This window comes from Ostrea edulis, chromosome 6 (genome assembly GCF_947568905.1).
Source record: "Ostrea edulis chromosome 6, xbOstEdul1.1, whole genome shotgun sequence".
NCBI classification, from domain to species: Eukaryota; Metazoa; Mollusca; class Bivalvia; order Ostreida; family Ostreidae; genus Ostrea; species Ostrea edulis.
Window position 1 is genome coordinate 57,973,272 of NC_079169.1, and position 72,089 is coordinate 58,045,360.

General features: G+C 35.0%; 5 protein-coding genes across 7 annotated transcripts in view; 2 read left to right on the forward strand and 3 right to left on the reverse strand.

The window, feature by feature from the left end:
* The first annotated feature begins 6,229 nt into the window (after window positions 1-6,229).
* Window positions 6,230-26,157, forward strand: LOC125646279 (centriolar satellite-associated tubulin polyglutamylase complex regulator 1-like). Of its 2 annotated transcripts, XM_048872502.2 has the most exons (10): window positions 6,230-6,617; window positions 8,596-8,698; window positions 9,297-9,427; window positions 11,394-11,478; window positions 11,638-11,723; window positions 14,169-14,361; window positions 15,287-15,396; window positions 18,109-18,163; window positions 18,781-18,810; window positions 25,064-26,157. In XM_048872502.2, exons 1-10 carry the CDS (start codon window positions 6,572-6,574, stop codon window positions 25,323-25,325), a joined length of 1,101 nt encoding a protein of 366 aa, XP_048728459.1. In that variant the 5' UTR covers window positions 6,230-6,571; the 3' UTR covers window positions 25,326-26,157. The 2 variants fall into 2 exon arrangements, with proteins under 2 accessions (XP_048728459.1, XP_048728460.1); XM_048872503.2 differs by lacking the exon at window positions 18,781-18,810 and having other exon boundaries at window positions 6,246-6,617.
* A 2,196-nt stretch (window positions 26,158-28,353) lies between these two features.
* Window positions 28,354-42,707, reverse strand: LOC125646977 (apoptosis inhibitor 5-like). Its single transcript, XM_048873661.2, has 13 exons — window positions 42,505-42,707; window positions 38,919-39,080; window positions 37,154-37,319; window positions 35,347-35,498; window positions 34,743-34,883; window positions 34,275-34,340; window positions 33,956-34,150; window positions 33,293-33,471; window positions 33,090-33,183; window positions 32,789-32,908; window positions 32,579-32,622; window positions 30,197-30,324; window positions 28,354-29,355 (listed from the first exon to the last, which is right to left on the reverse strand). The coding sequence occupies exons 1-13, from the start codon at window positions 42,571-42,573 to the stop codon at window positions 29,285-29,287; spliced, it is 1,587 nt and encodes a 528-aa protein (XP_048729618.1). The 5' UTR covers window positions 42,574-42,707; the 3' UTR covers window positions 28,354-29,284.
* Window positions 42,708-42,920: 213 nt separating this feature from the next.
* On the forward strand, window positions 42,921-60,433 carry LOC125648144 (cryptochrome-1-like). The gene is made up of 10 exons (XM_048875069.2): window positions 42,921-43,227; window positions 47,758-47,952; window positions 49,751-49,854; window positions 51,856-52,010; window positions 52,360-52,506; window positions 52,597-52,761; window positions 52,943-53,083; window positions 54,867-55,018; window positions 59,597-59,796; window positions 60,230-60,433. Exons 1-10 carry the CDS (start codon window positions 43,013-43,015, stop codon window positions 60,286-60,288), a joined length of 1,533 nt encoding a protein of 510 aa, XP_048731026.2. The 5' UTR covers window positions 42,921-43,012; the 3' UTR covers window positions 60,289-60,433.
* A 2,211-nt stretch (window positions 60,434-62,644) lies between these two features.
* Window positions 62,645-66,143, reverse strand: LOC125647785 (uncharacterized). Its single transcript, XM_048874598.2, has 4 exons — window positions 66,097-66,143; window positions 65,795-66,007; window positions 64,251-64,642; window positions 62,645-63,062 (listed from the first exon to the last, which is right to left on the reverse strand). Exons 1-4 carry the CDS (start codon window positions 66,116-66,118, stop codon window positions 62,664-62,666), a joined length of 1,026 nt encoding a protein of 341 aa, XP_048730555.2. The 5' UTR covers window positions 66,119-66,143; the 3' UTR covers window positions 62,645-62,663.
* Window positions 66,144-70,886: 4,743 nt separating this feature from the next.
* Window positions 70,887-72,089, reverse strand: part of LOC125683595 (rho guanine nucleotide exchange factor 39-like) — a 44,494-nt gene continuing 43,291 nt past the window's right edge. For both annotated transcript variants that reach the window (XM_048924910.2, XM_048924911.2), the window contains one exon: window positions 70,887-72,089. This exon is cut by the window's right edge and continues 1,565 nt beyond it. The gene's annotated coding sequence lies outside the window, so the exon portion shown is untranslated.

Genomic DNA, 72,089 nt, shown 5'->3' on the forward strand with positions numbered 1-72,089 from the left:
AGGGCAGAGCATGCTGATGCAAAGCGTTACATTTCATACTGATATGCATTTGAAAATGAAAGGGGTATAGCGCTTTTGCTGACGAAACGGTCAACTCGGAAATCTGAAAAATTTCTAATAATAGATCGGCGTGTTATTTTTAAATGTAAGACCAACGTTTTTAATGTTTTGTTAACCAAGATAAATAACTGCCGCAGTTTCGTATTATTGACATTTATATAAGTCGTTCTTTAATCAGTAAACCCTGTTCGTATGTGGAATGACGAACATTTCCATAGGTGCATCCATATCACACAACCCTTTTACATATGCATTACTTCACCTTTATAATAGATTTCATCAGTTTAGATAAATGAAAGGTGAAGTTAACAAACCGTAGTCTTATAGGCAATACAAAATAGAGAGTTGGGCAAATTTAACACGGACCCCTGGACACACCAGAGGTGGGATTAGTTGCCTATGTAATATCGGCTGAGACTGATTCGGTTTGGCTGGATATTTGGAACGACGCCTTCAGTCCAGCCGAGATTAGTACCTAGGAGGAGTAAGCATCCCCTGCCGACCGGTCACACCCGCCGTGAGCCCTATATCTTGATCAGGTAATGAGTTACCCGTTGTCAAAATCAGTGTGCCAAAAACGGTCTAACAATCGGTATGAAACACGTCAGACAGAGTTGACCCTTTTAGATCTGATTGATGGTCCTTTATTTTGTCATATCAATGGCTCCCCATTGTCAGCATATTAGTTCTCGGGGTGTATTGCACAAATCATTAAGATTTTTATGGCATTGAAACAAAACACTCGTTTAGAATAGGGACTGCTACTCGCATGTATTTGTCAGGCATACCTCAACAAGAAATTCAGAGAAGGGGTAGATGGCTCTCCAATGCATATAAATTTACCTCGGACCTAAGCTGGCTACATTCTAGATGCAAATAATGATACCGCGATAGTGAGATTTGACGCACGGGCACTGGAAGTTAATGTAAATATATAGTATGTGCATGTATAAAAAAGGAAGGGTAGGACACTCTTTTTGAGGCAAATTCGGGTTTGGGTTATTGTGGGCGTTTTTCAAACGGCCTGACGCGATGAATCGTTCACATACACCTTACTTTCAATATATATACGGTTTCTTTCCGTTCCAATGCCGTTCATTCGAAGAAAAAGATGTTTTTACACCTCCAAGTGCCTAAGAAGTTCGCTAGACTGTCTTACTTCCGGTTTAATCGCACTGAATCGAAAGGTAAGTTCTGATAGGTCAATAATAAATTTGAAGTCTGAATTGACACACGTTATCTAATCCATAAATACATATGTAGAGAAAATAATTCTCAGGATTATTACTTCATGATGGTGTTAGAGACTAGTGGTTAAGTACATGAGCCATGTTTGTTTTTATAGTTCAAATATTCTTATTATTTCACAACCAATAAGAATATGACATAAACTTATAAATGTTTATCACATTGACCAATCAGAACTTACCTTTCGATTCAGTGCGATTAAACCGGAAGTAAGACAGTCCAGCGAAATTCTTAGGCACTTGGAGGTGTAAAAACATCTTTTTCTTCGAATGAACGGCATTGGAACGGACAGAAACCGTACATATATTGAACGTAAGGTATATGTGAACGATTCATCGCGTCAGGCCGTTTGAAAAAAGCCCACAATAACCCAAACCCGAATTTGCCTCAAAAAGAGTGTCCTACCCTTCCTTTTTTATACATGCACATACTATATATTTACATTAAAGCTGACATGAATTAATAAATATAGTATAATTCTATATGTCCGCCATATTTCTCTGCTAATCCGCCATATTAGTTGGAATTTCTATTGTTATATATATCAGGGTTCGCATGGTATATAAGGGGACGAGCTTTGCTACGCCTCACTTTACATCAGTGTCTTCGATTTACCTGTGCGGGTAGTTTCGACAGGTAACACGTACATCTCCGATACTAATTTATAGGACATCAAGAAGAAATGAAATCACGTTTTGAAACACCATGCAGTGCTCAAAATTATAATAAACATATTGTACAGTAGTAAATCATTCTAAATATATATATTTGGATAAATATATATAGAATGCCTTTTCTTTACGTGAACGTGCGTACATTTGCAGTAAATATGTCAAAACTATACAAATATGCGGTCAAATATTTCATCTTTTATCTATTGATAAAATGGAATAAGCAAAGATTATACGATCTATACCAATTACAATTACTTCAAGTAAAACGCAAAGACATAAATACCACTATACTTATGAAAATGGCATGTATGCTCGCTATGAAAATGCATCGAATGCGGACGACTATTTACCTGGGCCTACTCGTAATATCTGTAAAGGACCGCAGATGTACGTGTACACTTGTCGAAAATACTCTAAGTAGTAGTAAAACTCCATTTATTTGCATAATCCATGAAACAAAACGATAAACTCCATTTGCATTCCAACAGTAAACAACATTGTCCATTGTACAGACTGCGACACACTTAGCCCGTGCCGATCAGCTATCTTCAATCAGGGGAAGTATCAGAGTATAATATTTACCCTGTATTGTGCATGAATCCTTATACCATATGATTTACTGGTCAGAGTATTGCCGATTTATAAATCAGGAAATCATTTAGGAACATAAATTTACATATACAACACTGTACGAGTGTATGGGATGAGAGAGAGAGAGAACAACGAGAGAGAGAGAGAGAACAACGAGAGAGAGAGAGAGAACCGATGATCTTGTAACAATCGTGCTCTTATTAAGACAAATGATATTGCTAATTCAATAAAAAGAGAACAGTACTATAGCTAGTAACTCAATATTGCTCTCATTAATTGATAATACAGATTTATTTGATTCATTTAAAGCACGCAATAATTAAAAATTAAACATTTTTAAATAATGTTATTTTCAATTACTTCATTTTATGCTAATTTGGCGCTCAATAGATCTTATATATCTACGCCATTTTGCGTTATTACATTCTGCGTCGAACTCGACGCAAATTGTACTAACGCAAAATGTAATAATCGAGTTTATCATATTATGCGTCGTTATCAAACATCAAGGGGAGAGTACAAGAGTGTCTGTCACCCACCTTTAATAACAATATCCATTTTTTGTTAGTTTGTAATGCAAATAAAAGATACATTGAGTGACAACCCCTCCCCCACTTACCCCAGCTTGAAAGTTCTGATATAATAGTAAAAGACACACACCACCACCAATTAAGAAAATGAAGATATGAGGCACTCTTAGTAGAGGACTAACCACCCATCCGACCCCCAACGATTGAAGAAAATGAAGTGTAGGGGGAAATTATTGAGGTAGCCAAAGTAAAAGACTCTTTAACCCTTCACCCCCACATTAGGACTTTGAACATCGGACAAAACATCTTGGTTTGTTTGGGTGTTTTGTTTTATTTTATTGCTGTTTTCGTTCATCTTTTTTAATAATTATTTTGAATGGCAAGAGATTTTGAAGAATCCAATTTTCCATTTTTTCCCCTGTTCTACCCCCCCCCCCCCCCCCCCCCCATGAAAAATGACGATACATGTCTGGTTATTACATGAACATTTTGCTTTGAAACACATGCATGTATACTAATTGTATGGTGCATGTAGAATTGCACCCTTTACCAAGTTTTCCTTCATTTACACAGTGTAAGGAATGGTAAACCAAAATCACAAAACAAAATGCAATAAAGACCAAGATATTTTCAAGCGTAGGAACTTCATTCATGAATACATGTATTCAGAAAAATCGCATGCATGCATTGCAGGACTATAGCATTTGTGTGTTTTAACGTTTCTGTAACATGCCATAATGATTACTTTGAGGCTTGAGTGTAATTTATTCATAAATATTTTCATTTCGTAGATCTGGCGCAATGGCCATACCGCTGTACGTAGAAATTTCAAATTCAAATGTATTCGATAAGATGTTAGTATGCATAAATCAGTAAAATTCGTGTTGAGGTTTTATTTGATATGATACAATGTCAATATACTGTAATGCATTAGTAGGATATGCAAAAGGCAAGAGTATAAACATTTTCTTTTTTCATTATCAGTATCAATATCTATATGATCACGAAAAAAAAAAAAACCATTATGATAATTTATATCCGGATTTATTTATACCGATTTAGATATCAATAAAAACAAAGCTGCATAGTTTGGGAGAGGGATTTCTAATGAGTCTGATGAAATTAAAAGAAGGAATCCAACATTTGCATTCAAACTAGATGTACTTCAAAATGAATTCATTTCTGCTCTGACTGAAAGCATGATTCTAAATTCGGGAACGAATCTTGCATACAAAATAATTAACAGGGGAACACATAAATTCGAGCTCCTTTGGAATTTAATGAAATGTAGATATGCACCTTTCTTTCAACACGAATTGATATGTTGTTCCAGGTACGAAAACAAGGGGTTGGGGTGGGCAGGAAGGCTGGTCTGCTTTTCCCACTTTTTTTGACAATTTACTTTTTTCCCATTATTCTAACATACAAAGTCCGTATTTTCTACACGCACAGTTCAAACTAATATTCTTTTTTTAAAATTTGTAATGAATTCAATTATAAGCATCAACTCCTGTAAGTTTCCAATATATTGTCAATCACAAATTTTTAGATAGCTGGAAATTTTTAATGCTTGTAAGCTTACATTTATATAAGTGATCAATTTTCTTTCCTTCTGTGAAATGATATATTATAAATCGAAGTAGTACGGTCTCTCTCTCTCTCTCTCTCTCTCTCTCTCTCTCTCTCTCTCTCTGAATATGGACATACAGAGACCGTAAATAATTATGTGGTTCCAAAAGAGACAACAAAACAATATTTTCGTTTATAAATTTCCTTTCATATGTGTCTTTGTGTAATGAACTGTTTATTATGGATTGCAAATGTAATACACGCATTTGCACACATATGTATATTTTCGATCATTATTCCCTTATTTGTATATCCAAGTTTGTATATGATCATCGAGAAATTTTGAATTGTGCACGCAATATATCCAACCAAATATTAGATTCCCCATTTCTATAAACTGCAAAACCTCGACCAGACAAGCATTCAATGCAGGAAAAATTTTCGACTCTGACATCTCCCCTGATTGAAGACACCCTGTTTGGCACGGGTGAAGTGTGTCGCAGTCTGTATAATGGAATGACAACGTGTTGTAAAGTTCTAACGAGATACAAATGGAGTTTATCATTTTGTTTCGTGGATTTATCAGAATAAAGAGAATCTAATATTTTCGGTAAGTGCACATCTCCGATACCTGTTGAATAGACGCCCGTATTTGATACTTTTTTTGGCGATTATACCTTGTGCATTGCATATTATGCATATAACATGCACCTTTATTTTGCAAGAAGTGATATAAATAATTTATTTTATGCTCTTTGCCTATTCCATTCTATCAGTATGTAATTGGCAAATGATTTACCCGCATTTATTTTATTAGAAAATGCAAATACTTGCATGCATTTGCAAGTATGCAAGAAAAGTTTTTTGTTTTTTTGTATTTTTGTCTAACTTATCTAAACTTCCAGAATGTTGCATTAGTATACAATCAATATTTTGTAAATTTGAGCAAAGCATAATGTTTTAATCTGTTATTTTATTTGTTTCTCATTCCCTATATATTACTATCGGAGATGTGCACTGGTCGAGTCCACCTACAAAAATCACTCAGGTGTGACAATCACATTTGGGGTATATACGGGTAGAGTAAATTAGGCTACCTGAGAGAAATATGGCGGATAAGATGAGAAAGGTGTACGTATTTATTAATTCATGTCAGCTTTAACTTCCAGTGCCCGTGATTTGACGCATAAGTTGCCAACCAAATAAATAAGACTGAAATATAATACTAAACGTTTTTCAAATGGCATGTTGTGTATTGTTCATAAATCTTGCAGATTCAATGTGGATTGTGAGATCATCACTTATTAAAAGAACAGAACAATGAAAGGTTGTATTGGCAAACTAGATCGTTATAACGACCATAGAATTTACGAAATATTCTTCGAACGGTCTAACTTTTATAATATTTGAACCCGATGCAATTTTTAAAATTATCATTAGAATATTGTTGTCTTTAAAGGTATCATTTTTAAAATTGATATTTTCTCTTATCTGAAAAGTATGAATCAGTCATTGTGTTTTTTCTTATTAGTTTACCAATCAATGTAATTAAAATATTTTCCCTTGGCTATATGTCAGATTGTCAATTTTCTCGTAAATTAGGCACCGCAGAAACCAAGGGCGCTTTTGCATGTCCAAGTTGTGACAGGGCAATAATTACAATAATGCATTAAAAGCAGAGATTTGGATGCCAGCTAATTTATTCCTGTGAAAAATATGTAACAATTTCAATAGAATGTTATTGTGGACGACACTTTAATTGATTTGAAATGTGGTAAAACTCGAGATATCATGAAGGAGGCCTGTACTTCGCAATATCTCTCAGAGTTTCGTGTTCGATAATTTGATTTTTGCGATGTGTTGATATGACTTTAAGAAATTGATTCAAGAAATTTCAAAATGGCATTAGACGATCGTTTTTCGATGACAACTGAAAGGTATTTAGGTGAGTGAACTTCCATTTGGAATATTATGTATACCATATTACAGTATTGTATGATTATACTGTACCATAAATAAATTAGATTGGGTCTAGAACAATAATGACTTACAGTATATAACCAAATCTTATCCAGAAAAGATTTTGGCGCTAGATTGATGGTGTTGATACAAGTTTTGTGTTTCTGTGTACTCGCTAAATTCAGGGGAAACACCTTTACATAGTCAGACAGGAATAAATTGACACAATATTCAAGTCAACTATATTTTCCATAGCAAAGTTTTTAAGAATACATGTGCATTTGATTGGTGATATGTACAGCAAATCAAACTGTTTAGGATATATTGAATGCTGATTCAAAAATTGTAAACATGGTTTTAGTGATGCTTTTTTCCGTCAACACAATCTAGCTGCAAATCTGTAGATCTCTGTGAAAATATAATTTTCTAGAGAGCTACAGATCTGCAGCTAACACGATCAAGATGGTAGTTTGGATTTTTTTTATCGCAGAAACTTTACTCACAGCTCCTTTCTAATTCCCAATGTACATCAGCTAAATATCCTTTGGAGTCAGAATCCAATTTGTAATTTCATTTTTTTTTAAAATAATTTCAAAATTTGGTTATAATGACCAGACAAACACACTAAATACCACATCTAGACAACATATAACACATTCTCAATACCAAGTATGTGGTATTTAGAACATTGATATAGACTCTAAACTACATCTACTTCATTTTATGTTCAATACTTGTGTGTGGTATATCTGTGAATATATATCGTTTAGATTTTTTAAGCAATAAACTCATTGTAAAATATTACTAAAGAAAAATTCATACTACTCTTACACTTATCATGCTTATTTCATGCATACACTCCTCTACATATCTATATAACTGTTCAGATTAGTCAATATGTGTATATAGTCTAAATTTAGCTGATGTGACAAACAACCCTGTTTGTGTCATTTTGATAATATAAAGTATACTAAATTTTATGAATCGTTAGATGAAAAACACACTAATAGAAATTAGGTATTTTATTATTCCTAGCTGGTAAGGATGCTCAACCACATTTACATTTCTTAATTTTGCTCTTGCTAGACATTTTTGTTTCTAAGGTTGCATATATCGGTTTTAAGAACTAATTACTTTCCAACATTATACCAAGTTCACAGTCTACTGAACATGTTTCCTCTTGCGATGCTATTTTATTATGTTACTGACAGTAATAATCATATTCTGGTAAAAAAGTCATGAAGAGGTTCAGAAATCAGGAACACTCGCACATATTTATTTTTGTAAAAAAAAATTTAATATGGAAAAATACATGTTTATAAAATAGAAAGAAAATTAAGAAAAACTCTTATGTAGATTCTCAATAAGTGATAATGACCTAAGAATTGAAAGAGAAAGATATGACTTGGTAAAAGACAATACTGGTCAGAAAATTTCTCTAGTATAAAGAAACAAAAGAACTTGTAAATTATGTAACTTTAGATATTGTAGAAAAGAAGAAATACATTTCCTTACTGATTGCCCAATCTATATTGAAGAGAGAAATATGTTTTTTCATTATATATATATCCAAGTTCAACAAGAACTTTATCTTTTTAACAAATACAGAGAAATATATTTGGTCGATGATAAATGAAGACATACCATTAATTATGAAAGTGAGTGAATATATTGTTAAAACTTTAAGAAAAAGAGGTGATGTCATAAAACTGCAAAAATGCATCTAGTTTATTATTCATATTTTGGTATAACACTGATATTGTCCATATACTTTGGTTTACATCATATTTGTAAATCATGTGTACTGGGTACTTGTTTCCCCATATGCTACATCTACATGTAATGTGTAGTGAATGTTGTAATTCTTTTCTGAATTTTCTTTATACACTGTCTTTGCTGTAATGCCTTCTGGGCCCAACATTGGAATAAATTTATGTAATTTGAGAGTGTAATTCTTTTTGTAGGGAAGCATCATGTCTTGGTGTATATGGAGGACGCTGTTGCTCAGTTGTTAGAACACAGAGAGGAGAACTCCAAAATTAACCCCATCAAGTTTCTCTGTGAATAGTACGTATTTCATTCCCTTAACAGTGAGGCAGCGACTCATAAACCATGGATCCATTTCTGTTTTAATTCAGAAGTTTTCCGTAATGCTGTTCATAATGTACTAAGGCCTCTTTTTTTGTGGTACAAACAAGAATTTATTTCATTCTGTGCAGATGTGTATACATCTTCCCAAGTCGAGGGTTTCTGATCCGCTCTGAGCGGAGCGGATCAGAAACCCTTGACTTGGGAAGATGATGTGTATACTGATTTATGAAAGATTCATTACTGTACATATTACTGTATTTAGATCCTATGATTTGGAAGGAAAGTTAATTTTCATGAGAATACCACGTTCCATTTATTTATGAATTTTTATTTATGTGAACTTTAGCATGTTTAGTCTTAGTACAGAAAGCTCAATTTCTTATTTTGTTGACATTTTTGTATTAATTTTTATTTGTTTTTGGTCACAGTTTCACCTGCAAAATGAATTGAATTTACAAACATGCAAAATAAAGTCACTGTTACAAAATAAAGTCACTGCTACATATTTTGATATTTTGGTTCTTGATCAGTATGCTTATGTTTAATATTTTAAAAATTGAACATGATTTTATAGTTTCAATAGTGTGAGAGATGGGAACCACACAATGTTCCGAGAATTTAGCTACATCCATGCTACACCACACAATAGAGCTTCATTTGTACGACTCTTCTGGAAGTGTTACAGACAAATTGGAAAGAAGGGAGGTAATATCATTTAATCTGATTAAAGTCAGTTTTCGATCTGATATTTGTATTTTTGTCGCACCCCCCCCCCCCAAAAACAAAAAACAAAAGTAAGGTGTGGATTGAGGAACTGATTCTAATCAGATTGTATCATCATTATATAAAATATCTTATTAATTAAAAAAAAATCCTAGTCTGGAAAATGGCTGATATGTGTACATATATTAGATTGATTTTTAGGTCACTTGAGTAAACTCAGGTGACCTATTGCAATTGGTTGTCGTCTGTCATGCGTTAACAATCGAACATTTTTAACTTCTTTTTGATAACTAACGGTCCAATTCTTTTAAAATTTGGTATTAAGCATTTTTGGGACAAGGGGGACATAAATTGTAAATTTCAGGTCTCCAGCACCCCTGGGGCTTAGGGGCAGGGCATTTTTAGGGCAAAAATTGCCCAATTTTCAAAAATCATCTTCTCAAGAACTGCACATGTGTAAAAAAAAAAACAAAAAAAACTAAATGCATGGTGATGGAGAGCAGGAAGGCCTCTACCAAAATTGTAAATTTCATGATCCCCGGGGTAGGGGTTCTGACCCCAGGGTGGGGCCAAACTTGTTATATAGTATTTATGTGTAAAGCACTTAAATAACATCTTCTTTAGTGCTATTGATACTAAATTGAAACTAAATGGATAGAGCAGGTAGTCTTACCAAAATTGTAAATTTGATGATCCCCAGAGTAAGGGTTCTGACCCCAGGGTGGGGCCAAACTTAGTATATATTATTTATGTGTAAGTTTGCTGATACTGTATAAAATCTAAATGCATACTTAGGAATAGCAGAAAAGGATGTACAAAAAATGGTGAATTTCAATCAAATCCCAGGGTTATGACTTTAGGATGAGTCCAAATTAGTCATATATTTTGATGTTTTAATGTTAATACACCTATTATTTAAAGCCTTTCATCAGTGTATGCACTTTTGAAGGCAGTGAAGTTTTAAGAACACATCTTGTTTTATACTGTTGCTGAACATTAGAATTTAGCTTAAATATTCAGAACTGGAAATGTTTTCTAGATTTCTTAGCCCATGGAAGTAGTGATACTTTTTACTACTACTCAGGTGACCGAGAAGGCCTGTGGGCCTCTTGTTAAGTCTCCCAAAGAGAGGTGGAGAAACTTGATATGGGGGTAGCTGCATGGGCATCAACCATTGGTTTCCACTTGATAAACTTGAGCAATCTTATCTAAATCATTTGAAATTTGGAAATGTTGTTGATAGGGACCACTTTACACAGACCATGTTCAAAATTGCCAGCTTTCATTCATGTTGTTCCCAGTTAATGTCCCATGACAACGTGGAAAATAAATTGCCAGCTTAATTTATTTCATTCATGTTCTCAGTTAATGTCCAGTGACAATGTGGAAAATGAATTGCCAAATTTTATACAGTGTTTGGATGATAACTCGAGTAACTTGGTAAATGTTGTGTTGGAATCCTTTGAAAGTTGGAAAGGTTGTTAGGAACCAACATATCTTGAATTTGTGCACTTTGATAATACAACAAATGGCCTAACATAAGGTTTCAATCTTATAACGGAACAAGACTTAGTCTAATCATGAAAATTTTTAGATTGAGTTCTGACTAAATCCACTGTTACGTCTCTTGATAATTGAATGCAGAAATTCTGGATAATAACTTGAGTTTAACCGTGACCACTAAACAAAAGTCCATGTTGAATTTTACCATTTTCACCATGGAAGGTGGAGCGCCTTGATAATGGGGAGTCATTTAGGAGAATTTCACCTTTGATGCTCCCAGGATTTTTTTATCCCCTTGCGCAATGAGTTGTGAAGGGGATATAGTATCGTTAATGTGCAAGTGTGCGTTTGTGTGTGTGTGCCTTTGAGTTTAAGCTTGTGGGGAAGATTCAAGCTCTGCTTAGCGGTGCTCTTGTATAACATGTATCTGTTCACACTGTTACAGATTTACTGAGTATTCAGGAGTATCACTCTTTGCTGTCTCTCCTGTGTTCAGACTTCCCATTTGAACCGGTCCAGAAAACTGCAAAGTAGGTTGAACAATAATCTTCCTGTAATTTCTTTAAAGAAAAGATTTTGTTTTATGATTTTTGGACAGTGTTCATTTTTCTGCAAATTCATTATATTTGATTCGTATTGATTTCTGCAATAATTATATCCACTCTTTCCATCTTTTTATAATATTTCAGGATAATTCTTCTAGATGATGCCCTAGATTGCTTGATATCTTTTTCTGACTTCATTTATGCATTCCAAGTGCAGTTTTATTTTGAAGGTAAGAAGCATGCAGTCACTCGTAATTCAGCGATAACACAATTTTTATACTTCTGTCATAGACAGGTTATATTATGGTATGGTGCACTTTGTGGGTCAGATAAAAATAAAACTTACAAGGCTAGGATCATCAAATTTGGTACGCATGTTACCAGTGATGAGAGGAAGATGCCTGGTCAAAGGTTTAAGAGTCAAACTTGATAGGTAATTTAATTACAAAACAAGATCAAAACAGTCCTAACAAACGCGAGACAGATATTCAACCAACAAAGACAGTCCTAACAAACGCGAGACAGATATTCAACCAACAAAGACATTCCTAACAAACGCGAGACAGATATTCAACCAACAAAGACAGTCCTAACAAACGCGAGACAGATATTCAACCAACAAAGACAGTCCTAACAAACGCGAGACAGATATTCAACCAACAAAGACATTCCTAACAAACGCGAGACAGATATTCAACCAACAAAGACAGTCTTTCAAACGCGAGACAGATATTCAACCAACAAAGACAGTTTGTATTACAGTATGGTGCAGCGTGTCTCTGTGTCTGTCTGTTCATCCATCAGCACCTTGTGGGAAGGATAGAATAGTATTACTAAGGCTAGGATAATCAAATCTGGCACACTTGTTCCTATTATTTCTTACAGTCAAGGTCATCCTTTCATGGGTAGTCATGAAGGAAGGAAAAACAGTACTTACTATTAAGGCTAGGATCATCAAACTAGGTGTACATGCCAAGTATATTTTGGAAAATAATGATTTTGCTTTTGAAGTTATACTTTATAAGAGTAAAATCTTTCTTCAATTTGATATTTCACAAAGCTATTGTAGAACTGATATTCTAATGATGCTTTCTTTTATTAGAGGAAGTGTCAAAAGAACATCTTTTCTCTAATTACCACTGATATTGAATGGATGTATTTTGCAGCATGAGTGTCACACTTTGTTATATATAGCATTGATCTCTAAATCTGTATTATTTCCCCATCATTCAAGACTTACCATTGTATATTTGGTTATCAGTTTCTTCTTATCAATCATTCCTACTATGGATCTCCATTAAGAGAGTTTTTTAATGCCTTGTTATTGTCCATTTTCTGTCTTCAGTCCATCTCTTTTGTATAACCATAAGAGATGGCTTAATCAGATTTTGAATGCAGATATATCTTAGGAAAAGCATGTCAACTATGCCCCTTTTTAGCTCACCTGAGCCGAAGGCTCAAGGTAGATTTTCTGATAAAAATTTGTCCGTTGTCTGGCATTGGTGTCGTCGGCGTAAACTTTTCACATTTTCATCTTCTTCTCCAGAACCACTTGACCAATTTCAACCAATCTTGGCAAAAAGCATCCTTGGGGGAAGGGCTTTCAAGTTTGTTCAAATGAAGGGCCATGCCCCCTTCAAAGATGCAAAAATAGGGTGGAGTCATTTAAAAGTCTTCAAGAACCATTGCGCTAAAGAAGATTACATTTACATGAAAGATTCCTGACATAATGCAAATTCAAGTTTGTAAAAATCATGGCCCCTGGGGGTAGGATGGGGCCACAATAGGGGATCAAAGTTTTACATGCAAATATATAGGGAAAATCTTTAAAAATCTTCTTCTCAAGAACCACTTGACTAGAAAAGTACAAATTTACATGAAAGCTTCCTTACATAGTGCAGATTGATGTTTGTTAAAATCATAGCCCCCGGGGGTAGGATGGGGCCACAATAGGGATCAAAGTTTTAAATACTAATATATAGGAAAAAATCTTTAAAAATCTTCTTCTCAAGAACCATTGGGCCAAAGAAGTTCACAAATGCATAACAGGTTCCTGACATAGTGCAGATTCAAGTTTGTAAAAATTATGGTTCCTGGGGGTAGGTTGGGGCCACAATTGGGACCAAAGTTTTACATGTGTTTATATATGGAAAATCTTTAGATATGGGCCAAGGTGAGTCAGGTGAGCGATGTGGCCCATGGGCCTCTTGTTTACCGTTTATATTCCATATGACCTTGACCTCACATCTTGATTTTGCTTAGATCTTGTTTCTGACTAATCTATTGAGGATGTCCTCATCAAACTTCATGTATATCTTGTTTTGAGAATGACAACTATTCCCAATTTTTTTTGTTACCTTGATGTTTCATATGACCCTGACCTCAAATTGTCCATATTAACATATAGCTCATTTCTGAAGAACCTATTGATAATCCCTGTCAAACTTAATACACAAATGCGTCTTGGTGAGAGCATGATGATAGTGCAAATTGATTTTATATTTAGCTTCCTATCCTTCCTTAGACCTCAGATTTCCAAAGTTTGTATTCTGTTTGTCTCTGAATAACCACAGAATGACATTCATGGCCTAATGACGTATTTCCAACTTTTTTGTTTTATCGCTCCATGTCAAAAATAAATGTTTTGGATTTATTTTTGTAATTTTTCTTTTTAGAGTTTATTGAAAAAAGTCATGAGGTGTACCTCTCACTGCACCAGACCCAGAGGAGTCCGAGAGACCCCGTGGTGGTCCCCTCAGGTAGTGATGACACAAAAGTCCACCAGAACAGTCACCACCCAGGGGATGGTGTGGACGCCACGCAGTATTTCCGTGCAATTTACCCTCTCTGTGATAGGTCTAACTTTAGGTATCATTACTTTTCCTGAAATAATTAAATGTCAGTATAGGTACTTTGTATAAGCAGTACTTTGATGATCTATATGTTAAATCATCATTCAGATATTCATTTAATTTTGTAATTTTTAGTTCACCTGAGCTGAAATCTGAAGTGAGCTTTCTGTATGAAATTTGTTGTGTCTGTATATTTTTCACATTTTTAATTTCTTCTTAAGAACCACTAGACTAATTTCTACCAAACTTTTCATAAAGCATCCTTGGTGAAGGGGAATCAATCCGTTCACCTGAAGGGTCAAACTCCCTACCAAGGGAAGATAATTAAGAAAAAGTGAAAATAGGGTAATATGTTTAAAAGAACCACTGAACTAGAAGAGCCAAAACTGGTATGAAAGATTCCTTATATAATGAAGATTTAAGTTTGTTAAAACCGTGATTCCAGGGCCAGAGCAGGGCAGCTATAAGGGTTCAAAGTTTTACATAGGGATGTATAGGAAAATTCTTCTGAAGAACTACAAGGGTACAATGTCAAATTAATGTGAAAGCATCAATAGTTAGTATAGATTCAAGTTTGTTTACACCATGACCCCTGGACCCAGGGATCATTCACAATAGGGGTTTTACCGAGGAATGTATAGGAAATAGAAAAACTCTTGGAAAATCTTCTTCTTAAGAACCACAATGGTATGGTTTCTCAAATTAATTTGCAGGAATCCTCATGTAGGATGGATTCAGGTTAAGTGTGGCTACAGTGGAGAGGCCATAACTGTACATGGGTAAATGTTGTTACACACAGAAATGCTTTAATAGGTCAAGGATTTGAGCCTTTGACATCATGTCTTTCAAGCATTCTTCACATATACATGATTATACCAATTTAATAATTGATTGAATTAGAATGTCTTGTAGTTGACTATTATTATGATTTTGTTTTGCAGGACACCACCTGTGAATGTACTAAAAGAAATCTTATTCAATGTCCCCCGGGTGTCATTTTATGGCTTTCTGATGTCAATTGCTAAAAGTGAGAAGATCAATGAACACATAGGTACAAACTATTTTGTTTAATTGTCTTGTGTTGTTAAAAGCAGAAGGGACTATATCTTTCTCATCTGTCTGTCTGTCTGTTAGTCTGTCCCACTTTGCTTTCAGCACTTTTCATATTGATATGACACTTGCTGTATATTATGATTGATTGATTGTATCTTGTTTAACGCCCCTCTCGAGAATTATTCACTCATATGAAGATGTCACCAATACCGGTGAAGGCCTACAAATTTAGGCCTATGCTCGGCGCTTATGACCATTGAGCAGTGAGGGTTCTTTAGCGTGCCACACCTACTGTGACACGGGACATCTGATTTTAAGGTCATTTTCGAGGACCTGTGACATTCACACCTGATGCCAAGCGTTTGGCGATGGAACTGTCATTACCTGTTTTAACGACTTAGGTCTGCAGCGGCCGGGATTTGAACCCCGACCTTTCACATGCTGGGTGAACGCTAGACCACCGCGGCAGTGCTGTATATTATGTTGATGAACAACAGCATATACATATTGTAAGTTTGACATTCATCTTGGTAAACCCAGTTTTAGAGTGCCACCCTGTTTACTCTTTCTATTCTATATACATTCTCTCATACAAATACACCTTACAGATTGAGACCAGAAAAATAGTGTGGATGACTACTGTTGTTACATTATTAGTTTTCCTCTTAGTGTCTTAGATGCTTAGTGGATTGTATACTTTTTACTTCTAACTTTTTTTTCTCCACTTTTCAAATCCTGCAAAAATGCACAATTTTGGTCTTTTGGAATTTTTTTTACTCATTGGGCTGAAACTATTCACATTTTCAACTTCTTCTCAAGAACCATTGGGCTGATTTCAACCAAATTTGGCACAAAGCATGCTTGGGTGAAGGAGGTACAAGATAGTTAAAATGTTAAGAACACAACTTTAGAAACAAATGAAATATGTCTTTCACTAATGTCTACTTGAAGGATAAATCTGTGGCATGAATATAAATTGTGTCCAAGCCTACACTTGATTATTTATAGGAAGAGAAATGGCTAAAGTGCTTAAAAAGGAGTCATTATACATCAAATTACCAAAAATGGTGGGAAAACATCATCTTGATTGAGTTATGATTCCAAATTCTGGTTATTTTGATCAAATAAAGAATAGCAACGGAATTCTATCAGGAAAACAAAATGAGCACAGCTGTCAAATTTGATTGGTAAATAGAACCCACATCATAATAGTTCTTTGACCTTCATTATGATTGAATACAGCTTTACATGAGTTATGACCCTTTCTGTAAGATTTGTTTTTGATGAGAGCTGGTAGGGTACATCTATTGTTTATTTAACAATGCTGTAAGTATACTTATAAATTTTATTATTAATTGCTAAGTGCAGGAGCCCTGTTATAGTCATGCTATCTGTCAGATAGTGTTTATCTTGGACAGGATATTTTGAGAAGTTTTTTCAACTTATAGATTTATATGCATAATTTTATGATGCTCAGTAGAAAATTACACATATTAATAGATTTTTAGGTCACAAGTTGAAGGTCACATTAATGTGGCTGTTTTATGGTGTGTAATTATTGTGTCGATTTTCTAGTGTAAAAAAAGAGTGTGAATAAAGGGACAAAGTTTGTTTTTATACGCCCGTCTTAAGACGGGACGTATTATGGTATGGCGTTCATGTCCGTCCGTCTGTTAGCTTTTTCGTGTCCGACCCGTAACTTAAATACTACAAGGCCTAGAATCATCAAACTTTGTCTGTAGATACATCTTGGGTAGAAGGTGTGTCGCACATTAAAACCAGGTCACTGTGACTTTTCATTAAGAAGATATGGCCATATCCGTCCGTCTGTTAGCTTTTTCGTGTCCGACCCGTAACTTAAATACTACAAGGCCTAGAATCATCAAACTTTGTCTGTAGATACATCTTGGGTAGAAGGTGTGTCGCACATTAAAACCAGGTCACTGTGACTTTTCATTAAGAAGATATAGCCATATATGACAAAAACTTGTCCGGCTCATAACTTGAAAACTATTAGACCTAGAATCACCAAAATTGGTCAACTAATGCATCTTAGGTAGAAGGTGTGTCACATCCTACTTTAAGGTCACTGTGACATTTAATTAAGGTGATATAAAAAAAAAATGTTTTAATGGGTACAATCTATACTGTTAACAATATGTGACGGGCGTATCATGTGCCGTGGCGGTGCACTTTATTACATTAATCATTGATTAAAACAGGTAAAAATTAATGGCTTTTTGCTACCAATGTGTAAATAAGAATATGTACCGTCCAACTTTACAGAAAAGTGACCGAGGAAGGTTCTTTTCTATGTAAGTTTGACAGACTGAATATTTTTCTTCAAGTCTAAGGGAAAATGGACATGCTTTCTTTTCTTTATACTGACTTTTTTTCTGATGGAGGATGGCCGTCTGTTATATCTTGTATGTCGATTACCATCTGTTATGTCTTGTAGGTCGATTACCGTCTGTTATGTCTTGCAGGTCGATTACCGTCTGTTATGTCTTGTAGGTCGATTACCGTCTGTTATGTCTTGTAGGTCGATTACCATCTGTTATATCTTGTAGGTCGATTACCGTCTGTTATGTCTTGCAGGTCGATTACCGTCTGTTATGTCTTGTAGGTCGATTACCGTCTGTTATGTCTTGTAGGTCGATTACCGTCTGTTATGTCTTGTAGGTCGATTACCATCTGTTATATCTTGTAGGTCGATTACCGTCTAAGGCCGAATTACTGGAGGGAGCTGATGCGGACCTGACTGTGTAAGCTTTCTCTTATCTTCACTAACCTCTAACTTCTGCACAGAACAAAATTCTCTCAATAATTGGACTGGTAGAGACACTGTGTGTATCTTATCGAGGGGTTATTGTATCTGAGTGTACAAGGGTCTAACACTAACTGTCGAACAATTGAACATTTAGATAGCATGTCACAGTGTTTGCCTTAAATGTGTGAATTTGAAGTGTTTATTTAGAACAAGGCCCTTGTATTGGGTTGCAAAGTACTGTTTAATAACTATAGTTTGATAATTGTGTGAAAAAATTATTTGCAAATAGATCTAATTGTACATATTACGGTGTAGTAAAGATTCTCCAAATAATCTTCATCTAATGTTATTTATCAGAAAATGGATTGTCTTCAAAAGTGAACCTTTTAAACAGTTAAAAAGTCCTACTGCCTGTGAAAAATGTATACACTGCATGCTTGCCTGGGTTGTGTTTTGCCCATTTTACAATCAGCAGTAATGCATGCCTTTAAACTGATATACTTAAGTTTAGACGTGGTGATGTAATACTGATGTGATGTTCCATTTGGATGTGTTGAATTTGGATGTATTGACAATGTATTATGTGTTGATAATTTTGCTGACTGTTTTCAGACAAGAGGCAGCCATTCAAAATCACGCCAGGTAAACCCGTGCAAACACAAGTTCCATTTGCACAAATGCAGTTTATGATTTATACTAAACACAGGAAGGAGCTGTTCCTGGAATTTTGTGTTATGTTGTCATTAACAAATATTTTTCTTTCAAAATTTGGTACAAGTTTGGAATCTGTTTTTAGAGGTGGTTCTATTTAAACAGAAAAGGACTTTGTCAAAGAGCTTCCTTAGTATTAGATGATGAATTTTTATGTAGGAATAATCCAAAGAAATATACATGACTTATACACAGCCACAGATAAAAAGAAGGAAATACATTCTGAATTTCAAAAGCTTGTCGGAAAGACTGCGTCACCATAATTAGTGCAAAATCAAACAGTAGGAGCAAATGCAAATTAACATTGTATCTATAGAATTTACAAAACATAATGATTTAACATCACTAGTGCTAGAAAATAAAGATTAGATGAAACTAACTGCATTGTAGAGTACTTATGTAAATGCTATCTTATACTTATCAGTGGCGAATCCAGAAATTTCTGATGGGGGGAGGGGTAGCAAAAGGCTGGGGACTGTCTTGAAGCCCCTAATGGGTCCAGATCAAAGCCACGGTGGGGGCCTTCTGAAGCTACTGTGTTTGGACAAAACAAGACTGATATAATGTAGTGGTTTTGGACATATTTCTATTTTTTTTTTAAAAATGGATCATATTTCTGAGAAGTGGTGGCATGAGCCTGGTGTCCGGGACTGGATTCGCTACTGCTTTTGTACATAATTGATAGCCACTCCCTGTAGATCCACCCCTTTATTGAAGTGTTTCACCATATGGAGTGAGTTCTTTAAAGCACTACGTCACCAGCTTTTTGTATTTATGTCTGCCCCCACTGTGATGTTGTATGAAATTTTCTTATAAATTCAAGGAAGTCCGGCAATGTGTTGAATTTCAGAAACCTGCAGTTCTCTAGTTCCCTAGTCATAAAAATTGGGACGTCAGACCGGAGGGGAGACAACTCCGATTTTACAACTGGGGAGCAACTGAACTGCAGCTGATGGCAAACATGCTGCACTTCCATCCTATTTTAATTGACAATTATTTTATTTAAAGAGGAATGATGTATTTTCTTTATCCTAGACGTTTTGACTGAAGTACATCCCAATATATACCAGACTGTATTAGTCACCTTACAACATAAATTTACATATTGAATTTGTATCAAGTATTGCACAGTTGATATCTTTTACCTGATGCAGTCAACGTGTAAAACTCACACGTGAGAATGACCATGTGATCTTTTTAATCAATCAGTTTTGTCCATTTTGACAGTGAGACCATTGACAACAGTAAGGGTAATTATTTTGATGAGGGTGGGGTAATTTTGGTTTTAGTTTGAGATAATCACATCAACTTCTGAAATGCACAATTCGTCTTGTGGATTAAAACAATAATTCTGAATCAAATGAAAATCTATGAGAATTGATTTTGCTATCTTGATAACATTAGTTCCCAAAATAGTGTGAGGGTCAGGAAATTGTGATCATTTCTGGCACTATATTTTAATTATTTTGAAAATAAGTTTCAGATTCCCCAAACCCAAGAGTATGTGACTAGAAAACTTTGCTTAGTGTACATGAATTGTATTATTTGTAGTTCCAATTTTGTAAAGTTGACAAGTTTATTGAATATTTAAATGTATAAAACACCAATCCAGAAAAATCACCCAATGATATATCATGTATATTTTCTTCTATTGTAAAAATTCAAATTGTTTTATCCTGTTAGTACAGTGTAGTTTCTGGTGTGAATAGCTGTTGTTCTAGCTGTGACTTTTCTTCAGCCATGTTTAGTGTTTTAAGATCAAGGCTCAAGGTACACCCTATATTTGAAAACTTAATCATGATTTGCATATTTTGATAGTCATGTGCATGTCTTTATGAATTATTCATTTTAAAATGCTTTCTGTTTTGTCCTCCTATAATGAATCCATGAAATGTTCACACGTTCATTATCAGTAGTATCTGCCTCCAGAGGACCATATTCAACTCCAATTTCATTAAAATCACATCTTTGATCTGCTCCCAAATTGACAGGTTCTTAATTTGTGTAGCAACAATTTACAACAGGAGCGGATCAAAGATCTGTATTTGATCAGATTGATTCCAGTTATATGAAGTGGATGGTGTTAGTTTGTTAATTGAGAAAGTGGAAAGTTATTGAAAACTTTAGAAAACATGAAATTTATTATTTTTCGTGTTCCAATTTCAGCTGATAATTATGTTAGGGCAGACAGGTCAAAAAAGGGAAGAAGTGGGATCATGAGCTAGAGAAAAAGGGGGAAAGGGAAGGAGAGAAAAAGGAGGGGGAAAGGAGAAAAAAGGGAGAGGGAAGGAGAGAAAAGGAGGAAAGGGAAGGAGAGAAAAAAGGAGGGAGGAAAGGAGAGAAAAGGGGGAAAGGGAAGGAGAGAAAAAAGGAGGGAGGAAAGAAGAAAAAAGGAGGGAAGAAAGGAGAGAGAAAAGGGGGAAAGGGAAGGCGAGAAAAAAGGAGGTGGAAAGGAGAGAAAAAGGGTAAAGGGAAAGAGAGAAAAAAGGAGAGAGGGAAGGATGTAAGTATGGAACACCAAATTAACATAAACTCAAATAATTGGAGATATCTATAATTATTTCAAGATATCATCAATTTATTTGATGCTGCAACAATTCAATATAAATATGAAGTCAAATAATTAATGATATCTTCAGTTCTGAATTATTGGGTATGTTAATCGAATTTGTTGATAGCATTGATTATTCTGCTGAATTGATGATATCAGCAATTGAATTGATGTACGCTACAATTCAATTGAAGCAAGCAATAATTTGATTATTGCTCACAACAATTCATGTGCACAATAACTGAATTATTGAAATATCTTCAATTCAATGTATCCACATTTTAATTAATGATCTCTTTCATTGAATTGTTGCTCTACTTAAAAGAATCGATGCATATGTTAATTGCTTTTACAAAAGCATTGTAAATAATAAAAGATATCAATTGAATTAAAGAGATCATCAAATCATTTATACTGAGTTCGAAGTTAAATTTTGTGAGCAGTAATTCCACCACATTGATGTGCACATCAATTGAATTGATGAGAGCAATAATTGATTTGATGCGCTTATGAATTCAATAAGTGCATGCAATAAATGAATTGATGATATCTTTAAATAGTTAAAGATATCTTCAGTTATTTGAGTTTATGTTGATTTGGTGCTTGATAGAGGTACCTTCCTTAGTAAGGCTGCATACTTACTCCAACAAAAATAGCTCAAATTAAAGTAGTACTACCTTATGATGATTCTTAGCATAAGTAGTGGTAACTTCAAGTGCTGTGACTTTTCAGAGTAATTAAAAATCAAATGGTGTTGCACAAGTTGCCAAATGTGTTCACTAGTTACTTTTTGTTATGATAGGAATTTATTCCCAGACAGCCCATAGAAATTAGTAAAGTCTGTAAACTTGACACACATAGTGAATATGTAACTATTTATAGAAAGTATGTAAACTTGACACACATAGTGATGTAACTATTGATAGAAAGTCTGTAAACTTGACACACATAGTGAATATGTAACTATTTATAGAAAGTATGTAAACTTGACACACATAGTGATGTAACTATTGATAGAAAGTCTGTAAACTTGACACACATAGTGAATATTAACTATTTATAGAAAGTCTGTAAACTTGACACACATGGTGAATATGTAACTATTGATAGAAAGTCTGTAAACTTGACACAAATAGTGCTGCAACTATTTATAGAAAGTCTGTAAACTTGACACAAATAGTGATGTAACTATTGATAGAAAGTCTGTAAACTTGACACAAATAGTGATGTAACTATTGATAGGAAGTAGCTGTTCTTGTTTGTTTTACAGAATTCAATGGTTGTTTACTGTAAAGTCACAAAATTTGGAGCAAAATATTCTTCAGCTGCTCAAAACTCATGCATGTCCAGGCATGAGAAATGGATTTTATTGACCATTAGGATTCTAACTTACGTAAATCTTTTAGCGTAGTCTGTTTTTGAGAATTTAGATACCGGTACTAGAAAATGATTTGTTTTTGTGAAAGGTATCTAGATCCTTCCAAGAAGAATAAACTGCAGGAACTCCTCGTTCTGAAATTAAGCAAGCTGTCCATGAATATGTTTAATTCTCTCAAAACATAATACAATAAATCAACATTTATTTGCATGCAAGAAGTTTTCATTAAAACCTTGTCATGGTGAATATTTATCGCCAAACACAACTCCTTTAATGTCTCTAGTATTTGTTGAAGATAATCTCGGTCAAAAAAATTAGTCGTCACGAACCAGTTCATCACTGCGTTAATTACGAATTATGGTCATCGCGAATAAAAGTTGGTTTACAGTAATTTGACCTCATGGATATGAGGGTTTTTACAGTACAAAGTTAAATACTAAATATATTACATATACTAGATTATGTCTATAAATATATAATTGTTGATCAACTCAAACATTTGAATTCAGAATTTGATATAGGCAGTGATCAAGAGGCACAATTGAACTTATCTGATCAGAGTTTGTATGTTGATTCTCAAGAACAGCCAGATGAAAATTTGTTATGTTGTTTATCAATAAGTCTTCAAATGTAGTAAACAGTCAAATTTGCACAAACCATAGTCTATACTGGTATTGGATTCAGGCCCAAGGTTTACAGAGTGTCAAATTAACTTTTAAAAACTCAAATATTTGAAGATATCTTTGAAGATATCATCATTTCATTTAATGCATGCAACAATTCAATTGAGATCTCTTTAAATATTCCATTCTGAATTATTGTGCGCATGAATTGAATTGTTGATAGCATTAATTATTCTGCTGAATTGATGCATACATTAATTACATTGTTCATCGCATTAATTATTCTCCTGAATTATTGAGCACTATGATTGATTGGTTGCTGTCTTCAATGAATTGGTTATACAGTGTGATCTAAATAACAGTACATGATAACGCTATATCCCAGTGGATAACCCCCCCCCCCCCCCCCCATTAAGGATTGTAAACTGCATACATAATTTTTGTATGTGTAATCAACAATTGAATTTGTAGTCTGGGGGTGCCACACATTGTTACAAGTATTGAGCTATGGAATACAGGTGTTGTCATTGGAATCCCTGTTTATTATGTACCGTACTTCCAAATCCGGGTTAGAATAGGACCTCAGTACCCCCTTGCTTGTCGTAAGAGACGACTAAATGGGGCGGTCCTTCGGATGAGACAACAAAAAACGAGGTCTCGTGTCGCAGCAGGTGTGGCACGATAAAGATCCCTCCCTGCTCAAAGGCCATAAGCGCCGAGCACAGGCCTAAATTTTGCAGCCCTTCACCGGCAGTGGTGACGTCTCCATATGAGTGAAATATTCTCGAGCGGGACGTTAAACAATATCCAATCAATCGAAATAGTCATTTTGATATTAAAACAGTTTTCACAAATCTTTGCAGTGCTGAAAAATTCCTTTTAATTTGAATTTAATTGTGCTTCAACTTTGCTTTTAATTAGATGTTGGTGGAGGGAGAATTATTCTGTAGTTCAAATTCATAGAAAATTTACATACTCTGCCATTTTATTACAGCTTTCAATTTAATTATTATCATGCAGCGAGATATTTTTTTTTCAAAATGGTAAGAAGAAATTTTATATCTTTTAATTGATGCCAGGATCAATATAAAACCTGTTCAAATCTTAATACATATGATGAATTGATCTTATTAAAATTAGATCCTATGATCCGCTCAGAGTTTGCCACACTAGTGTAGTTACGGTGTGAGGGGATCTAACACCTAATTTTAATTAGATTATATGAGATATACATGTATATTCATCTTTTAATTTGTATAATAGCTTTATTTTTCAAGCACGAAATTAACCATACCTAATTTCATCCAATCTCTAGATAGTATAGTGAAAAGTTTATTTGTTGAATGTAAAAGCTTATGATTCTGCAGTTCTAACACATGAAAAATAGAGCAGTTCTAATGCATAAAAATAATGGTGGGTTATTTTATGATTCATTCATAAATACAATACTTATTATGCCACTCAATAAATGTTTAATGAATCAAATGTTTTAATTCTCTTGTATATTGTGTATATGTACATGTCTTTACAATCATTATTGAATAAGTTGGTGTGGATGTATGAATATAGTAAGTGGAAAACCCTAGAGATGATATGTGGTTGTTCATTAGATATCCAATTCTTTTTGTTTAGCCCCACAGTAAGACTGAGCAACAGTAGTACCACATCAGTCACCAAATCCAAAGCACGGCCGATTTCTGCCACAACCCCTCAAGACGCCCCCCAGAATGTTTACTCCACCCAGAGACCCCCTTCAGCCAGTCAAAGAAAAACCCCACCGTCCCGCTCAGGGGCTGTCAACAACAGTATGAAGGTTAAGCGTGGCACAACAAAAAAAGACAGCACAGATGAAAGCAGTTCTGATGATAGTGATGACTCAACAGATACGAACTAAATATAGAACATGAGAGGCACCAAAGGGGGACTTTCTGTTACTGTGTTACTGATTCAATCTCTACATTTGAATTACATGTATGTTTAAAATTTATTCAAATCTGTATTTGTCGTTACCAATTGTGCATGTGCAATTTGTTACTTAAAAATATACTAATACATGTATATCTTACATGAGGAAAACTGCATGTAGCATATTTCCATATACATGTATATATCAAGTTAATTATACAAAGTAATACTACATGTTAACTCACAAGAATAAGATTATCATCTAATCAGTTTTTAAAATTTCACAAAGAACTATATGTTAAGGGCTCTAATTAGCCCATTAAGTTGAATGTCAGAAAGAAGTATGCTTTGTGCAAGAATCTCAATTTAACACAACTCAGTTGTATACCCAATTTGATCAGTGACCTAAATTCAGAATTATGTCATAAAAAAAGATTATGTAAATTCACAGTTGAAATTTAAAGTAGTTTTGCATCTCTTGCCTTTGTAACAAATTTATGCAGTTTTAAAGTACTCAGACTTGGACCAAATTGACTTTTCATAAGGCTACTTCTTTGTTTGCATGTAATACTGTATTCATCAATGATTTAATTTTGAGTTTTTCCAGCTGTAATACTTAATATACATTAATGTAGCAATTTGAGTACATTGTCGTTTGATGTTTTCATTGACGATTCATGAAAATATTTTTATCCCATTTAAAACACACCTTGCATTTTATTTTCAGGATTGTTTACTGTCCATTTTTTGTCTGTTTGTTGTTTTGCACACAGCAGTTTTTAACAAGTGATATTTTTGAAAATACATGTAGTTTTTGCCAATGCCTCGTCAGTGTGTTTTGTTAAGTGTTCCTGTAAGGTTAGCATATCAGGTATATAAATTTGGATTTCTCACATATTTGGACCAAACTTTGACCCACAACCTATCTTTTGCCGTTATCTATGGCAGCGTTCCAAAGAGATAGACACCCAACACAGAAAATAGAAACCTGCATACAGTCTCACTAAGCCAGCGCTACAACAAGACCAATGTCCTACACACAAACCAACAAGAGGCCCAAGGGCCACATCGCTCACCTGAGTTACCTTGGCCCATATCTGAAGACTTTCCATATATATTTGCATGTAAAACCTTAGTCCGTATTGTGGCCCCAACCTACCCCTGGAGGCCATAAATTGAATCTACACTATGTCAGGAAACTTTCTTGTAAATCTCAGCTCCTCTGGCCAATTGGTTCTTGAGAGTATGATTTTTAAAGATTTTTTTCTATTTATTCCCAATTTCTCATGTAAAACTTTGATCCCCTACTGTGGCCCCAAGGGCCATGATTTGAGCAAACTTGAATCTGCACTATATCAGGAAGATTTCATGTAAATCTCAGCTTTTCTGGCTCTTGAGAAGATTTTCCCTATATATTTCTTTGTAAAACTTTGATCCTCTATTATGGCCCCAATCTACCCCCAGGGGCCATGATTTGAACAAACTTGAATCTGCACTATGTCAGGAAGCTTTCATATAAATTTCAGCTCTTCTGGCTCATTGGTTCTTGAGAAGAAGATTTTCCCTATATATTTCTATGTAAAACTTTGATCCCCTATTGTGGCCCCAACCTAACCCCAGGGGCCATAATTTGAACAAACTTGAATCTGCACTATGTCAGGATCGAAGCTTTCATGAAAATTTCAGCTCCTCTGACGAAGTGGTTCTTGAGAAGATTTTTAAATGACTCCACCCTATTTTTGCGATTATCTCCCCTTTGAAGGGGGCATGGCCCTTCATTTGAACAAACTTCAAAGCCTTTCACCCAAGGATACTTTTGGCCTTTGGTTATAATTGGCCCAGTGGTTCTTGAGAAGATGAAAATGTGAAAAGTTTACAACGACGCCGACGGACAAATCTCACGAGCCTTCGGCTCAGGTGAGCTAAAAATAGAAACCTGGATAGTCTCACTAAGGCAGCCCTCTACAACAAGACCAATGTCCTACACACAAACAAATAGAAACCTGCATACAGTCTCACTAAGGCAGCCCTCTACAACAAGACCAATGTCCTACACACAAAAAAATAGAATACTGCATAAAGTCTCACCAAGTCTACCCTCTACAACAAAACCAATGTTCTCCACACAAACAGAAAATGGGAACCTGCATAGTCACTAAAGGCAACCTATACAATGAGACCAGTTTTTATAGACTCTGGTTTTAATGGTTGAAGGTTATATGCAACAATATTCTGAAGAATTTAGTTATGTATGGGAATTCATTAATCAAGGTTTATTAAACAAAAATGGGGTGGTCCTTCGGATGAGACCACAAAAACCAAGGTCCCGTATCACAGCAGGTGTGGCACGATACAGATCCCTCCCTGCTCAATGGCCATATGCGCCGAGCATAGGCCTAAATTTTGCAGCCCTTCACCAGCAGTGGTGACGTCTCCATATGAGTGAAATATTCTCGAGGGGGACGTTAAACAATATTCAATCAATCAATGCAAGACGTCATAACAGCAGATCCAAATAAACTCCATCATGAAAATGATCTTTGACAATCGCAGCTTACCTCCCTTGCTGATGACGTCAGAAAGACCCTCTGTGATGTAAACAACCATAGACAAGTATTTATGGTATAACTATGTATTTGCTGCACAGCTTTGAAAAATGCCACAGTGTGCTACATTAAATTGCAGCATTAGGTCACAGAAGGGTGTGGCAATGTACCTCTTCCCAAGGAATCCTAAATTTAGAAAAAATACGGGTACAAAATCTTCTAACACGATGATTTGTTGCCATTAACAGCCACAAACACTGCACTTTAGTACATTCGGTAGTAGCCAAACAATGTGGACACAAATAGATTAATGTGAAATCAAACGTGCCAATCATTTTTGATTTTCAGAAGACTGAAACAAATCAACATAGAAATTAAATTCAACCGCTTAGTTAAAGCGAAGAGCACTGGAAGTATGTAGGCCAATTACACGAAGGTGAATTAGCACTGCATAATCACAAAAACAAAATCTGAAATTTTTAAAAATTTATTTCACTTTCATACAATGTACACTTTCATGAAATTCCCCTATGTATATACATGTATACAAGTAATGTGTGCAACATCTGACAATAAAATCTAACTAAAAGCAAAACAAGAAATTAGAAGTATTTGGGCCTTAATAAAGGAATTTAAGATGAAAAACATCAATTTTTCAAATGCTTTTAGACTTGATCCATCTTGATTTTTCTCTCCAACTAGGATTATTTTCTTCCCAGGTAACGGACAACATATATACTTTCATAAGTATAATTCAAGTGGACATTTACACACTGTCAACAGTTTAACTAGGTCTACATAATATTTGGTATTAGTCTTCAGTAATGTTTTTAAAAGCACTCGTGGACAATCATTTTCCTCCACTTAAACAATGATGACTGGTAAGGACTATTTCATCGCTATTTCAGTATAAAAAAAAAATAAAAATAAAATCGAAAAACACAACAGTATTCAACAAACTGCATCTCTTCTCACTTTAAGGTTACTACACACCTTAAAAAGAGATCGACAAAGTTTGTCTGTTTCACATACATTTCTGATATTAAAATAAACCACCTGGCAATCAGTAACCATGCTGGCTATTCTAAGTGTTCCTGCTCCAACGCTGATCTGAAATGTCAACTCAAACAGAAGGCTAGAAGTTGTGTATCTGAATTGTTCAAAAGTTATATTAACTTCAATTTATGATTTTTAAAACTAAAACATTTTGCTTGTGATACACAACTTACAGCCTATCTGCCAATCACATAATTCCGTAGTCTCTTCTATGGTTCAAAAACTTAATATTAATTCAGTCTGCATCAGTTTTTTTTAAATCAATGTGATATATGTTTCATTAACCTATGCAGCAGAATGAATTGAATGTTAAGTTTTTCCCCTTGGATTCTTGCAGAGTTGTCCCTCACCATCTCTGATTGCGTCCTCTACCCCGCCAGCCCCCTCTTCGGTTGAATCCTCCTCGACCCCTCTGACCTAAGTTAAACGAAAATAATAATTACTTAACCTTTCAAGTAATTAAACATTAAAAAAAATTTTTTTCCTTTAAGTGGCATAAGTAACTTTCTTCAAATTGCACAAGTATTGGGTGTCATTTTATGGTTTTACTTTTCATTGCATGGTACTACATGTACAGTATAGATATCCATAAATAAGACTCAGCCACTAAGTTTCATTACCAAGATTATCTTAAACATACAAGAAACATCAAAAGACTAGTTCACAGCAAGAAACATTCGCAATGAGAAGTTTCTCTCAAAAATTTCTTGCATGTGAATATAAGTTGGTTTACAGTAATTCAAATGAAATGATTTATCAACAAAGTTGGGTACCCAAATATAGATACAAATGTATAAGTTGTTGTGGCATCTTTCTAATCATCTATTTTCCATTGTAATGTCATGTGTCTAAGAAGCGTTTGAAAAAAGTATTCTCACAAAACAGTACAAATAAAGAGTCACTATATAAAACACGTTTTACTTAATATCAACTCTATAGGTGACATTCACCTCCAGGCCTTAGTGAAATATCACTTCCCTGGGGCTGATAAAGCAAGGTTTCAACTTCATCAATAATTATATAAAATTATGTTTATACAGCAGGAAAAAATACACTGTTATAAATGTATATAAATGAAGCTTGTCGGTATTAAACACAGATTTGAAAATATACTGTAACTTGCTTGTGTCAGTAAACATAAATCCATTCAAAGCATAATGGTTTATGAACTGTTCACCTAAAATAGTTAACAGCCACTACTCTCATTAAGGAAAACAGTTATCGGCCATACAACTTAAGGTCACCCCCATTCTGTTACCTGATTGGAATGCGCCTGCTTTTTCACTGAACTTCCCGCTGGGTGGTTGATACAAAGATCTGTCCTGTTTGTGGGCTTTCTTGCCACCGGCTCCATTGGACTCAAATGTGATTAGTGTTCTCTTTTGGCTAAAATTACAAATTTCTTAAACATAACAAGAGGCCTACAAGCTTTATCGGTCATCAGAGTACTAGTTAAAAGTATCACTGGTCCCAAGGGCCTTATCGGTCACCTGAGAATTAGTTACATAAAAGTATCACTAGTACCAAAGGGCCTTATCGGTCACCTGAGTATTAGTTAAAAGTATCACTGGTCCAAAGGGCCTTATCGGTCACCCGAGTACTAGTTATCGCAATTCACCTTTGAATTAGAACGCTTTGGCCGATATAGTATTGCGTTGTGTGAGGACACAATTGAATCTGTTTGTAATACAATTGCGAAATGCAACAGAAACTCTCATTGGTCCATATGTATAAGTCTGCCCAAATTCCCTTATACGGGAGTAGTCGGCATTTGAAAACATGACGGCCAGATGGAAACAAACTTCAAAGGAAGAAAGAGGAAAACTTGTATTCTTGTCTCATAAATTTAATATCAAAAAAATCCTAACATATTTTCCTACTATACTTGTGTCCAAACATACCTTCAAATATTTATTAAAGCCCCATATGACCCAAAAACTCACAGCTTTTGATGATTTCGTTCATTGACGTAGCCATGTTAGGTAGCCAGTCAATTCGAATCCCGGTTCATTTCTATACTTGCACAATGATGTCTAGATATGAACTATTCCCCAAAAATATTTTAAATAATATATCATCCCAGTTCCATTAAATGATAATTATTCAAATAGCTAAACTCGCGGCTTTCATCAGTCTGGGCCGGTCTCCATCTCTGCCTCACGAGTGGTAATTTAAGGACCATAATGGGCTTATGTAGCATTTTCGTTGATAAAGAGCTTATTTTACCTTTACAAAAATTTTATTTTTAAATTTCTATTAATTATTCGTGTTGATAATAAATGAAGAGCGAATACATAACTTGCAACCAATTTTATGAATAGATACCAATACACATGTGGCAACAGAGTTCGAATTGACCAGCTACCTAACATGGCTACGTCAACAAACGAAATCATTTGAAGTTGCGAGTTTTCGCGTCGTGTGTGGCTTTAATGAATATTTGAAGGTATGTTTGGACACAAGTATAGTAGGAAAATATGTTAAGATTTTTTAAATATTGAATTTATGAGACGGCAGCCTCAACCGTGCGCAGCTTTTTGTGCCCCGTAAATCGAAGGTTTTTATAAGAGGTAGATCTGTATCACAATATTTTTTCAGAGAGCTACAGTTCTCCAGCTAGTAATTTTCTAGTCCGTCCATCTTATCTGATCACCTGAATCCACTCGAGAAAGTGGGTGGGCTGTAATCGGCCAATGAAAACTCTTGTTGTATTACATCAAACACGTCATTCAAACTGTTCAATCGTCTCATTCAATTGTGTCGTCACACAACGCAATACTATATTGGGTAAAGCGTTCTAATTCAAAGGTGAATTGCGATAAAAGTATCACTAGTCCCAAGGGCAATGAAATCAAGAAAACAATGTTCCTGTGCTGAATACCTAACCTAAAGTCCAATATTCAGCAACAGTATAAAATAAAATGTGTTATTAAAACTTAAATGCTCCCAAAAGTGCCTATACTGATGAATGGATTTACATAATATGTACAATACTAACATGACACAACTAATTTGGACCCGTCCTGGAATCAAAACCCTGAGGTTGCGAAAACCACAACTTTGGTACATGCTTTTCCTAAATATGCATTTAGTTTCTATACCATATCAGGAAACTTAAAAGAAGTCTTTCAAATGATAAAAACAATAATCACTATAATAACTTTGGTCCCACCCTGGAACCATAACCCTTTACTCCGGGGATCATAAAATTTAACAGTTTTGGTAGAAGCATTTCTGCTCTACATCACTATGCATTAAGTTTTTCTTAAAGATGAGCAGTTGTAGAGAAGATTTCAGAAAATTGGTCAATTTTCTTCCCATCCCTAAGGTCCTGGGGGTGCAGAAGTCCTGAAATTTACAACGTATGTCCCCATTGTCCCCAAAATGCTTCATATCAAATTTGAAAAGAAATGGAATGTTAAAATGTTCCAATGTTAATGCATGACAACAGATGCTATTAACCAATTGCAATAGATCCCCCCCCCCCCCCCCCCCCGAGTTTATTCAGGTGACTTAAAAAGATTTTGTAATTTTCCCTCATAAATGACACAGTCATTGGAGAACAAGTATTTCATTACATTCAACACTGGGAAAATCAAGAAGCAAAACTGTGAATAGTTACAGGTCAACATCAACTTACCCAGCTGTTCCTGTTGTTGTTGGTGCAGCTTTTTCTACTGGTTTCTGTAAATTGATATATATATATATGTTTTTAGTAAAACATGTATAAGGTCACATACTTCAATTAGCCTTCTATGCACTACTTTGAGAACATTTATGAAAAATCCACATTTATGAATCAATTCTAATAACAATTTTGCTTTACATTTTTTATTAAAGAGATACATACAACCAATGGTTTCCATGACAATGTCACAACAGATTTAAAGGATGGAGGACTATGAAATAGATCTTTGATCATTGTGTTGATGTTGGATGTAATCTTCAAAGCTGCCACCTTAATCTTGTTCTACAAAGGTTGAAATATGTCAGACTCTCAATATACAGCAACTGATAGCATTTACAGACCTAACATTTTGTAGACCCATCCTAGTACCCATTCACAGAATACTGCATTCAGAGGTATGGGTAACTCTTAACAAGAAAACCTCCAACCACATAGTTTGAATACATAAAACAGACTGTTTTACCTCCTCTTCCTTCAACTCAGTCCCTGTTTTGCCCTGGAGGGCCATTCTAAGGTGCTTAATATAAACCTGAACCCCTCGTGCAAAGTACTGTAACCTACAATGATGAACAATTATTAGCAAGATCACACTGATAAATGTCTCCCTATCAAATCAATATTACAAAATCATATTGAAACTTCAGACAATAATCAGCATGAACTCACCTTATTTTGAAATCTTTTAATCTGTCCGCATTTTCTTCCCCTGCCAAGAAGTTGGGTAGTTTTCGACAGAGCTGATGAAATGTGTACATCAGACACTCTACTGCAGAAAACTCCAGTTTAGGTTCCTCGCTGTGAGACTCGTCCTCATTCTCCTCAGCCGGTGGGAGTGGCATGTAGGACTGCAATACAAATATTGACATCAGATGAATTACTGAGATTAATTACATCCCCACTAGCCTGGATCCATGATAAATCCCAATAAAAACCCACAGATTGAATATTCAAGTGTGAACAGTTTTGAATTTTTTAAACAGGATGGATGGACAGAGAATGTACTTGGTATCTCTTGTCAACTTGAGGCATAAAAAAGATCTATCATGTTCCACAGCATGCAAATCATAATACAGTAAAACTGTAGGGATGTTCTGTAAATTATTTTCTCTCCTCCTAGTACAATTTAGACATATTTCTGTTCCTGATGACTTAACATTCTGTTTATCCTCAAACAAAATTGATAAAAAGTACATCAGAATTCTGTATACCAGCACATAATTATGATCAAAATATGTCAATTTTTAATCATACTCAAAATACTGGTCAATTTAAAAACCAAAACATTTCTATAAAACAGCTAACACGCAGACTTAAATAAAATGTACTTACAATTAGACTATCATACAAGTTCTGTAATCGTGTTTCAAGATTTTCAAAATCCCCTGTGAACTCTGAGATTTCAGCCATCAGTTTAAGCATTTCCAGTTTCCCATTGATTCCTTCCTCTGGGCTAGCCAACTTATCGAGGTGTGGAAGGACATGATCACAGAAATAACCAACAAATGCTTTTGAGTGGACATTTTTCTGTCAACGAAAAAAAACCAGACTTTCATATCATTTCACGATAAAGATTCTAAACAAAATTTTCACCCGAGTAATGACTACTGTCTGACTGTACGAGGAATTGTGGGTAAAATTTTACACTTACAGAGAAGAGTGGAGCTGCATGTTTTATACACTGCATTAGTCGGTCTACACAGTCTGGATCTGTTGCCTGCAATCACAGATGACAATAATCAATCAGATGCCCTCTTTACCCCTGTATACAACTTACTTTCACAGCAGAGCATTAAATCAAGATGTGTTTGTAAAATGATGATGTCCCTTTATGGCCAAACTCCAAGGTCATCATTTTTTGTACAAAAGAAAGATTTTCTCAAAAGGATTCCACATGTGAAATATGAAAGCCCTGTCACCATTTATTCAAAGTTATGGCCAAGGTTAAAGTTTTGCAGAGAGACCAAAAACTATATGCCCTCGAATCCCTGACTAAAAAATCAAGATAAACATGCTTATTGTTGTTGCTTATATATGACAAATACTCCAAATGTTTGCTATGTATAATAAGGTATAGCACAGGATACTATACAGAAGAATTCTAGGTTGTAAACTATACATCAAATGGTTGGTCGAGCTCTGCTTGTTCTGTTACGATATCCACCAATTGTTGTCTCCCTTGAACTGTTGTCATGGATTTCTGACATTTCAGGATCTCCATAATAGCTATAAACTCATCCTTGGTCACATCTTGTAATACCTGCAAGTGTAATAACATACTAGTATCTAGTGCTAAATCTAGGATCTAGAGAGGGCACACATAGATGTTCAAAAGGGCAGTTTTTGTCGCGGCAAGACAATTTCGGGGCACTTTCATTGTATCATACTATGATAGAAATAGAATAATCATTTAGCCTCTTTAAAAGTTAATACCCGCTGCATTGATTTTAAACTTTTCAATCAACCTTGTGAAATAAAGAACAATTGTTTATATTAACAAATATTCTAAAAAAAATTATAGAGAAAAAAGGGCATGGTGAAATTAAAAAGGGCATGGTGCCAGCCAAAAAGGGCATGGCATGGCGCCATGCTAGTTTGCTTTAGATTTAACACTAAGTATCTATCAAAGAGAATAACATATATATAATAAAACAGTATTAAATCTTGTTTTCTAAAATCTGCATGAAGTCAGATTACAAGACCTGTTTTTGATCAGTATTTACTTTTTTACACATATTTATGAGGAGTTCCTCTGAGTGGCTGTCAAATGTGTCCTCTGGTAGTGTTTTGATCCTTGCACCCAAAAATTTTATTGCCTTCTCTCGTACTGTATCATCTTCTCCCAAAATCTGACTGAAGATTCCCTCCAATGAGCCTTAAAAAATAATAATTCATCATGTATTAAATAAATTCCTTTGTCATTATCATCTGCATATATGACTTGCAACTTAATACATCCTAGAAACAAAAGATGTCTCTGCTAAAAAGATTCCAAAAACACCCCCCCTCCAATGGTTAGGGTTAGGGAAAGGTGGGATAAACTACATGTAGTAAACAATTATTTCATGCCTAATCGAGAAACAGTTAAAACTATTGCTCTGAGGAAGTGGCAATGACCCAGAAGGCCTACGGCTTTTGACAAAAGTTTCGCAGGTCTTCTCCACTACCTAGGGTCAATTGTTTTATTAATTAATCTGCTAATAGTTTCTCATGTGACCGGGATACAGCTCATCACATGATCGCGTCATGTGATGAATTGTTTTACCCCTGCTCATTTTGTGCACTGATTGAAGTTGGAAACCAGAAAAGAATATGTAATATAAATTTTTATACATGTAGTAGATTAGGCCATCATTAAAAAATTTTTGTTTGATGTACCCTGACCCACATTTTTCAAGTCGGGCAGGTAGGTCGGTATCTTTTTTTCCTCTTCGGAATGTCATGAAAATCAGATTTACAAAATTTACCGATGTTTTCATTAAACACATAACGCTGCCAGACATAATAGAGTTTAGAACATTCATTTTGTACACATTGTATATTATACACATAAATCTTCCAATGTCTTCTGAAATTTTCTTAGGACATTTTGTATTCGTCACGGATGAGGACCTCTACAGTTGTTAATAAATAAATTAACACCCTTTTTTATTACCACCGATTGATTCTTCTATTTGTGGTTTGACATTCATAATAGTAATCACCTAAAAATTTTAATGTGATCCATGAATATCCAAGTGAATTACATGATGACAGCAATTTACAATCAATTTTAATATTGCTCAATATAATTTTAATGCCGACTTCCCCGCATCGTTCAATTTGTTGTGACGATTATGTTCCATTTGTGTGTCTCAGTTTAAGAGCAAAGTAAAAGTGCCTTTCACCTATTAAATCGTCATAACATTTAAATAATCCCATATCAAAATTGTATGCGTGCTTTTTCAGAAATATATATAGACCATCAACTTGTGGTCCGCCATAATTTTGGTGTGCTGTCTCGCGTGATTTTTTATTTAAGTAACATGGCTTTCAAACTTTTGTACGCAAATATGATCAGGCCTCCACGGGGGAGTTCGTAGCTTCTTGCTCTATCTTGTTGGTAGATAATGTGGTAATTTGGAGCAGGGATGCGGTATATTTGATCGTTCATATAAAAGAGTGTTTGAAAAGTTCCCGGATTAACAAATGGTCATTATCAAAGTGAAAGTAGAACCGAAAGACGCCCAAAGAACATTTTGATACAGTGTAACAAAAATGCTGTAAAACAACCAGTCCAAAAAAATGGCATCAACTTTAAAACTAAGTCGAAGAATTTCTACTTTCCAGGGAGGAAATTTTTTTTTAAAAATTTCGAAGTGTGGAAAAAACGATTAGGTCGGGACAAATTTCACGGGTCGGTCGGAGTACATCAAACAAATCAATTTTTATTTTAAGCCTTAGGCTATGATTCAAAATAAGTCCTTTCAAGTGATTCTGACTTTACAAGATTTTGTCTTAAAAATCTCCAATACTGATGCAGTAATTTACCTTTACAATCAAATTTGAAAAGTGTGATAAAGGAGCTTTGTATGAGACTGCTTTCTGTCGCATCATCTGTCCCCATCAGCTGAGTAAGCGCTGATGCAATCTTTGAGACTTGTTCAGGTGCAGACTTGCACAAAGTAGGTAAATCTTTGATGGCCTGCTTACGTGTCTACAAAATCAAACATGTTCAACTTGGAATGAATCAGTTAATCATAATGGAATCAAACTGCATTGTTCATTCTTGAATTTAAATGTCTATTCATTTCAATGCAGTCAAACATGGAATAGAAACAAGAGGCCCATGGGTAACATCACTAACCTGAGTCAAATTTAAAGATTTTCCCAATATATATATGCATGTAAAACTTTGATCCCCGAAGGCCATGATTTTTACCAACTTGAATCTGCACTATGTCAGGAAGCTTTCATGTAAATGTAAACTTCTCAGGCCCAATGGTTCTTGAGAAGATTTTTTAAAGATTTTCCCTATATATATGTATGTAAAACTTTGATTCCCTATTGTGGCCCCAACCTACCCCCCTCCCCACTTGAATTTGCCCTGTGTCAGGAAGCTGCCATGTAAATTTCAGCTCTTCTGGCCCAGTGGTTCTTGAAAAGATTTTTAAATGATCCTACAATATTATTGTGATTATCTCCCCTTTAAAGGGAACATGACTTTTCATTTGAACAGACCAGAAAGCCCTTCACCCAGGGATGCTTTTTTCAAAGTTTGGTTGAATTTGGTGCAGTGGTTCTGGAGAAAAAGTTGAAAATTTAAAAAGTTTACAGATGGACAAACAACGGACAACAGGCAATCAAAAGCTTACTTAAAGCTCAGGTGAGCTAAAAAGTAAAGTCTAACCTGCAAATAGTTAACAATAGATGTCTGAAGACAACACAGGGTTCAAAACTAACTTTTTCAAGCACTAGTCCGCAAAGCATTTCACTAGTCTGTCCAGTATATCATCTAAAATGATTTTCATTTTATTCACTGTATTTGATCAAACCAAACACATCACAGTTGCAAACAATTCAGTTTCTGACACCTACAGAAGAAAAAGATCACCATACTTTATTTTGCATTCAAGATCTTCAGAAGCATACAGTAACCTCCATGTTAATCACGTTACCCCTTTTATAAATGTCCATAAGTGTGTTCGACGTTCCCATGCTCAGTTCTTAAGAGTCACAGGAGTTCGAAATTTTATCAATAAAGTCAATAAAATTCACTCAATTGACCAAGCCATGAGCTATGTGTTATGAACTCCTGTGTTAGAGTCGTGAATGAAAGTGCAGGTGTTCTTCGACCACACTACTTAGAGAGGTGGTGCGAGTTCTTGCACATAGAACCCATTCTCGTGATGCGTACTTGGTGTTCGGAATCAACAGGAATTTGTACTCGTGCGAAGAACGGCAGTCTTGAACGCACTCCATGTGTTTGGAAGATCAGCATGTCATTGTCATGCAAACACTTAACCATGCAGGTAATCGCCCATAAGTTCAAATATCTAAGAGACTCAAGACAAATTTTCTAAAATCTTAACCAACACAAGATTGATTTCCGGATTTTAACTAGTCCGTACAGACTAGTGCTATACAGAGTTTACTAGTCCGACATGTTTTTTTAACTAGTCTCGGACTTACGGACATGAAGTAATTTCGAACCCTGCAACATAGCTCACCAGGAAGTGTGATCTACTTGACATATCCCAGTATCCCCCTTTAATCCAAAAGGCTTGAAATTTGAAATTACCCTGGAGATACATACCATGAGATCATCATCCTCACACAAATCAAACATAGCATTGACAGCTGTGGCTGCATGACTAGGGAAATACTTGAAGAAACGAGTGATGAACTGGGATGCTAGCCGTTTTTCTCCTGGCTCACCTTTAGTAGCACTAAGAATTGACAAGAATTCCTCTTCATGCTTAAAGAGAGAACAAAAATGTCTGTGTTAGTTAAGAATTAGCTGCAATAATGTAGCCCTCTCCCATTTTTTTTTTTTGGAGAGGGCTACAACTCCTTAGGATCTCCGTAATAGTGCAAATGCGGGAGTGATTCTCAACCATTCTAAACATTTGCCGACTTTCTTTACGTAAATAAAATGATATTCTATGTTTCTTAGTCAATATATAAATTTTCAACCTGCAACTTACGATTTGTGAGTCTCTATTCTATCATTTTTAACAATTTCGATATATTCCAATTAGAGGTGCGCGGTATTACCGGTATACCGGTATTTTTCTGGTACCGGTATGTACCGCGGTACACGAGGCGAAATACCGGTATATTCAAGTCTGATAACTCTTAACGAAAATATAAAATTGAAAGAAGAAAAAATAATTTAAGAAATTTGTGTACGCAGTGACTCACTTTATTTACATCGTTCCCTCATTGTGATGCAATGAAAGGTAAGTCTAATAACTGTACACAATCGGTAAAACATACGAAGTATAAAACGCGATGATTTGATTATTAATGATATGAAAACAAATCAAAATTAAAGAAAAAAATAATAGAAAACATTTCATTAAGTTATTATTTTAATATATAAGGTAGATTATAAAAATTGTTTTTATGTTGTTTGGTTTATTCGGGTCGGATACCATTTCCGGCTATAAGGCAAACCCCAAGTAAAAAATAAAATAAAATGGCAGATGCAGACTTGTGCGTTCGAAACAACTGTTCATCGCGCGAGTACAAATTCCTGCCGATTCTGAACGCCGACTTTGAGGTGCAAAAATGTAGGAATTGTGGTAGAAGAACAAGAACACGTTCATACGCACATGTTCTCGTTATTCTCTTTAGAGAAGTGGACAGGCGTATTCTACATGTAGAAGTTCTCGTCATTCGCGACTCTAAGAACTTCTAGACTACTTTGAGATCGTGTCAAATAAAATCCACAGGTTTCCCCCTATTAATTATTTTTATAATCGTTCCAGTCAGTAGTCTAGTCACAGTCGATTCTAGTCATGATACAGAGACACTGCTATATTGTATGTACGATATACTTATACGTTTGGATTAAACTTTTGTTCTGTTAACTGGTTTAAGATTTAAATAAGATATTTTCCTTATCATTTATATTTGAATAAATTAAATGCAATTTACAATCAATAAACTAATAACAGCTCATTATATACAATAAATCACAACTAAAATCCACTAAAACTGAATCATACAATTAAAAGATTAAATCTGCGGTATACCGTGGTATGTACCGTGGTATTTTGCAAATACCACGGTATACCGCGGTACCTTTATTTTCTGAGGTACCCAACTCTAATTCCAATTTCTCGATTCATATTTGTGAGCCATGTTTGATGACTAAAGTTTTAACTTCCGATTGTCAAGTTATTTGCATTTGCCATATTAGGTAGTATTTACATCAATGGACAAGGACGGTGGAGAAAGCTATTTCGTAGGTATTGAAAAGGTTTAGATTGAATATCAAGTTAAAATACGAACAACAGCATTTCGGTAATTCAAGGTATCTTGTATCGTATGTATGTTGGCAGTATTCATGTTATGTGAAACAGGACCTCGTATGAGTCATTCTTTAAAGATCTCATCTGATAGACCTATGACATTAATTTCTAATACCAGATTGAGATGCTTGGCAAACAACCTTGGTTTAACACAGTTGCTATCATGGCTATGGAGTGAGCAAAACAGATAAGCACCTCAAGTACTTGGCCAGGGTACCCACCTAAAATGCATCATGAATCTATAAAATATTTCTGTCGTTTATATTGGAAATTATAGTCAGTTGTAATTTTATTCAAATATTCTTTCAAAATGAAACACACAATACCATATCTTTAACTATGCAATTCGGGATTATTCAAGTTAGGTTATATTATCAGTTGGATGGTACTTCATTTCAACCAAAAATCATTTAAAGGGACTGATTCGAGATTTTTGATAAAAATACTTTTCATTTGTAATGTTAAACATTGAAAATATAACTCATTTAATGTTGACAGCCAAAATTTTGACCTTCTGAATGCAAGAATAAAAGCAATATTTTAGCCTTAAATCTGTGTTATGTAAACAAAGACTCGAGTCTTTTTATGTATACAAAGAAACAAGTGAAATATTGATTTTGTAAAATAAAGCATCTTAATTTTGCATAGTCACAGATTTTAACTTTTAGATGACACATTTTACCCCCAAAATGCTTGAAATGTGAAAGATATAATAAAACTTAGATTGATATCCATTTCTTTTGAAAATTTTGTAAACAATAATCTTTGTTTACAAAACAAATAATGAACTCTATAAAATGAGATTCTGTGGTAATGTATATCCTTAATTTTCATGTCAAATCTTTTAAATACATTAGACAGTAGATTTTGATCATTAAAAGTGAAAAAGAAAATTTTGGTGAAAATTGTGAATCAGTCCTTTTAAATGATAATACTAAATTTATATCAGGTCCAGTTCAAAGACTATTTCTACCTACGTAGCTATTAATAGCTACATAGGTATTTAAACCTACTTAAAGTAGCTACTTCTACCTGCTTTTGAAAATATAAATAAATAATAATTAAAGCGCATCTTTTAAACAGGTCAGTCGTTTCATGTATCATGTTGTGCACGTGCACGGCAAAATTCAGAGTGTAAATTTGAATACTTTACGAGGGTGGAGAATGCATGAAAATTCGCCCCAAAAACTTTTAATATAAAACTGCATGAAGGTAAACTACAGATTTGTTAGACATTCTACACTTTTTCTCACGTAGCTTTGATCCTAAACTCATAGAAAATGGAACTGGGTGAAGTTATTGATGCAAATTTAAAAAGTTAGAAAGTAATCATTTTTGTGCAATATTTTTGTGGTATTCATCGTCAGTGTAAGTGAATCAAGAAATTTGGTACACGCCATATTGCGCCGTTCCTGCGTTTGGCCACGAAATGCAAGTAAAGGAAAAAGTAGGTAAAAATAGCTACCTGGAGTAGGTTTAAATACCTACGTAGCTATAAGTACCTACGTAAAATAGTCTTTGGACTGGACCTGTATATAGCGCCTTATATTAAACAAATTACTCTACGGCGCTTTACAAGGGTAAGAAGAGGAATGCAACAATAAAACAATCAAATGTTCAAAATTAAATGACAGTATGAGTCGAGTCCGACACAAGATATAAATCTTTTAAAATATCTGTAACAATAAAGCAACAGTAATAAACAGGTGGACACATAGGGGCTTAATTACTGAAACAAAAGTTTCCTTAAGTCTTTTATACTTTCGTTTCCGAGTAGTTGGAATGATAGAAATAAAACTTTATTGCTTTAAATTTTAAATAAATAGACGCCGATTCTTCTGGTTCGGCTACCATTGTTCTTACCTCGCCCGCTTTTTCTTTAGCATCGGCAAGAACTCCAAAGTCTTTGTACAGCTTCTCTATTGTAGCCATAGTTTAATTTTCACACTATAATACAGGCCATAAAATAAGTATTCTTCCAAAAAATAAAAGAAATGCCAACTACTGATAGCGTGGGCCAAACGAACGGAAGTTCAACGCCAATGGGATTTCTATCCCGATTAAAAAGAAAGATGTTGCTAATATCAGTAAAATGTCCTAAAAATTCATTCTCATAAAATAGCTGTTGTGGTAGCAAAATTGCAAAATAAACAAATGAATAGAAATGTAACTACAAGATGAGATATGACAAGGAATAAAAAATAAATTCTGATTAATGATTAATCCTTTCTGCATTTCATTTTCCCCCGAGATCGAGATTCCTTTAATTCTAACCATTCCCGCCATTTCTCAATCTTGTTGCATAAGTAAGAAAATTTAAACTTTGTTGTATATTCCATCCGTTCATTTCTTGAGTTGGTTAATTGTAGAAATGAAATCTTGTGCTATTCATTGGTTCCGGAAAGGACTTCGAGTTCATGACAACCCAGCTTTACTTGCGGCATGTAAAGGTGCAGAGGATGTTAAACCTGTCTTCATCATTGACCCATGGTTTCCTAAAAACGCCAACGTGGGGATCAATAGATGGAGGTTCTTGTTGCAAACATTGCAAAATTTGGACGAAAATTTGAGAAAGATTAATTCAAGGTATAATCTATGGATAATGAAGTTCTTTAAATCGAATATTACCCACAGGCATCTGAAGTATGGATAGCTTATATAGAACTTATGTACATAACCCCCTTCTAGAATGAAATTAATTCTATATAGAACAATAATTTATTCAAAATATGTGATTTCTTCACCGATCACCCTCATAAGTGGTTCTGAATAGTCTCTACTTTCTGTAAGCTTTTGAATTTTTAAAATCACAGCAGATGAGCATTGTGGCCCATGGGCCTCTTAAAATTGTTAAACCCTTTGTTTAAATAAAGCACAAGGTTGTCCAGATTTCTCTTTTCTAATACAAGTCTTCTTTGTTAAAACTTAAAAGGGAAATTATATCCAAAAGGAAACACTGGACAACCTTGTGCTGGTGATCAGGTGGTGATTCATGAAAATAAATACAATAAACATCTACTAAAACTATACATTTTCTTTCTACCTCATTTACCTGTATTGACCTCGGGTAGGTCAGTCAGTCCGCCAGACTTTTAACCAGTCACAGATTGACGGGCATATGCCAATTTCGAGCCCAGCTATACACTTGATGGAGATACACCAGTGTTCAATATTTACCAAGAAGTATAAAAGATAAATCAGTTTTTCTTTGAAAAGAGGGGTGATAGAAATGGACCACAAGCTACAACTAAAGTTGAGAGGCCTTTTTAAAGTTTTCTATGAAAGCTTCCTGACATAGTGCAGATTCAGCTTTGTTCAAATCATGGTGTCCGGGGGAAGGATGGAGCAACTATAGGGTATAACGAAAATCTTTAAAAATCTTCTTCTCAAGAACCACTGGGCTAGAAAAGCTTGTTCAGATCATATCCCTCAGAGGTAGGTTGGTGCCACAATAGGGGATCAAAGTTTTACATGCAAATAAATAGGGAAAATCTTCTTCTCTCAAGAACCATTTGGTTAAAAAAGTTTATATTTACATGAAAGCTTCCTGACAAAATGCAGATTCATGATTGTTAAAATCATGGCCCCCGGGGGTAGGGTGACCACAATAGGGGACTAAAGTTTTGCATACAAATATATAGAAAAAATCTTTTCAAAATTCACAGGGCCAGAATAGTGGAAATTTTAATACATGAAAGCTTCTTGACATAGATAAGATCCAAGTATGTGCATTTCATAGTCCCCGAGGGTAGGGCGGGGCCACAATAGGGGATCAAAGTGTTTATGCTGATATATATATAGGAAATATCTTTAGATATGTTCAAAATGTCTCTTAGTCAGAATCCATTGCAGCTGGCTCATATTGGTAAGGGACGATGTTGTGTACGTCCTCGTTACGATAATCTTCAAAGGAAGACGCTTCAAATGATATGTGGAGGTAGATTTCGTCCACAGAAACAGAGGTATTGCTCTTACTTGCCATACTGGCCTGTTTGAGACTGATGTGTTGAGACATCACATGTCATTATGGCTAAATGTAGTAAAACTGAAAGTTCAGTTGATTGATTTCAGGCAGGTGCAAAATAGCTAACCTGACGGGGAATATCTCGGTATTGAATGCATGCATGATCATAATTTTTTATTCTTATATTTTCAAATGAATTTATGAACCAATTTACCTTTTTTGCACCCATGACTTCCGGGGCACTTTAAGCAAGGGCTTTCATCTTTTGTACATACATTCTTTATGTGATGCAATGGTACGTGATCTTGACCTGGAAGTTTGACCTACTTTTAATAAAAATTTGATTTATTCAATATATCATGAAGGTAGATCTTTCGTGTTTTGTATGCTTATTTCTTATGGCAAGACAGTTAATTTCATATCATGACCAAACTCGGAGTTTGACATACTTTTAAGAAAACACAACCAATTGAATATATCCGAAGCTTAGATAATTTTAGGTGGGACCTCTTTTTTTTGTCCCCCACCGCAACGCGGAAGGGGACATAGAAATACCGGTGTCCGTCCGTCCGACTTCACTTTGTGGAAGCAACTCCTCAGAAACCGCTCAACAGATTTTGTTCATATTTTGTAGGATTGTTAGTCACAATGTGTAGTTGATCATATTTCATTGCCATATTGATTCTACAATTTTGACAGGAGTTGTGGGACTTTGTTGAATTTGTACATGCTACACTATAGGAACACTTTGTGGACGCAACTCCTCTGAAACTGCTCAACGGATTTTGTTCATAATTTGTAGGATTGTTAGTCACCATGTGTAGTTGATCATATTGCGCCGTCATTTTGATTCAACAATTTTTACAGGAGTTATGAAACTTTGTTGAATTTGTATATGCTACACTATAGAAACACTTTGTGGACACAACTCTTCTTAAACCACTCACCGGATTTCATTCAAATTTTATAGGATTGTTAGTCACCATATGTAGTTGATCATATTGCACCGCTATTTTGATTAACAAATTTTACAGGAGTTATGGGACTTTTGTGCTTCAACTTTTTTTGCGGCGATGGGGGACATGGCTATGTGTAGCAATCTTGTTTTTTCTGGATATAGATTCTTTAAATGGCAAGACCTTATTTTGTTAAGTTTGACCTTGACCTGGGAGTTGAACCTATTTTTAAAAACTCTGACCTATTCAAGACGACCTTGTGATACAATCATATTTGATCTTGTGACCTTGATGTTCATTAAAAAACTGACCTTATCAATATTTTAAGGAAAAGCTTTTATATTTGAGAAATAATGATCACATGTATGTAGCAGAATAACTTCCAAGGTTGAGAAATGTTTTGAAATACCATATAAGCAGAATATTTAGCGAGGATTTAATTTTGACATTATTAGCGAGGGTGTTGAGATCGTTAAAATTGAATATTGCTAACAATTTATTCCATACTGTAGGTAATAGTTGTCTTTCTTGTAATTATACATTCTCTAAAATTAGCTCTGGCTAAATTTACATACTCATTTTTATAGAAAAATCACTAAATTTGTGTCTCGCTAAAAATTCCTCTTATACAGTATAATAGCCGAAGCTTTTTTATTTCAATCAACATTTCGAGACCAAGGAGGTTATCTTGCAACATACACGAAAACAAGAACTTTATTTCTATTCTACTACAGCTCAGAAACATAAAGCCGATCGTTTTCATATATAGCTACAAATTAGGTCACTGTAACGTCATGGCAATTTTTGAAATGGCCTGCATTATTTTTTTTTGCTGACGATAAAGGAGAGGTTGTAGGGGTATTCTGAAGTTATTTTGAAAAAATAGCAAATATTCAGTTTAATGATCAACTGCTTTGAATACAGTTTAAGAAAAACTTATCTGTGCATTGCCATGTTTGTAGACATGTGTATCACTCTCGGAATGCAAACATTAGTTTACACTGAATGACAAATGTTCTTCAGTCATTTATGACTTTATTTTACAACATATATCGATTGATTTTCATGATTATGACATTGAATTATCAGTCAATGACTTTTATTGTGGCATTAGAAAACTCAAAGTGCAAAGAAGATGTGAATCAAATTTTTCTTAATCAGTTGATACATATGAAAGAATATCGTAGAATAATGACCGTGGCATTCCTTTGGTCTACGCGATAACAGTGGTAGAATTGTATGTAAATTTTTATGGCAAGACCTTCATTACTTCAGTGTTTGACCTTGACCTGGAAGTTTGACTTACTTTTAATAAAAATCTGAAGGTCAAGGTCATAGTATCACTTAGTAGGAAAACCTTTTGAGTAGGATACAAACCCAACTGTAAGCTCCAGCTTATTACAACTTGATATATTTGATCATCATGATGAGAGAAAGGTGTCTATTGTTTTTCGAGGTCAAAGGTCAAGGTCGTAGTAGTACTTAATAGTACTGTTGATGGTACTCTTGTTGACCTTGTTACCTTGACTTATGAGTTTGACTTTTAAGAAAAGCAACCCTAGGCAATATCTTCTGAGCTTTTTTTTTAAAAGTTATGTTTTTTATATTTGTATATAGATTCCTCATGGCCAGAAGTTTTTATTTGGTGTCATGATGTGTGACCTTGACATTGAAATTTGACCCAAATTTGAAAATGCTAGCAGCTATTAGAAACTTTAACCTTGCCCATAACTTTTAATTTGTGATGCATCTATCATATTTCATATGATTTCTTGTGATAAAACCTATTTATAAGAAAATTTAACGTAGGTATTGTCTTGTGAACTGTTTATGGTGGGGCTTTCATATTTTGTCTATAGAATCCTCATGGCAAGACCTTACATTTCGTACCAAGAGTTTTGTCTTACCTTGTGACTTTGTATCATGGTTATGTTATGTTATGACCCTACTGGGCTAGGTTGGGGTCAAAAGTTTTCATGGGAATAAAGATTGCAAAATATCTCAATAGCTGAAGAACAGCTGGCCAATGTGACTCATGTGAGTGATGTGCACCATGGGCCTCTTATTATAGTCACTGGTCCAAAGGTACAGTCAAAGTTGATAGTCCAATTGACTAGTGAATAAGAATATTTTTTTCTAGCCTTGCTTTATGTGTATGCATTGAACTTGTGGCTGACCAATGTTATTGCTTTTTAGATTATTTGTTGTGCACGGAAAACCTGCTGAGATCTTTCCCAAATTATTCAAAGACTGGGGAGTCAGTCATCTGACCTTCGAGGAGGACACAGAACCTTATGCTGTAACAAGAGATGCAGAGATTATGAAGTTAGCAGAACAGCACAATGTCAAGGTCACAACTTGTGTCTCTCACACACTCTACGACACCAGAAGGTGGGTTAGATGTGAAAAGCTTTATGAACTACAAATGATCTTTTAATTAGGACAAGTAGCATGTATTTTAACAAGTGCAGTGAGCTGTAAAGTTTAGGACAGAGAAAATTGAACTATGTATATATATCCACTGAATCTTTAGTAGGGGGGATTCCTTAATCCTAATGATTATCATATTTGATCTCACAAAGTCACATCTCATTAATGTGATATTATGAACTTTCGTAGATTATCTCAATTTTATCCAAACCTTGTAGTCCCCTAAACTGTGCAGTACGCCACAGGAAGCCCAACGTATAATGAAACCAATGATTACACATTTGAGTCAATAAATTTGCACAATTTATAATGAAATGTAATAGTGAGTGGAACTCGCTCAATGATTACACATTTGAGTCGCATGATTTGCTCGTCACCACGTCATCAACTGGAAAATGATGAGTTTTACCCATAATGCTTCTGGAAAAATATCGCTGACTTAGGTATACTTCATGGGCAACCCCATAGATAAAACAAATAGATAGTTTGGAAAGTACCACAAACATTTTTAAATTCCAGACAAGCTTTCTCATACCTTCGTACGTTTTGTTGTGGATAACCGTGCTTGGTTTGAAAGGGGAAAAAATGTTGCAGCTAATATGATGCCACAATGCACTGTTTACATTGACCACGTTATATTTCCCGCGTTAAATGAATGGTCTAAATGGATTAAATGCCTAAAGTCTTGTTGCAAGTTGTTATGGATCTTCGCTTGACGCAATGGTCACATCGTAAAACATTATCAATCATAGCTGTGGCAAGACTACAGATATGGTACATCATGGCCCATGTTTTGACATATAGTACAACTGAAGCAGTGGTGGATCTAAATGAGGCGTTTGTTTTGTGCAACAGAAAATACAAACTCTGGTTTATTGCAACCGTTCACATTGAGTTCCTTGGTATACTCAGTCTGGTAATGTGAAACCTTTTGACACTGTCTTAGGGTTAGTTTAGCATGGCATGCATGAACAAGGTCTTTAAAGAGTCATTTTGGCATATACATTTACTACCAAGACTTGATGAAAATAGATATTTCTCATACAATTGGCGATATTCTTGCTGCTAACGTAGATGAGAAATGCTGTGCTATTTAAAAAGAATACACATAATGTATTGAAAGTTGTATAATTGATAGCGGTAATTTTTCAACCTTCGTTAGTTTGGGATAAATAGAAAAATGTCGCTGAAAACCTGAAATCTTTTTTTCTTCGAGATTCACCATGCCTTTCAACCAAAACCGCTTTTATCACGAAATGCGTTTTATGTTTCATTAAAAATAAAACAATGATAGATAATAAAAATCTATATATATAAAATTCTCCCATCTGACCCCAATTTTTGAAGAAAAAAATCCGTAAACCAAGAAATTAAAAAACTGACTGTGTCCTAATTGAAATAATAATTGCTCCCATGACTATATGTTGTGACTAGAGTTGTCACCCATTAATCTTGATAACAAAGACACTTCAACTATATACACTTGTATTAGTATTTAAAACAAACAAAAAATTCCCAGATTTCATAGGCCTTGGGACTAGTGATACGTGTTACTAATACTCAGGTGACCGATAATGCCCGTGGGCCTCTTGTTGATATGTTTTCATGGGAAAACGCAAAAGCTTAGATGAGTAAAGTGACCCATGGGTTTGACAGAGAATATGATATACTTACTGAGTTAATCATTTAATGCATACACGGATGTAAAGTGAATATATCATATGGTAAAATTTAAATGAAAGATTTTATGTTTCTACAGAACAATATCAAAGAATGGTGGAAAGGCTCCTTTAACTTACCAGCGCCTTCAAACTGTTTTGTCCAGTCTTGGCCCTCCTTCCAAGCCATTAGACAGTCCCACAGGTAAAATTATTTTAAAGGGATTTTCATCTGTCCTTTGCATGACAATAGCCAAAATCTTTTCAAAAATTATAAATTATGCGGACCATTTGACCATTACCTTCAAACATGCACAACATCCTCTGGCTCAGAGTTCCAGATATTGTAGGGATCTGCTGATTTTCTAAAATTTATCATGACAACAGAAGATACATTCAACATTGAAAGAAAAATGATGAAATTTCGTACACATGCAAGTATACGCACATGATATGCAAATTAAACAAGGGGAAATATGAAATATCTATTTTTCAAGATCCCTTTTAGCTCACCTGAACCAAAGGCTCAAGTGAGCTTTTCTGATTCCAACTTTGTCTGGCGACCGTTGTCACTTCATTAATTTTTAACATTTTCATCTTCTGTAAAACTACTGGGCCAATTTCAATCAAACTTGGTACAAATCATCCTTGGGTGAAGGGGATTCAAATTTGTTCAAATGAAGGGTGATGACTCCTTCAAAGAGGAGATAAGAAAAGGCAAAAATTGGGTGGGATCATTTAAAAATCTTTTTAATAGAACCACTGGGCCAGAAAATTTCATTTTTACATGAAAGGTTCCTGGAAGTGTAGCAAGTATGTTGAATCATGGTCCCCAGGAAAGGGTGGAGCCACAGTAGGGGATCAAAGCTTTACATTGGATGATAGAGGAAAAATCTTCTCAATAGCAGCAGAGCCGTGATGAGTTATACTAGTATGCAAGAATCTCCAGGTAGTGTAGATTTAAGTTTGTTCAAATCATGACCCCCCCAGGAGTAAGGTGGGACCACATTAGTAGTTCAGAATATTATATGGGAATTTACAAGATTAGCAGGGTCACACATGATATGAAAATGCAAATGTTCCTAAGTTGTGATAAATCAAGTTTTTTATGCCCCCCCCCCCCTTTAATGCATTTTGTTTTTGTCTCCTGGCTGTTGTTCAAACCTTAACCTTGCTCCTAACTACGGAATGATGAGGGCTCTCATAGTGAATTCCATGTGACAAGACTTTTCTTTTAGCAATCTAATTAAAATCAGACTTCTTAGATCCACGCCGTATACTCTGCGTTAAAAGATCTGACATAACTCATCTAGGGGTCATGTTCATGTGAACTGTATGTTAGCCAATCAGCACATCATCTATGAAATCGTCGTCCACAATTCAAGGAAAATGGCTGCGATTGTTTGGTTTGAAAGAAAACACATCGCAGATAGATGTGACGTCCCAATGCACCGTTTATGTCGACTGGCGTTCTATTCCTCGCATTAATCAAGTAAACCATCTTGAATACTATTCAAATCGTACCAACCCCTATTCATACATAAATCACAATTCACAATTAATTTAATTTGCCAATGGGTGTATTTTATATCGTACGTTTTGTTGTTTGTATGAACGAAATAAATTAGGAATTATTGCAAAAGTTTAAAATTCTTTCTGTGAGAATATACAATTTTATATTGTGGAATAAACTTCGTGGGGTAGAGATTACTCCAACTTGTTTACAAATTGCCGGGAACCGCCTAAATAGCCATCATTGTTTGTATGGTGCAATCTGACTGGCTGATAGTTCTCATGAATATTCCTGGCGAAAGGTCATGTGGACGTGACACACACACACACACACACCCACCCCCATACGGTTATGTCAGATCCATTGTGAGTCAATTTTTTTCACCTTTTGACTTTGTCCTTGGGAGTTTGATCAACTTTTAAGAAAACCTTACCAAGGCAATATCTCCTGAACTATTTAAGGTATGGCTTTCATATTTTGTATCTAGACTCCTTATGGCAAGACCTTACATTTCATGTTTGACCTTGTTGCTTTGTATCATGGTTATGATACAATAAGTGGTCAAAATTTTTCATTGGAATAAAGATTGAAAAGTCTTTTAAAAATTACAACAGCAGAGCCATTAAAGTGATGCGGGTGAGTGATGTGGCCCATAGGCCTTCTTGTTTTACACACTACATTAATGTTCTGTAGCATGCGAGACGGGCACAGATCCAGACCATGATATAAGATACGGAGTTCCTTCCCTTGAGGACCTTGGGAAGTCCCCTGCAGACTGTGGTCCTCTTCTCTTTCCTGGTGGAGAAACAGAGGCATTGAGAAGAATGGAAACCATGATTCAGAAAAATGTAATCTTTCCATATCATTACAAAACATGTACCTTAGTGTTTGATGCTCCACTTTATAGATCTTAGAAAGGTAACCCCAAGGAATATAGTGTTAGTCGTGTCCATTTTATGTTCATCTGTCTCATTTTGCAGTTAGCACATTCTCAAAGAAACACATAATGGACCTCTATTAAACTTCATACACAGAAATAGTTTATTGATGACAAATCCATACACTTTGGAACAAACTATTAGCAATGTCAAAGGTACATGTCTAAAACGTTTTGTTTCAAATTCCATGAACAAGCAATTTGGTAGTCATATTCCTATTTTTCATGTTGAAGTCTACAACATGGCATGAATTTTCCAGAACTGGATTTGTACATTTGAGAAACCAAAGACTGAACCCAACACCTTAGAACCAAGTACAACTGTCCTTAGTCCTTACCTGAAGTTTGGCTGTTTGTCACCTCGACTATTCTACTACAAGCTGCAGGAGGTCTACAGCAAAGCCAAGGTCCAGCGCTAATTTTAGATTTAGAGGAATATCTATATCCTGTAGAATCATGCTGTTAGAAAGTATATGTACTTTGTTTTATCTGTTCAGAAGCATACCTCTCCTCCGGTTTCTCTGATTGGTCAGCTGTTATGGCGGGAATTTTTCTACACTGTAGCAGCAGATACACCAAACTTTGACAAAATGGAAGGAAACTCGGTGTGCAGGCAGATTCCTTGGGACACCAATGAAAAATATTTGAAAGCTTGGAAAGAGGTACATAAAGGTCGAAAAAAAGTCACCCTGGTACATCTAGAAACTAATAGATATTTATGTTTTTGCAAATTACTAATATTCATATCAATTACTGAGAGAGAATCATTGAAATATTCAAGAAATATGGATAGTTGCTCAACTTGCATTTAATTACTTGTTCATATTTCTTTTTAAATTTAAGGGAACCACAGGATTTCCTTTCATAGATGCGGTAATGACCCAGTTAAGACGGGAGGGGTGGATTCATCATCTGGGCAGGCACTCGGTGGCCTGCTTCCTGACTAGGGGAGATCTATGGATCAGCTGGGAGGAGGGGATGAAGGCATGTAGAACTAGATTTATATACCACTGAGAGTATAAAGAGAATCTTGCATGTTGTTTTGCGGAGACATTAGAAGGAAGTACATGCCTATTGACCAAGTAATAGTGGCTATCAATTTTACTGCAAGTTAGAAGTCTGTCTTCAGTTTCTCTATTAGATGTATTTATTTATGAAAGCCAGTACCCCTTTCAGAGCTATTGTAATTTGTTAGCAATTGATATAGTTGTATGGGATGAAGTTCATTATCTTCTACACAATATGCTTAGTACAGTCTAACCTGTATTAAGAGACCGTCCAACGTAGAATGGATAAAAGGTCACATATGACAGGTGGTCTCTTAATACAGGTTGCCTATTTTCCGCAGTTAATTGATAAAATTTCGGAAATAATTTGTACAATGGAAAAAATTACTACATGTATATGGAATTTATCATTAAGAATATCAAGTACGGTTTTAATAGTTGTGAAATAAAATTAATAACACACTGTAGTTAAAAATCTAGAATACAATGTGTTGTATCATAATTTATTATTCATCTAAAATTACATTTAATCTGTTTAAGAATGAAAAACAACATTTCATATTGCACATTTACATGAGATTTAAATCTCATTTATGAACTGCATGTAAATTTTCTAAAACTTATAAACACTTCGTTGTAAAGAGTATTTATGTAGAATCTATAGCCTATTTGTACAGTGTAACTAAAAAAATACAATGCTTGTGGTAAGAAAGCAAATGATGAAGTGTTGTGTCTCCTTTTGTACAATACATGCTGGAAATATGTTATTCAATTTGAGAAACATTAAATAAATCACAATATCCATTGTACATACACAGCAAATCTTTTAAGCTTTGAACTAATGCAGGCAACTTTCTTGAACTTGGACGTGTCAAATACTCGGGACATGTCGAAGTGAGCCGCTAGTTCCGGTCATTATTCTGGAAACCTCAAGTATCTCATGCAGGAAAACTGCGAATACTCCGTTTAAAATTTTAGTCCTAAGCACAATATTTACCTGATTTATATCGCAATCGGGCAAATTTTTCACATAATGGTATAACAAGTGGTAGATTTTCATATCCAATCTAGCGTACCCGGCACTTCTTAAGTTTGTCGAAATTCACACCTTCAAATACACTGGCCTTGATTCCCTGATCCTTGATTTTGTTAAATAAACAACAACTTGGGTTTTATTAATTAACTGCACACGACCCTGCATGTTGACAGATTGGGTATAATAATTAATTCAGAGGGCCTACTAAACAAGATCACCTCCAAACTATGCGTTATAAAACGAAAGTGTTAGGGGCGATAATTCCCAGAATAGTCGTGCGTTTGAAAAGGAAAGTGTTAGGGGTGATAATTCCCAGAATAGTCGGCTCAACCAAAATCGAAAGTAGTAATCGTGTTGTAATTGGAAAAATGTATAGTCGTTAAATAGAGGTAAAATACACGAAAAGGTTGTAAAAATCATGGTCGTTGGTCGCGTCAGACAGGTGGTCGTTTAATAGAGGTACAATATATAGAGTAACGTCTTGGGGGGGAACTTTTTATGGTCACATACGACAGTGAGTCGCTTAATACAGTGGGTTGCTACGGCAGTTTTGACTGTATTAATTTAAAGTAATACATTGTTATGAGAAATCAAACACCTGTGTCTACATCTATTGCTCTGATTTTGATATGTTCTGAAAATTTCAAGTGTGTGCTATTATGAGGAAAAATTCAGTGTCACATGACAACTTTACAACACCAACATTGCTTGCATTACATTGTAGGTGTTTGAGGAATATCTGTTGGATGCAGACTGGAGTCTAAATGCAGGAAACTGGATGTGGCTGTCTGCCTCAGCCTTCTTCCATCAGTACTTCAGAGTATACAGCCCCATAGAGTTTGGTAAAAAGACCGACAAGGATGGCAAGTACATCAGGTATCAGCTTAAACTACTGCTATACAACCCACGTTACAAGTACAACAAGTATCAGCTTAAACTACTGCTATACAACCCACATTACATCAGGTATCAGCTTAAACTACTGCTATACAACCCATGTTACATCAGATATCAGCTTAAACTACTGCTATACAACCCACGTTACATCATATATCAGCTTAAACTACTGCTATACAACCCACATTATATCAGCTTAAACTACTGCTATACAACCCACATTACATCAGATATCAGCTTAAACTACTGCTATACAACCCACATTACAACAGGTACCAGCTTAAACTACTGCTATACAACCCATGTTACATCAGATATCAGCTTAAACTACTGCTATACAACCCACGTTACATCATATATCAGCTTAAACTACTGCTATACAACCCACATTATATCAGCTTAAACTACTGCTATACAACCCACATTACATCAGATATCAGCTTAAACTACTGCTATACAACCCATGTTACATCAGATATCAGCTTAAACTACTGCTATACAACCCATGTTACATCAGATATCAGCTTAAACTACTGCTATACAACCCATGTTACATCAGGTACCAGCTTAAACTACTGCTATACAACCCACGTTACATCAGATATCAGCTTAAACTACTGCTATACAACCCACATTACAACAGGTATCAGCTTAAACTACTGCTATACAACCCACATTACATCAGATATCAGCTTAAACTACTGCTATACAACCCACGTTACATCAGATATCAGCTTAAACTACTGCTATACAACCCATGTTACATCAGATATCAGCTTAAACTACTGCTATACAACCCACATTACATCAAATATCAGCTTAAACTACTGCTATACAACCCATGTTACATCAGCTTAAACTACTGCTATACAACCCACATTACAACAGGTATCAGCTTAAACTACTGCTATACAACCCATGTTACATCAGATATCAGCTTAAACTACTGCTATACAACCCACGTTACATCAGATATCAGCTTAAACTACTGCTATACAACCCATGTTACATCAGATATCAGCTTAAACTACTGCTATACAACCCACATTACATCAAATATCAGCTTAAACTACTGCTATACAACCCATGTTACATCAGCTTAAACTACTGCTATACAACCCACATTACAACAGGTATCAGCTTAAACTACTGCTATACAACCCATGTTACATCAGATATCAGCTTAAACTACTGCTATACAACCCACGTTACATCAGATATCAGCTTAAACTACTGCTATACAACCCATGTTACATCAGATATCAGCTTAAACTACTGCTATACAACCCATGTTACATCAGCTTAAACTACTGCTATACAACCCGCATTACATCAAATATCAGCTTAAACTACTGCTATACAACCCACGTTACATCAGCTTAAACTACTGCTATACAACCCACATTACAACAGGTACCAGCTTAAACTACTGCTATACAACCCATGTTACATCAGATATCAGCTTAAACTACTGCTATACAACCCATGTTACATCATATATCAGCTTAAACTACTGCTATACAACCCACATTATATCAGCTTAAACTACTGCTATACAACCCACATTACAACAGGTACCAGCTTAAACTACTGCTATACAACCCATGTTACATCAGATATCAGCTTAAACTACTGCTATACAACCCATGTTACATCAGATATCAGCTTAAACTACTGCTATACAACCCACATTACATCAGATATCAGCTTAAACTACTGCTATACAACCCACGTTACATCAGATATCAGCTTAAACTACTGCTATACAACCCACATTACATCAGATATCAGCTTAAACTACTGCTATACAACCCATGTTACATCAGATATCAGCTTAAACTACTGCTATACAACCCACATTATATCAGCTTAAACTACTGCTATACAACCCACATTACATCAGATATCAGCTTAAACTATTGCTATACAACCCACGTTACATCAGATATCAGCTTAAACTACTGCTATACAACCCACATTATATCAGCTTAAACTACTGCTATACAACCCACATTACATCAGATATCAGCTTAAACTATTGCTATACAACCCACGTTACATCAGATATCAGCTTAAACTACTGCTATACAACCCACATTACATCAGGTATCAGCTTAAACTACTGCTATACAACCCACATTACATCAGGTACCAGCTTAAACTACTGCTATACAACCCATGTTACATCAGATATCAGCTTAAACTACTGCTATACAACCCATGTTACATCAGCTTAAACTACTGCTATACAACCCACATTACAACAGGTACCAACTTAAACTACTGCTATACAACCCACATTACAACAGGTATCAATGATGTTATGTCTCTTACTAACCTAATATGTGATTTACTGACCACATATGTGTACTATGACATCATGAGAATACATATACCTTGTCACTGTAGTCAGCACATATTATGATGTCATAGGTATACAAAAACAAATGCATTCATGTTTTAAATTAGTTTTGAAAAACTTGTTTTTATCCCATTGTTGCTGGTTTAAATGTTTCAGCCACTTTTTCATTGTTGTATGTTTGATAAAGTATCTCAAGAATACCTACATTGCAGTCATTTATTATTGTTGTACAGGTGCATTAGAAAAGCATCAAGAATGAATAATGTCAATATGCCATTTAACTTTGATCAATTTTTAAAGGTGAACAATTAATATTACTTGATTCAACACTAATTTTTACACGAATTTATAACGTGTCGTGTGATTGGTCCGCGAATAATCCCGAGACCCTTCGGATGATCCCGAGACTAAGCAATGTCTTTGCGAACCAATCACACGGCGCGTACAACAAATTCGCACTCTGTGACCTCCCTTTTGGCTGCCAGTGGAAGAAATGAAGCCCTGTCCGATCAATGCACGCAAGATTTTGTCAAATAAAAGAGATGAGATGGGTTTTGAGTTGAAGAGACTTGTAGTATGACATCTCCCCGACCTGCCGCTCGCCAAAATTCCTTAGGTAACGCTGTAATTACTTGGAAAATGTGACTCGAAAGGGGGACCCCCTGTTTGTTTACAAATTTTTGTTTCTTACCTTGTGTATTTTATTATACTGGTAGAAGGCCAATCTCTAAAGCTTACAAAAAGCATGAAACGATTACATGAATCGAAAGAGGGATGAGATAGACTGGGAATTCATACATTTCAGAGAAATTATTGCCACCAAAAAAAAAAAAATTATGAAAAGGGGGGGGGGGGGGTAGTAATATCCATACTTCAGGTGCCTGTGATTAGACAGGACATATTATGTTATGGCTCTGTCTGTCCTTGGTCATGTTTGCCGGACTTTTTTTCGTAACAGATGCATGTACAACTTTGAAATTTGGTCACAATATCTCCCTCAAGAATTGTAAGAGAGAGTTTGCATTTCAGCTGGATTGGTCCATCCTTGACCTACTTTAGGGCTATAAGTAGGTCAAACAGTTTTCCGGACTTTTTTTCATTACTGATATTGCCCTGAAATTTACACATAAGCTTCCTTTCAGAGAAATACAAGATCTGTTTGCATTTCAGCTGGATTGGTCCGTCCGTCCTTGACCTACATTAGGACTAAAAGTAGGTCAAATAGTTATCCGGACTTTTTTTCATTATGGATACAGATATTGCCCTGGTATTTAGTCAGAGGCTTCCTCTTGGAGGAATACAAGTTCAGTTTGCATTTCAATTGGATTGGTCCATCCATGACCTACTTTTAAGCTAAAGATAGGTCAAACAGTTTTCTGGGCTTTTTTTTTTCATTACGGATACAGATATTGCTCTGATATTTAGTCTTAGGTTTCCTCTCAAAGGAATACAAGTTCAGTTTGCATTTCAGCTGGATTGATCCATCCTTGACCTACATTTTGGAAAAAATAGGTCAAACAGTTTTCTGGGCTTTTTTTTCATTACGGATAAGATATTGCCCTGATATTTAGTCAGAGGCTTCCTCTTGAAGGAATACAAGTTCAGTTTGCATTTCTGCGGGATTGGTCCCTCCTTGACCTACTTTTTGGAAAAAATAGGTCAAACAGTTTTCCGGGCTTTTTTTTTTTCCATTATGGATACAGATATTGCCCTGATATTTAGTCAAAGGCTTCCTCTCAGAGGGATACAAGATCAGTTTTCATTTCAGCTGGATTGGTCCATCCTTGACCTACTTTTGGACTAAAAATAGTTTAGACAGTTTTCCGGGCTTTTTTTCATTACGGACACAGATATTGCCCTGTAGTCAAAGGCTCACTGCCCGACGGATGTATATTGTACCGCTTGCAATGCTCTTGTTTATTTTTGCTGCAACATAAAGACTAAATTAACACAAATGAAAATATTTAGTTTCTTTATTAAACTTTCAGATGATTCAAAAATTACCTGGGAATATAAAATTTTATTGCCCTCACGTTATATCTGGTTTAATAGATTAAAAGTTAAAACTGGTGGATCTAAATGCTGAATTCTGGAAACTCAAACTCGCAAAGTTTTATTGTGGTTCTATTTGAAAATGCAGTTGTTTCAGACACGTACATACAGTGCTGATCTGACAAAAATGTCATTTATTTCAGGAAATATATTCCCCAGCTGAGCAAGTTTCCAACAGCATTTATTTATGAGCCTTGGAAGGCACCTCTCAAAGTACAGGAAAAGGCAGGGTGTATTATTGGAAAAGACTACCCTAAACCTATTGTGGAACATGATCAGATGAGAAAGAAAAATATAGAACGAATGGCGAAAGCGTACAATAGCAGTAAAAAAGCAGAGTCAGGTATTGGTGTTAACAAATTGTTTAATTTTGTATGTATATATGTACAATGGAAAAAAGGTGTTACTGATTGCATAAAATGTTATACAGGTCCTTGTTTATTTTCTTAATCCTTCATATATTTGTGCTATGAATGTAGATGTACTTCTTTGTGGAAAATTCTTGTTCACAATTGTACATGTAGAAGTCATTCCAATTTCTTCGAGCTTTCACAGATACACGTAGTTACAAGAAGCACTATTAAATACAACTGTATTTGGTAGACATTGTAAAAGCATGTTCATCACATACTTGCAATATGTACTGGGGCTTTTTGATTGAACAAAGAGGTCATTAACCATGATACAATGGACTTAAAATATATGCATAACACAAGTGATTACTCTGGTATAGGAAACTATACCTCGAAATGATTCTCATACCTTCTGTTTTTAAGGTGAGAAGAGGAAATCTGATTCAACTTCTCAGAAGGAGAAAAAGATGAAGTTGAAATGAAAGAAACATTGTTATGACAGAACAATTAACTCTGATAACCTACCTCAGTTCTTGCATACATGTATATGCATTTGTACATTGGTGTTGTTTTATGGTGTAAAACCTTGCTTTTTATCATGTGAAATAAATGTGTTCAGTTCTACTAGTATGTCTTGTCCTATTCTTTAACAAGAGTACCGCAAACGGTACAATATACACCTGTCGGACAGTGAAATTCAACCTGGAAGCATATTGTGCACTCTGAATTGATACAACACACATTCTGAATAGAAAAACCTTAAAGTGGGTCATGGTGCACCAATCCATCTGACATGTGAACTGATTATGTATTTCTCCGGGCGTGAGGTTGAAACAAAATGTTAGTGCAATACCTATCTATGATGATAAAATGTCCAGGAAACCATTTGATCTACTTTTAGCCCTTAAGTAGGTCATGGTGCATCAATTAAGTTGAAATGTTAACTGTTTATGTATTTCTCTGAAAGGGAAGTTGTGACTAAATTTCAGAGCAATACCTGTGACCATAACAAAAAAAATCTGGAAAACTGTTTGACCTTCTTCTACCCTTAAAGTACCGTAGGTCATTGTGCGCCAATCTAGCTGAAATGTTAACTGCACTTGTCTTCCTCCGAGAGGAAGCCTTCGACTAAATATCGGGGCAATATCTGTATCCATAATGAAAAAAAGCCCAACAAACTGTCTGACCTATTTTTTGTCCAAAACTAGGTCAAGGATGGACCAATCCAGCTGAAATGTTAACTGAACTTGTATTCCTGTGAGAGGAAGCCTTTGACTAAATATCAGGGCAATATCTATATCCATAATGAAAAAAGCCTGGAAAACTGTTTGATCTATTTTTTCCATAAAGTAGGTCAAGGAGGGACCAATCCAGCTGAAATGCACACTGAGAGGAAGCCTTTGATTAAATATCAGGGCAATATCTGTATCCATAATGAAAAAAAGCCCGGAAAACTGTTTGACCTATTTTTTCCAAAAAGTAGGTCAAGGAGGGACCAATCCAGCTGAAATGCAAACTGAACTTGTATTACTCTGAGAGGAAGCCTTTGACTAAATATCAGGGCAATATCTATATCCATAATGAAAAAAGCCTGGAAAACTGTTTGATCTATTTTTTCCAAAAAGTAGGTCAAGGAGGGACCAATCCAGCTGAAATGCACACTGAACTTGTATTCCTCTGAGAGGAAGCCTTTGATTAAATATCAGGGCAATATCTATCCATAATGAAAAAAAGCCCGGAAAACTGTTTGACCTATTTTTTCCAAAAAGTAGGTCAAGGAGGGACCAATCCAGCTGAAATGCAAACTGAACTTGTATTCCTCCAAGAGAAAGTCTATCGCTAAATTACAGGGCAATATTTGTATTCATAATTTTAAAAAGCCAGGAAAACTGTTTGACCTATTTTTAGCTGAAAAGTAGGTCATGGATAGACCAATCCAGCTGAAATGCAAACAGAACTTGTATTCCTCCAAGAGGAAGCCTTTGAATAAATTTCAGGGCAATATTTGTATCCATAATGAAAAAGAGCCCGGAAAACTTTGACCTACTTTTAGTCCTCATGTATGTCACGGACGGATGGACCAATCCAGCTGAAATGCAAACTGAATTTGTATTCCTCTGAAAGGAAGCTTATGTGTAAATTTCTTGGCAATATCTGTATCTGTAACGAAAAAAAGTCCGGAAAACTGTTTGACCTACTTATAGCCCTAAAGTAGGTCAAGGATGGACCAATCCAGCTGAAATGCAAACTCACTCTTACAATTCTTGAGGGAGATATTTCAAAGTTGTACATGCATCCGTTACAGAAAACATGACCCAGGACAGATGAACGGGCGGACAGACGCATCGACAGCGCCATAACATAATACGTCCCGTTTAATGACGGGCATATAAAAATGAGATTGCCTTCTCATCTAATTCTCAGATGAAGTTGTTTTAATTAATTTACATTTCATGTTGGAAACATTGTTATGACAGAACAATAGCTCTGATAACCTACCACAGTTCTTGCATACATGTATATATACATTTGTACATGGTGTTGTTTTATGGTGTAAAACCTTGCTTTTTATCATGTGAAATAAATGTGTTCAGTTCTACTAGTATGTCTTGTCCTATTCTTTAAAAATGAGATTGCCTTCACATCTAATTCTCAGATGAAGTTGTTTTGATTTATTTACATTTCATGTTGGAGAAGAAATGCATGATGGGAAGATTTCTCGACATGGGGTCCATATATTTAAGAGTTCTGATTTCTTTTTGTGGCTATATAAAGAGCAATTCACACAGCTTGATATGTACACTTAATCTATACCAATGAGATGACTGTAAATAAAGTTATGATATTTAATGAAATTCTACAAATGCTTGCATTTAATGAGCCATATTTTACAGGCAAACAGAGGAAATATATCTGAAATGTACAATACACATTGATCAAGCCTTTCAGTAACTTCCGATAGAAGGTCTGCTGTAGGAGGCTGTCCAGTACTGGTTATTTCCTGTCTGACACTTTCTCCTTTAATGTTAACACTACCTTGACTCTTGCCGTCTTGAAGAACAATTTCAAACATATCGAAGACAAAATACATGTTTTCGTACATCTCTGTGTTCAGTGGTGTAGCACTTTGACTCACAGTTCTCAGGTGAATGGAAAAAGTTTCAATAGCTGCCAATAAGCTGTCCAAGATATGTCCTCTCAATGGAGGAATCAGGAGATCTCTTAATGTGAAGATTAATTCCCCCCGCTGTTTTCTCTGTTGAAAATTATAAAATTATATCGCATAAGGTAAAATGTGTAGGAAAAAGCACCAGTACTAATATCAAGTTTTGCAGACTCTACATATCTACAAGCTGAATCAAGAGGCCCATGGGCCACCTCGCTCTCCTGAGTCACCGTGGCCCATATTTAAAGATTTTCCCTACATATTTGCATGTAAAACTTTGATTCCTATTGTGGCCCCAAACTACCTCCGGGGGGCCATGATTTTTATAAACTTTAATCTGGACTGTTGGGAAACTTTGAAATTCATGTAAATCTAAACTTTTTATGCCCAGTGGTTCTTCATCAGGTTTTTTGAAGATTTTCCCTTAAAATTTGTATTTAAAGCTTTGATCCCCATTTATGGCCCCATCCTACCCCTGGGGTCCATGGTTTTTACAGACTGAATCTATACTATGTTAGGAAGCTTTCATGTAAATCTCAGCTCTTCTAGCAGAGTGGTTCTCGAGAAGATTTTAAAATGAACCACCCCATTTTTGCCTTTTCTTGATTATCTCCCCTTTGGAGGGAGCATGGCCCTTCATTTGAAGGAACTTGAAAACCCCTCACCCAAGGATGCTTTGTGCCAAGTTTGGTTGAAATTGGCCCAGTGGTTCTGGCAAAGATTTTTAAATGCCATCAATGAATTTTCACTATTTTGCTATTATCTCCCCTTGGAAAGGAGAGTAGCCCTTCATTTCAACAAACTTTAATTCCCTTCATCCACGGATGCTTTGTGCTAAGTTTGGTTGAAATTAGCCCTGTGGTTCTGGAGAAGAAGATTTTTAAAAGTTGTTAATGTATTTTCACTATAAATTTTGGTTGAAAATGGTCCAGTGGTTCTGGAGAAGATGAAAATGTGAAAAGTTTACAACAGTAATGACGGACAACAGACAAATTTTGATCAGAAAAGCTCACTTGAGCCATCAGCTTAGGTGATCTAATAAATATAGAGCGATTTTCAATTAATTTTTGGTGACTGATAATGCCCTTTTAAGAATGGTTTGTGATGGGGCTCTCATATTTCACATGTATATATTCCTTACTTCGAGATTTTCTTTGGGTACCAAAATTACTTGTCTGTTGTACGGGGTCATCAGTATTTCACAAACACATCTGTGTACATTTTCATTCAATGCCTACAAATACTGCAGGCTTAAATCATATGAAAAATTATCCATACCTCAAGTTTATCACTTCTCAGAACTCTGTCTATAATGATTAGTACTAGTTCTTTCAGTTGTTCATGTGGAAAATGGTGCTCCATAAGAGAACTCAAATGTCTGATGACTCGAAAACAGTCTGTGATTATTTGGATGGATAAAACTTCATCGTGGTGTATACTCCTGCAGATCAGAGTCAAGGAATTTTCAAGTGTTGATTGAAGTGAAGTACTTGATGTGACTTTTTCAGATATTTCCCTATTTAGCTGCTTCAACAGAAGATAACTTTTAATGAAGTCGGTGTTGTGTCTTACATGCTCAAAATTCCCATCCATTTCCATTGGTTCTTCATTTCCATTATGCGACAAACTACAGTTGTCAAATGAAACAAACGGGATTATATCTGATAAACCTGGAAAAAAGAATAATGCACATTTGCTTTTAAAATCTAATATGGTGCATACCTTGAATAATGTCAACCTTTGCATGTATATTTTTAAAGAAGAGTTTAGAAAAGATAATCATCAGGATGTGTTTAGGAGTGCCTGAAAATATTTGACTCAAAAGAATGCATAACTATTATAAACTGAAAATCTACAACTAAACCGTGAAATCCTATATTCATTTGTTGAATATTTTGCTTAAAGAAATTTTTTTTGCAAAAAGTCTAGTGTTTTCCATATTTTATTATATTTATATGAAACTATACTGCAATTTGTCATGGCAAACTTTAATAAGCATACTTTTACCAGTATAGCTGGTCTCATCTAGATGTAGTTCATTATATACTAAGGTCACAGAACTCATTTACTTACTCAAAAATTTGTGTTCAAAGATAATAGTTTATGAAAAATAAATAAAAATCAATTGTTGACATTATTTATTTCTAGTATGTATCCTGCTTAGGCACCCAAAGAGAGGCAGAATGACACCTGCAGCACACTAAAACCATTGTATAACTATTGTGTTGTATACTGAAATGAAAACTAGTTTAAGAAATTTACTTTTGGTATGTTGGACAAGAATAGAAAGCGCAATCATGTTGTGTAAAAAAAAATAATTAAAAACTGGACTATGAATTTGCGTAAATAATTCCTTGTTGGAAGGCAATCTCTACCCAGAGTTATCGTTCCCGCTACGCTCCACTAATACCTCTGTCAACGTCTAAAAATCATATCAAAACGTACTAAAATTAACTTAGCATATCAAACTGTAATGATCATATCTAAGCAAATCAAACACTTGTCTGAATTTTATAAACGCAGAAGCTGGTAAATATGAGACACCTGACCGAATTAAAAGGTTTTATATAAATATTCATTCATCCAATAATACTAGAATAATCATGGAATTCGTTGTTTTTGTGAACTTACTGTAAGATTTTAAGCTTAACACTAAAACTTGTAAAATCATACTTTATAATGCAATAGGTAGAAATAAGTTTTGCCAAGAATCTTGACATTCAGACGTTGACAGAGGTGTTGTAGCGCAGCGTAATACGCCCTCTGGTGAGAGATTGGTTGGAAGGAGGTGGCGATGAGCATTTTTCTGGTCCTCTACTTGCCTGAAAAATTTATATGTGACTGCAATTCCTGTGACTGTTTGAGTCTCAAGACTGTCTGCTGCGCTTGTTCATACTTTTGTTTCCACAGACCCTCTGCTGCACGGTACTGAGCACACAACTTCTCCGTAAACTCTCTGGCAGAGAGGCCATTAGGTTTGCATCTGATGCAAGCAAAGGCAACTGCAGTTTTCATGTACCAAATGTAATTGTTTTCTGTAACAAGAGAAATAGTTAAGAAAATGATGAACTCGTATAATTGGATTAACTTGTAAAAATAAAGTTGACAACAATTTTCTGCCCACCAGTTACTTCTTTTCCTGCCATATCAACTTCGGTGTACTTTCCTTCCTCTCCATGACGAAAGAGTTGGATAAGGCAAGTCGCACATATTACATTCGCACATAAACAATAGATAAAATTATTTGAAGATTGTCAGTGGTGTTAAAATGAGGAGAATGTCCACCGCGATAACCAACGATAACCAAGTTTGACATAACCCCTCGAAGCTCGTGAGTTTTGAGATGTTAGGAAAAGAACTGCTAACGATAGTATTGTTTTGCCGCCTACTTCCTGGTCAATTTTTAAAGTAATTCCACCCTCCTGTGATGTCATCAGATTTTGCAAAATCAATGATTTATTTAGACTTATGCATGATAGGAACATATAGTTTGTTGGAGTATTTTCCGAGAGTTATTGTAAAAAAAATCTTGTTAAAATAAACTATTTCAAAAGTTATAGATGAATAATCAATGATACGTTTCAAAATATTGAATCCAAGGGCAATAATTCTGTTTCCATTGATTTCTCTATCAAATATTTCCTTTATTTTTTTTTTTTTTTTTTTTTTTTTTTTTTTTTTTTTACAAAGTTTGACATTTTGTATATTTTTGTGAAGATACAGTTTCATGAAATTGTTACGAATGCTACATCGGCATAACCAGTTTTTATGAAATTTTGATAACGCTGAACATTTAAGAGAAATTGCAATTTTCTGACGTTGGTATATGCTTCTATTTATGTACGTCTCGCATCTTAAAAAGTGTGATGACCTATGTATTTTATTTGATAATTTGTTTTAACTCTAATGAATGGAAATAAATAAACTTTTCAAACTTGTATCAGATAAAACTGTGAATAAGGAGTTACCTTAAATGATTATTATGTCAATATCTAGATATTTATATTAATTTTCATGAAAGTTGATTTATTTGACAAAACAAGGAGAGCTAACTCTATAATATGGGTTAAAATCACGTATTACACTATTGAAAAATCAATGGAAAATGGAAGATATTTTTAAAACGTCTCTCTCTATGACTATGTTGAATCAATGTTATCAAAACTTGTCTGAATTGAAATATCATTTTAAGGAGGTACTCTACATCGTCATAATGGCTGACTTCCTTTTAAAACATGGATGAAAATATAAATATCAGCAATATTTGCCTATTCATTTAAATAATTCTTGCCTAACTGAATAGCTCAGTAGGTTAGCATGTCGACTGGTGGATAAAAAAAAAAAAAGGCACGTCGACTGGTGAACTGTAGTTCGCGTGTTCAAGTCCAGCAGGGATTTTAAATTTTTCTCAGATAATTGCTTTCAATTAAAACTGTATATTTTGACTAAATAAAGTAAATTTGAAAGTTTTCAATCTCAAAATATTGTTGTACATATCCTCTACTTTTCATCCATATTAAATTTCTCTGGTGTAGCATAACTCCTTAAAAACGCGTAACTTTTGCATTATAACACGAACTTTAGTTTAAAGCGAAACTTTCGCGTTATTTATAAAGCGAAACAATCTATATAAATAATAGTTATAGTTATGTGATATAGAAAGAATGTGACTTATATATGTGTGTATTTACAAGTAACCCCAAAAACCATATACACACACTGATTAATGCGCCTATTTCTCGTTTCTGAGCAAAATCATTTGAAGCGCCTTAAATAAACATCAACTCAAATAATAGAAGATGTCTTTTAAAAATTGTTTGAAGATCATTTGATGCGCACAACAATTCAATTAAAGATCTCTTCAATTAATTGATATTTCCAATTCTGAATTATTGCGTGCATAAATTGAATTATTAAAATTTAGAAAGAAAACCCCAGATAAGGTGTGTGTGTGTTTGCATTGGGGGGGGGGGGGGGGGGGGCCGGCATAATCCACATCCCATTTTAGTGTCTGTGACAGACACAGCCTGAGCCAACATCCAGTCTAGATACGATCCAGGAATATGGCAGCTGAGTTATTTATATACACCTTCCGAGTTTCAAGAATTTTCGTTGAATACAAGTATTCGTTGTGTCAGATATCAAGTGAACGATGAAGTCATATATACCACAAACCGTACTTTCTAACAATTTAAACAATACCACAAAGTAGGTTATATGGAATGTATATCCACGTGCAGACAGACAGCACTAAGAAGAGGCCCATGGACAACATCGCTCACTCGAGTCACCACCACCCTGCTGTTATGATTTTTAAGGTTGATCGATCCTCATGTGATGTCATAGGTTTTTGCAAAAATCTTAATAAATTAAACTTTGCACATGATAGAAATATATCTCTCTAAGGAATGTTATTCACTGGATATAATAAAATATTTGGTAAACTAATAATACTGAAAAAGTTTATATTTTCCATAGATAATCAATTATTTATGATTAAAAAAATATTGTCAAGGGCAATAACTCCTATGCTAGAATTTCCTCTACTAGATGTCTATTATACATTGGTTTCCCTAATATCCACAATTAATCTATACATATTTATGAATTAGCAGTTTTTCAAAACTGTTGATATTTAAATTTTGTCATCTCAACAAGTTTTTATCTATTTTTATTATCTGTGATGTGTGATTTTCTGATGTTGATGTATACTTCTGTTTTTGTATGTCTGACATCTTTAAAAAGGTGGTGACTTATACATTTTCTTTGGTTATTAATTGAATTAAACTATACTGAGTGGAAATTAATAAAGTTTTTCCACTTTTAACCATTAATATTGATAAGTCACATGAGGATGGAGCTACCTTAAAATCTTTATTCTCATGAAAATTTTGACCCCCTATCGCGGCCCTAATCTAGCCCCAACATATACAACCAATCTTGATATCACATAACATGGGGATGCCTCGATACCAATATAACTAACATGACCTTGCTGTTTTGGAGAAGATCAAGGTCACAACCCCAAGATTCTGACTCTAGAGAAAAGCGAAGATAACGAACAGTGATCAGTTTCATAAATCCCACACAGAATACAAAATAAAGAGTTGGGCAAACACGAACCCCTAGACACACCAGAGGTGGGATCAGGTGCCTCGGGGGGGGGGGGGGGGGGGGGTGGTGGTGGTGGTAAGCATTCCCTGTCGACCTGTCACACCCGACGTGAGCCCCATGTCTTGATCAGGTAAACGGAGTAATCCATAGTCAAAATCAGTATGCCAAGAACGGCCTAACAATCGGTATGAAACACGTCAAACATTTGACCCAATGTTAGGTTATATGGGCAAACTAGATCATTATATAACGACCGTAGAATTTGGGAAATGCTTATTTTGAATGACTGTTGAAACCCCTCTAACACGCCTCGATTTAAAAAAAAAAAACCTGATCATATTCAGAACAAACTCTTACATAACGAACCAGTTGAGAGACAGTTATACAGTGTTAATATAACATATGTTGTAAAGTCTTTCAACAGTATGGACTATTTGTTTTAATAACACGCCATCTTGTTTTATACTGCAGCTGAATATTAGACGTTAGTTTAGCTATGCAGAGAGGAAAATAAATATTGATTTCATAGCCCCTGGGGTTAGTGATACTCTTTACTTTACTCAGGTGACCGATAAGGCCTGTGGACCTCTTGTTTAGGCTTGTCCCCTATATAATCCCATGTAACACTTTGATCTCTTACTGTGGTTTTACCCTTCTTTCGGATACCACATTTTGAACAGATTTAAATCTGCACTATCTAGGGATGCTTGCATATATTGATATGATTGATTTATGACCCTGCTCTTCATGAGAAGATTTTTATGCTCCCGCCACAAAGTGGTTAGGACATATAGTTCTACCCTTGTCCGTCCTTCCGCAACACCGTTTTCTAGACCTTTTTCTAAATGCTTTGAGATATTGAATCGATTTTTTTGTAGGCAGGAGTATATAGATGAATTACAAATAGAGTTTGAGTTTTGTTTCAGTTTGTTGATTTTTTATGGAGTTGTGCCCATTTAACGTTGAACAATCACTGTTAGGACCAGTTTTCCATACCTTTTTCTAAACACCCCGAGATATTGATTTGATTTTCTTAAATGCAGATGTACATGTATATGGATGTGAACTATAGATCGAATGTGAGTTTTGTTCCATTTCATTGATTTTTGATGGAGTTGTGCATCTTTAAATAACGTAGAAAAATTAATGTTGCGACCAGTTTCCCGGATTTTTTTCTCTTCTAAACACTTTGAGATCTTGAACTGATTTTTTGTATACAGGTGTATATTGATGAGTTACAAATCGAGTGTGAGTTTTGTTTCCATTTCGTTGATTTTTAATGGAGTTGTGCCCCTTTAACTTAGAAATATTACGGTTTTGACCAGTTTTCATCTAACTACATGTAGATTGATACAAAATGTGTCTACATTGTTGCAAATGACAATCAATAGATTTCAAAAGAAGCAAGAGCTCCACAAGACAGGACCATATTCCCTCACAATAAGAGTCTATAACAATTTTTCTATCAAGTCCCATAGTGACCTTGACCCCAAATCAATAGGGTTTCCTCACTTGACAACAAAGCTACAAATGAAGTTTCAAATGAATCAAGCATAAACTGTGGCCTGTAGAGTTTCTACATGCTTTTTCTATGAAGTCCTATAGTGACCTTGACCTTTGGACCCCCACTAGTGTTCTCCCTCTCTTGATAACGAAACTACATTATAAGTATCATGGCAGAGTGTCTGGTAGAGTATCTACAATCTCAGTGTTGCACATACACCCATCCTCACACAGTCCTGTTACTATATCCCCTCTCACAATTAACTGCATGGGGATAACTAAACAGAAAACACACAGTGAATGTAAATATTTATGCATAATAGTAACAAGTAATAAAATCTCAAGTGGTTCAGTCTGGTGTGAATCAGAAAGTTGCTTACATCAACTAATATCAAAATACAGTAGCAAGGTTAAGCGTTCCCTGTCGTTGGACTGCACATTAAATAAGATTTCTGTTAAAACACATAACAAGTTTGTTAAATTGATTGACATTGTTTATAAATGAATAAAAGAAGATACTTTACAAGATACAATAAAGAACTAAGAGTTTTAAAACTTTCATAAATAACAGATATTAAAATACATGTAAAAAAAAAAAAAAAAAAAAAAAGAATCTGTTTGGACATCGGTAACCTGCCACCATCACATCAAAAATTAGTGCTTTCTGCAAAGTTTTCAAATGCTGTCCACACGTGTCATCTACGAAATTTTATCACATACGAAATATTTCAAGTTGGGTTGTGTGTGAGAGCTATAATCCGAATGGTCAGAATGCTGTTTTTTAACAAATCTGCTAGCAAATTGTAATGCAGTTTCTTACTTCTCAAGCATTTGACAATAAGAGTGCTTAACCATTTTCTCCGTTGAAATGAAAAATAGCAACATTTAAGGTCACACACAATCAATAGCATACCTGTTTTATTAATGAATACTTTCAAGTTCATATAAACAGCATCAAGAAAATATATACATCTGTGAAGATATACTGTCTACAAAATTCTTTTCCAGTTGGATCAAATTTTATTCTACATGACCTGATTTCATTTAATCTTTCTTTTTAATACAAAATATAACAAAACAAAAAACAACAAGAACAGAAACTGGGAATTGTTGTCAAGGCTCCCCAAACGTAACCATGTTAACACGAATATTGCCTTATGTTATCTATCTGCATTACAGTCTTGTCCACAGATAATTCCCCCTCGCTAGTTATAAAACTCATCTTTTCTGTATAAATCTGAATGAAATCCATGATTTAGTTTTCATGCAATCTTGGCCACACACAAATGTCTTGTCTGCACACATAACCACCTTGATGATACAAAAATGATTCATTGGTTTCTCCACAAACAACAGCAATATGAAGACTTAAAAAAATTTCAAATTTGATCAAATAATTAAATATTATATTAAACTTTCTGTTCTAAAATGTACAAATTTATATTTGTCCAAATACATGTATATTGCACAGGAATCAAATATTTTTGACACATATTTTGC

What these genes read in the sequence shown, in the direction of transcription:
- LOC125646279 (XM_048872502.2), top strand. Translation starts at nt 6,572, where the DNA reads ATGGCATTAGACGATCGTTTTTCGATGACAACTGAAAGGTATTTAG. An exon ending in GAAGATCAATGAACACATAG is followed by an intron (nt 15,397 to 18,108) that starts GTACAAACTATT and finishes TATATCTTGTAG; the next exon opens with GTCGATTACCGTCTAAGGCC. An exon ending in GCCATTCAAAATCACGCCAG is followed by an intron (nt 18,811 to 25,063) that starts GTAAACCCGTGC and finishes CTTTTTGTTTAG; the next exon opens with CCCCACAGTAAGACTGAGCA.
- LOC125646977 (XM_048873661.2), bottom strand. Translation starts at nt 42,573, where the DNA reads ATGGCTACAATAGAGAAGCTGTACAAAGACTTTGGAGTTCTTGCCGAT. An exon ending in TTTCAAATTTGATTGTAAAG is followed by an intron (nt 35,499 to 37,153) that starts GTAAATTACTGC and finishes TTATTTTTTAAG; the next exon opens with GCTCATTGGAGGGAATCTTC. An exon ending in AGCAGGCGCATTCCAATCAG is followed by an intron (nt 29,356 to 30,196) that starts GTAACAGAATGG and finishes CGTTTAACTTAG; the next exon opens with GTCAGAGGGGTCGAGGAGGA.
- LOC125648144 (XM_048875069.2), top strand. Translation starts at nt 43,013, where the DNA reads ATGAAATCTTGTGCTATTCATTGGTTCCGGAAAGGACTTCGAGTTCAT. An exon ending in TTGAGAAAGATTAATTCAAG is followed by an intron (nt 43,228 to 47,757) that starts GTATAATCTATG and finishes ATTGCTTTTTAG; the next exon opens with ATTATTTGTTGTGCACGGAA. An exon ending in AAGGATGGCAAGTACATCAG is followed by an intron (nt 55,019 to 59,596) that starts GTATCAGCTTAA and finishes CATTTATTTCAG; the next exon opens with GAAATATATTCCCCAGCTGA.
- LOC125647785 (XM_048874598.2), bottom strand. Translation starts at nt 66,118, where the DNA reads ATGGCAGGAAAAGAAGTAACTG. An exon ending in GGCAGGAAAAGAAGTAACTG is followed by an intron (nt 66,008 to 66,096) that starts GTGGGCAGAAAA and finishes CTCTTGTTACAG; the next exon opens with AAAACAATTACATTTGGTAC. An exon ending in GTCACATATAAATTTTTCAG is followed by an intron (nt 64,643 to 65,794) that starts GCAAGTAGAGGA and finishes TCTTTTTTCCAG; the next exon opens with GTTTATCAGATATAATCCCG.